At 41.7% G+C, this 72,089-nt stretch overlaps 1 protein-coding gene across 1 annotated transcript; it reads right to left on the bottom strand.

Annotated features, from left to right (window-relative positions):
- Nucleotides 1–17,074: 17,074 nt before the first annotated feature.
- On the bottom strand, nt 17,075–44,067 carry RAD21 (RAD21 cohesin complex component). Its single transcript, XM_030482778.1, has 14 exons — nt 43,903–44,067; nt 36,710–36,883; nt 34,749–34,878; nt 32,461–32,560; nt 31,408–31,514; nt 30,273–30,476; nt 29,574–29,699; nt 27,545–27,667; nt 26,077–26,300; nt 25,583–25,745; nt 25,060–25,211; nt 23,380–23,529; nt 21,411–21,494; nt 17,075–18,903 (listed from the first exon to the last, which is right to left on the bottom strand). The coding sequence occupies exons 2-14, from the start codon at nt 36,851–36,853 to the stop codon at nt 18,712–18,714; spliced, it is 1,899 nt and encodes a 632-aa protein (XP_030338638.1). The 5' UTR covers nt 36,854–36,883; nt 43,903–44,067; the 3' UTR covers nt 17,075–18,711.
- Nucleotides 44,068–72,089: the final 28,022 nt, after the last annotated feature.

Here is a 72,089-nt window from a genome sequence, read left to right as displayed (position 1 = left end):
TTACCAGGAATGGTTTTATGATCAGTATCTCCTTGTAGAATCACATGAGAGTTTCCCAGTTTCCCCTGGGAGATGTTATCCAATGGTGTACAATAGAGTACTTAGGCACATTAAATGACTTTGTAAAACTCAATCTTGGTTCATTCTTCTACCGGATAATGGCAGGGAGAGTGGTTCTGAAACCTGGGAACACTGGCTCAGCCTCTTGATTGTGCAGAACAGTGCTTGTGGCTGCTGTGCCCTTTCCTTCAGTTACTAATGAATTAATCCTTGTTAAAACATTTTCAAATAAGAAATCTCAGTAGGTTACAAGAATAATAATACAATTCTTTGGAAAGGGAAAATATTTTTGGTGGGATAGTGGATATCTCTACAGGCTTTTACTGTGGAACAGCCAGTGTTATTTCTGTGCCTGAAGATTAATTTCTGTGCCATTATCAAATGTAACCCTTGAGGAATTATTTGCATTTGTATCTCATATCGAAGTAATATTTATATAATCAAGCAATCTGGAACAGATAAGCCCCTTCTTGGGAAACCTCTGCTGCTCGACAATATTTGACTTTGCATCAGACAGGTTATGGCCCACTGGGAACTAAGGAGCTCACTAAAATACCATTTGTAATGCAATGTGACAAATCCCGGAGCCAGGGCGATAATCTCTGCAAACTCTGTGCAAACAGTCCCTCTGTCTCAGCAGAAGTGATTAATGGGCTCTGCAGAATCAGCATACGGCCCTCGGTATTAATTACTTCAGAGGGCTGCTAAATGGAAAGCCCAAAGCTTGCAAAGGCTCTGGGGAAAAGCTGAGGGATTTGCAGAGCGAGGCTGGATGCGGGGCCCTGCACCATGGCTGTGAGGTGGAAGGGGTGGGAGGCAGCCTGAGCTCCCTCGGGAGCAGTGTGGGGTCCCCAAGGCACAGTTCTACAGGGAGCCTTAGCTTTGCCTGTGCTCAACACAGTGAGCTTGTCCAGGGAGGGCACACGGGCACTGAGCTGCTTCTGGCCGCAGCTCGGATCCTTCAGGCACTTCTTGTCCCCACATCAGAACTGGGGTGCTGGTAGATGAGAAGACCTCCTCTGAAGCTGGCTTCAAAGTGGCGATGGGGAGAGCAGTCAGGTGGGGACCAGGCGCTGGCGGGGATGGGGTCATTCAGAAGGGACCATGGTTTGCAATGCTTTGCCGTAACTGAAGTGATTTAAAATGCACAGGCCCTTCGTAAATTATTGCAGCTTTACTGCAGCGAGTGAAACCGTGCCAATTTATCTCCAGGGAAGATCTAAGCCTAAATGTTTTACAGAGAAAGAAAGAAGATGAGAAGTGTGCATTTATCTTTCCAGTACATTCTCTGGGCCTCATCCAAGGGGAAAACTTCTACGTCTTGTCTCAGGACCTTTAAATCCCAGCTGTGGGACTCTGGTTAGAGACCCTCATGGAAAAGTCTTAATGAATTTACCATGGATATTTTCTAAATCATTAAAAATATGTCAAATCCAGTAAAGCACGATAGCCTGCCTGTATGTTTTCCACTTGCCCCATAGAAGTCTATGGCAGGGATATCGTTGCCGACCCAGCCCTCTAGTCACTTGGTGATGGAACAACCCAACTGCTCTGCCAGATGTGGTGTATTTGTGCCCAATAGGCCAAACTCCCAGTCGTTACACCATAAAAGTGATTTCATCTGGAAGAAATCATTTGGGTATTCCAACTGTTCGGTGCGGTCCAGTGACCACACAGGACTTTGCTGTGGTCAGGCAGGAATTATATTGACTACTGAGGGTACTAGATCAGGCGTGGAGCCACCCTGACTAAGATTGACCCTCTCTCTTGTGTAATAGCGTGTGCCTGTGATGATGGACATCAGCAAAGGAGGGGCACAGTTCTCTACGCTGTGTTATACACAAGGAAACAGAGGCAGAAGTAACTTTTCCAGGCAAGGGGTAAAAAATACAGCATTTTGGCTTCCTTGTCTCGTGCTTATCCTAACGTCCTAATGAATCCTTAGATAGTGTATTCATCTGAACTGTGAGCAGTTCTTAACTGAAGCAATGCACCAAAATGGATAAACATAAGAAAAGATACCTACTAGGGCACTGCACAGTAGGGTGCTCAGTACCAGAGAGGTGGTTTTAAGCATAGGGAAATGAATAAGACAATTTTTGACTTGCCCCCACTCATTAGGCATTACACCTGATTTCTAAAGGCACTGATCTGAGTGGGAGTTACAAACTCAAAAGCTTACAGATCAGTTGTAAAGACAGTACTAAACCCCCTATAAATTGTCTGTCAGGATCTTCAAGCATCCTTAAAAATGTGGCTCTCAAAACTTCGCCAGTGAAGCCTGAACTAAATCTCCACAGGTAAAAGCTCCCTTGCAGTCCTCTGTCCTGACAAGAAGGTGCACAAAATGTTCAGAAAATAGTTTTAGATTATGTTACCCTGAAATCACCTGGATAGAAGCAGGGCAGCAGGAGAGTCACAGGCACAGCAAGGAGGCCGAGGTCTCTCTTCGGAGAAGTAAGACAGCTTGAATTTTAAAGGGACTTTAAATAAAACAAGCAATAAAATAAAATCATTATTCCAAACTGCTCTGAAGTCTTGCCCCTGACTTGGCTGATCAGTGGGCAGGGAGGGCAGTGCATGTAGGGGCACTTAGTCCAGAAGGTCTGGAGGGAGGATGCACTGTGTCACCCACACGAGGGGCTTTCTGTGTGCCATGAACAATTTGATGGACATTTCATACTGGAATAACAAACTCAAAATCGTGGCTATATACAAAATAAAAGTGTCTTTAATCTCAGGTAACTTTTCCACTTCCAAAGTCACTCAGTGACTGAGTGACTGAGTGACTGAGTATGTTTACTTCAGGGTATGTTTACTTCTGTGCTGGAATAGCCTCTCCTGAAGGCAGACAGGTCAGAAGAGCTGTGCCCGGCAGTTTGCTGATGGGAACAAGTGCTTGGGGAGGGGAAAGAGCAGTTGGTCTGGGGCATCTCATAGAAGGGGTCTTTATTCTTCTCTGTGAAGTTTCTAGCTTTTTGTGGTATTCAGAGAGAACAGTTAGCCCAAAACCGCTGGCAGCAGCTGAGCACAAAGAGCTGTGTTAAAGAGGAGTTGAGAACCCTCTAAATTGCATTTCCTCAAAATGAAACAGGGTGGGATTGCAACATCTCCTTGGCATGGGCCTAGAAGCAAAATGATTTTTCACTGGATAAGTAGTTTCATGCGCTGGTTAGACTACGGTCTGCAGCCTGAAAGGAAAGGAAGCTGGCTTTTCCTTCAATTCTGCCCCTTGCTCTCATGAGAGCTTGAAACAGGACTAACTCAAAGTAATTCCTTCCATTGCCAGCCTCAGACTCCAGTTTGATTACTCGCTGCATTAATTCAGTGATTTCATGATTTGAGCCCATTGGTTTATTGATTTAGTCTTAATAGGAACCCTGATGCAATCGCTGGATTGTTCCATTTTTAATTAACGTAGCAAATCTGTAAAGATTAACTGTTGCTGCCCTAAGAGTAAACTCCCTTGCTTATTCTTTTCAGTAAATCCCATTTGAACTAAATCCTCCACACCAGTTTATTCTATCAGACTTCTCTGTGGGTCAGAAGCCCAAGTGCACATGTAATTTAGAATAAGATATTTCCAGGCCACTTGATTCTTCCTTCAGATTAGTATGAATCCCGCATGTAATACATGGAGAGTGAGAGCAGCACAGAAGGGAGCATGGAAAACAAAACTGCACAGGAGAAAAAGACCTGCTTTCTCGTACTGCTTATTTTTCCAGAAACATGCTATTGAATCATGTAATTATTTCTAACCTAACTACTGACAGGTAGAAAAGGTTCAGAAATATGATCTAGGCATGACAAAATAACTGTTCTTTCTGGTAGATGGATTTCCCAATGTCAGACTATTCAGTAGGGTGGCTTTAAATAATGGTCATAGTTCATATTTGTATGGTACCCTACGGCCCCCTCTGCCTTCCTGTCATGTTTGTTAAGGAAATAGCCCACTTGCTGTCCTGAAATTTCAACTGCAAGCTTCTGTACGGAGCAATCATATATTTTCAGGGTATTTTCCATCCTGGCTATCTGGTGCTATTACTGAACTTTTCAACTCATGGCCCATGCTTTTTGCAGCATTATCATACCTCTCATTTCTTTCTCGGCACTCCTTCTGTTAGCTATTGTTCACAGAAATCTCCAATACTAGTGCCCATGTACAAAGTAAGGCTGCACAGACCAGGCCTGTGCGCCTCATATCTTAAAAAGGGAGCTCCTATGCTGACTGTGTGCATCCTTTGGTACCTTTGGAAAGATGCTGGTTTTCTCATTCAGTTTCCCTGGCCCTACACGTATCATATTTACATCTGGTACTAGTGTTTATCTGAACTAGAGCCAAAACAACTCACCATAGGCTGAAAACATGCATTTGTAGATGAAAAGCTCTATGAGTTGGTTGTCAGATTTGATTTTCTGATCAAATTATGCATAGAAAGAAGAGGGATAACGGGTTTATTGCTTGCCTAGAAAAAATAGGGTTTCTATAAATGAAAAGATGGGTAAGAAACAAACAGAAATTACCACAATGATGATGCAGCTCGGTTTCAGTCTCTAAAACTACAAGCAAGAAAATGAACTGCATCTCAATGACTTGTAAAGGAAACTGGGGCATTGAAGGAGCTTGAAGCTGCTCTAATAAAATCATTCCATCAGATGTGCGCAAACAGCTGGAAGAGGAAAGCAGCTGGTGTAAAGACCCTGGGGTAAATTGCTCACCAAAGGAACAGGAACTGCAGAAATATGTCAGATTCGTTCAAGTCTCAAGGAGAAAAGACAGCTCTGACCACACTGGTGCAAAGGAAATGGTGGCTGCCAAAAAAACCCCAAAGGTTATGGGGCATGAAGTGTCCACAGCGTCAACAAAACAGATCCTCTTCTCAGCAGATCTCACCAGGACTTCTGCCTCCTCTGGGAGCTCACATGATAGAGGGAAACCAGTGTCTGGAGGTTTCACCAAGCTGGTCCTGCACATTCGCACAGAGGGGAGCCTCCAGCGACCAGACTGCTCCAAGCAAGACCCTGCTGGTCCTGCTGCTGTGGCTGGGGTGTGCTGGGACCTGCCCTGGGACTCTGCTGGGATAGTGGATAGTGCGGTCGGGATGTGGCTTTGACCAGGTCGTGCCAGGAGCCAGCCCCAAGGCTTTTATTGTCCCGTATGTGATGTGTGATTATAATGCAGTCAATATTTGAGCTTATTTTTGATGCAGAATGAGTCAGTTGTTCCCTGCTAATGGAAATGTCTCATTTATTGCCACGCATTTTCCAGTTTCCAGACATAAGCTGCTGACAGAGCTCAAAGGTAATCCCGTGCATCTTGTGAGTGGGATAGAGCAAACGGAAAGGCCCCAGCACTGCTAGCTCACCCTCTCATCCCTTCACAAATCCATGCTTTCCTGATAAAGTGCTTTACAAACTAACAGTATACACCAAAAAGATTAAGCTTTTGAAATGAAGGAAGTAGTTGGGTCACAGCTTGATGTGCAATGGGTGAAGAGTAGCTGGAAAAAAGCCTGTTTAATATCAAATACAATGGGAACTTTACAGCATCCTGTAGAAGACGCTTGGTTGTATTAAATTCTTGTACAATGAACCACTGTCACCCTAGTCACACATACAAGTAAATTAGATGAATCCTAATTTTCTGTATCTCCCACAGAAGAGTTAGAGGCTGGGTCAACTCAAGACAGAAGCAGCGTGATTCCCAAGAGTCCCATTTGAACAGCTTCAGTTCATAGCTCGGATCAATAAGCTATTCCTGTGCCTCAGAATAAAGACTTGTAAATAGGTACTTGCCACCTGATTTTCTTTGTAATATAACAGGGGGTTATGTCTCAACAAGTGATAGCTGGAAAACAACCACATGTGAGAAATCACCGTCCTTCACAAAAGAGACAGCCAAGAATAGAACTGAGCAGATCACAGCCCAGGGCACTTCAGGATCCTTCCACGTGAATGAGAGCGAGTGGAAATGAAATGGCAACATCAGAGCTGATGACAGCCTGCCTGCCTGCTAGATGTGACCTGAAAATGGGTTTTAAAACATTTACAACTACTGTCACAATTCAGGCTGCGTATCCCTGTTACCTGCACCCAGAGGGACATCTCAGAGGGAAATGGGTGGCTCTTTTTCTGGCTGTACCTCTTAGTAGGTATGAGATACCTCCAAACTCCTTGGCTTGGTCTGTGGTATCTGCTGTGCATCTTTCTGTGTCAAGCACTCCTATTTCAGGTTCAGCCAATCATTTTAGGAGTGATGAAACTGCCATTTGCATTAGATGTGAATGCTGTGTCAGCCCTGGCTTGGTGCTAAGATGCAGGTTCCATTGCACAGGTTGGAGCTTGGCAGGAGGATGTGGGCAGGCTGGGGTTCAGGAAAGCAGTGAGGTTTTAAGAGCAGGGTCTATTCAGTCTTGTACCCTGCTTTCCAAAGCAGCCAGGGCTCGGTGTCTGCAAGTTTGGGTAGAACAAGGTATCCCAAATATCTGTGAGTCTTCTACCAGGAATGTCTCGGGTCACCAGACTGACCACTGCACAGGTCAGGTGTCTGTACATCAGGGTAGCTTATTTCAGCACCAGGAGCATTTTTGGTTTGCTTCTGGCAAAGTCGAAAGAGAATGAGGTACACTGAGAGGGCATCAGAGACCCTTTACGTTACTGTCATGGTGAACCTTGCCTAATTCCTTTTGGCCAGCGAGTGACTTGTGCCTGAGATGGGCAATTTACCCATATCTCTTTTAACCCCTGAAAGACACCCTTGCTTCCATTTATCTTGTTCAACCTGCAGAAAATTAAGGGGTGATTTTCCTTCTCTGGGCTAAGGTTTAAATTGCACCAGTCATGTGTAGTGTTTGGTAGGTTTATATTTCAGAGGAAGGAGATGATACTTTTTGTGTCCTGTCTCCAGCAGTGGTCATGGTGTGGGTGGTGGGTCAGACGAGGAGGTTCCTGCATGGACCCCTTCTCCTCTGCCAACCAAAGCAAAAGGGCAGCACGTAAGTTCACTGACCAAATTGGCCAATGGCCTCATAATGACGATGTTTAAACGCTATTTGTGTTCCTTCAGCATAGAGGATAAGAAGAGAGTGAAGGAGTGGCCAACACCAGCCGAGCACAGTGCTCTCGGGTGACCACAGTGCTTGGTTGCAGAGGGTCACATCTTCCCATAAGATGGTGAATATCATGTCCCCACAGCACCATTTGTGTGTGTTACAGCGCTGGTGGTGACAAGAGTGAGCAGTGACACATTAGTGACACAGAGCCAGCTCCCATGGGATGTGATCGATGGTGTTTCTGGCCAAGACCGCAGAGTGTCCCCACAGACAGCTCCACGGTCCCGAACTCCAGGACCAAATCTCCAACTTCACTAAAATCCATGGGGAATTTCCACTTCCACTGCTTCCTGTGACGAGATTGCACACTTCCCCAGAGTGATTTGCCTTTTGTCCATGTAGCAAAGTTTCCACTAGTATTGAATAGACTTTCACCTGCCTTTGGCCTAGAGCAGGTGAGATCTCCAAGCTTGGATGAAGAGAAAGAAACATTTGTCCTGTAGTTCGAATTTAATAAAGGAAAAGAAAAACGGAAAGAAAAAGAAATAGAGGAAGACAGAGGCCCAGCTGAGGAAGCTGGGACACCTGGAATGAGACAATACTGAGGAGATGGACTATTAGGAAGACAGTGGGTCAAAGCTGCACAGGGCATTTATTGCCAGGCTCTGTTGTTTTTTGTATAGTTGTGTCCTCCATCACAGGGATGTTTACTCTAAATGAATGAAGTTACAGTTATGTGCACATGCAGGAGTAAAATACCTTGTCCTAATTTTTGCCAGAAATTTCCAAGTATGCTAAGAACACAAGGAGACCTTTTTTGTGATTCCACTTGCTGCAAGAACATTCTTTTTCCCCTGTTTGACAATAGCCCTGCTCTGAAGGTGGGACATCAGTTGGATTCATTGTACGTCATTTATCAAGTTAGCAAAGCTACGCAGAAGACATCTCTTCAGGGATGGGAAGTTTTGATGCTCAGAGGAATAAAATTTAACATCTACTTTGCTGGTGTAATGGAAAAATTTATTGCTTTCAAAAATATATTTCAAATTGGGAGACAAAAGTTTTAGGCATCCCAGAGCAGCATCCAGGACAGCCATCACCCCTTGTCCTGTCACTATATGCCTTGTAAAAAGTCCCTCTCCAAATTTCTTGTAGGTCACCTTTACATATTGGAAGGATGCTTTAAGGTCTCCATGTTCCCAGTGCTCGCCAATATGAACTGCTCTGCACCATTCCCCCAGCCCCAGCGTATGTCAACGCCACTGTCCTTGTCTCCATCCTTCAGGTCAGTCAACATCTTCCCATACTTCACACATGGACAGTGTATGTATGGCTCCCTGCCCAGAAGTTTCCTGACACGGTTGTATTGGAGTGAGTTCCCCTCCTTCCTGATGCTATTTGGACCAAAAGCACCAGGTTCTTCCATACATCCCTATGTTCTAGGTGATAGTGTTTTGTACCAGGGAACAGGCCATGCATGGGCCTGGATTAGCAAATAACACTCATGTACACTTTCAATCACAATCTGAAAAATGGGACTGTCATTTGAACGCTGCTTCCATTGCATCTGCAAGAGAAAACTAGAAACAAAGTGGTTCATATGGGAGAAATGCAGGAGGGAGCTCTTTTATGCTTTTGTGATGCTTCACTAAGCTAAGTGTGGCTGTTGATAGCAGATCTGTGTCAGAAGTGCCCTGGGATGGGAATTTATGGAAGTGGAGAGAGAGCAATTGCCAGAAAGGGTGGGAATAAGCATCCTCCAAAGACTGTCTTGTAAAGAACATTTCTTGCTGGGCTGTTTCCTGTCTGCGTAATTTAAAATGAGATTTTATATTCTCTCTCTGGGATATTTAGCTCTTACGAGTTGTTTTTATCAGTTGAGTAGTTTGGGTGATTCCCTTTGCTATCTGTGATTACTTCCAGGGCAGTTGGCTTGGCCTTTCCTTGGAGGTTTGTGCTCCAGTGCTGATCTTATTCCTTGGGCCTCCTAAAGCCTTCTGAAACCTCCCCACGCTCAGGAGCAGTCCTTCCCTATCCTGCCTTGCTGTAAACACCACTGGGGGAGGCACAGCTCCTGCAATAGGAAACTAGTGTCTGTTGCCCAGAGTTGCCACCACTTTATGAGGATGTGGATGGCCTTGGCCTCTGGGATCTCCTGAGGGCTCCAAAAAAAGCCAGTTAACCTAAAGCCAAATCAAGAAGGAACTGGACCGTTACGTTCAAAGTTTTGCTGCACATCTACATTACATGGGAGCATTGTTAAGATGTGGTCTGATTCTAACTAGCCAGGTGAAGGGATCCAAGAGGCCTCTTCTGCCTAGAAGACCTCTCAGATCTGAGGACAGAAGAGGAAGGGAATAGAAAGAGTCTCAAAATCTGTTTTCTATACAGCTAAACTCCATGGCAAAGAAAGCATATGGTATGAATGCAGAAACTCATTAGTGCAGACCTTTGGGAGACACCACGATTAAGTAAAACAGAGCCAGATGAACATTTGAGAGAAACAACAAATTGCCAACACTTGAGAGAAATAACTGAGAGCCAAGTGACTACAGTGCAGCCTCATGAAAGGAATGTTCAGGAATGTGATTTCTGGGAAAGGCTTTTTCCGGGAAAGGTTTCTGGCTCTGGGAGACCGATACAGGCATGGAGGGAGGAGGTTAGCCCAGTCCTTGGTGGTGGTGCAAATATTTAGGTTGGTAGCAGGGAGCTGATGACATTTTTCTGTGGAGTGTTTCCACCTCATAGTATTTTAAACATTTCAAGAATTTAAGGTCATTCCCTGGGCTGTTTCGGTTCTTGGTCCTTCTTTTTACAGTGAGGTCCTCTAAAATTAAAATACCAGCAACAGAAATGACATGAAGACAAGTTTTCTTCTCCTTCCAGAAGGAAATAGGGAATCACAATGGAAGATAAATGCATGTGACCTCACACACTCTTCAGTCAGCAGGAAATTAACTCCTTTAAATCTTCTTTTCTTGGCCTTTTGCCCACTGTTACACGGCTTTCATCAAGATCTCATACCTACCAGGCTTCATGGTGCTTCTAAACCCTAAGCCTGGATAAAAGGATCTAATTTAGCTGATTAGAGGAAAAAAATATAGAGAAAGTACAGTTTGTAAAGGATTAATTTAAATACTAGCTACTTTACTACATTTAAGTGGGATCTAGAAGCTGGTTGTAGGAGGATGTGTCTTAAACACGTGCAGACTATGTATTATGGTGATAATTTGTCAAATCAAGAGCCAATTAGTTCTGCAGTCAAACTTCATAAATGTAACGCCTCATTGCTATCTGTACCCTTTGGTTAAACTGGATTTCTCTATCCTGTATTCAGAACAGAATTACTTTGGACAGCATTAATTAGACACTGAAGTGTTCAAATAACACACACGGTACTTGCAGCAGGCTAGTCCAAAGACCTTAAAATTATTTCTTGCTTTAAATATCAGTCCCAACCTTACTGGAACATTTTAATTTACCTCTTTGGGTTTAAAACCTGATGCTAACTTGGTACCTCTCCACTGGAGTAGGTGGAAAAGAGTCTTTATAAACGCCTGTGCAACATTCAGGTGAAAGTGGCTTGATTCCTGCTTAGAAGTTGCATTGTTTTCACATTCCTGCTGTAAAGCATACAGACATCTTTTCTGTCCATGGGCCTTGTCCTAGTACTCTAGTCTAAGTCTTACCCAAGTGATGAAGACCCAATGGTGCATCAGTGACTTGGGTGCAAGAGCTCTGTCTCAACTGTGAGGCTCCTGGCGGGAGATGCTGCCTCTACCCCACTCTGCCACTGGCAGGTCGTGCTGTGACAGGGAACAGAGTGCTGCCTTGCCTCTGCAACTATAATGTGTGATGAGATGTAGGAGTGTGATGTCAGGGCACACACCTCAATCAGCTTCATGGGGTTCTCTCACAGGCTTCACCCTGGTTAGCCACGATTAAGCTTTCTAGTAGGACAGGCTGGGAAGTTCCTCTGCCAGAGGGGAAGGAGAGTGGGCACTTTGTAGTCCAGGTGACTTGTCAAGTGCTGTTCACGGAGGAGTGTTTACACACGTGTACTTGTATGGTGCATCCCTGAGGAAAACATCAGCTCCTATGGAGCAGGCAAACCCTGAGCCCAAGGCTGTCAGGGAACTCCTGGCAGCTCACAGTTGCAGACTTGAGGTGCTGCATAAGAGCGACCAGTTTCCCTTTGGGCAGGAAAACAGGCCAAGGTTTCTACCTGTGTACTCAGAAGTTATGTGTAAGCTGGTTGCTACACTACAGGAATCCACCAGCTGTGGTACCCTTCTCGATAGCACTGTCTCCCTTAACCAGACACAAACACTGATATCGTGTGCCCATTTTCTTCACAGCTGACAAGTTATAAATCACATATACTGCATTGCCCTGTATCCAGGCATTTCACAACCCAGCTCCTCTTGTTGTAAGGAAAAAGGTGTTAGGTTCAAAACATTGCTGTTGTTCAGTTGTTAGCTAAAATCACACACATTCATACCAAAATAGAAGTGCCACACTTTGGAGGTAGAAGCATGTAGCCACCAGAATCTAAAGAGTAAGAATAGTCTTGGTTTTCCCTCCAGTATGTTAACCATCTTTGGTTGTGTTTTAACACTGATGATGCCTTATTTGCATATGAGGTAAACGTGTGCTTTGCTTTACAATACAGAATGAGCACATGTAGCCTTGGCTGCAGAAATGTGGTTCTTTGACAGAAAATGCCTTGGTACTAAAATTAAGCAGAAAACTCTCTGTTAAAGCTGAAAAACTGGGCCTCTGGGACCATGGAAACGGAGAGGGGTTTTGAAGAAAGACCTCGGAGACAGCGTGTTCGTGTCCATACCTGTGGATCTCTTGAGCAGGCGGGTAACTGTCATATCCTTGTCCCAGCAGCTGAGCTGCAGGCCCTGGCTCTCATCCTGCTGAACCCATCCAGAGCTCACACATCCACCTTGTTTGCAAGTGAAAACCCACAGTTCGTTCATCTTCAGTCCACCCTTAAGGCTTCAGAGTATTATGGCTCCGGTACATGTTACCCCAGCACATCTCGCTGGATTTGGTACCCGCTGTACTTCCCTCAGGGCATGAGTGGTCTGCACATCACACTGAGCCAGAAGGGCCTTTTCCTAGCAGAAACAGTATCACTGAGTCACAAGAGCAAAGTCTGCCATAAATACAAAATAACATTAGGTAAAATTGTATGTGTCTAGCTAGACCTAACGTTCCTTCCTGAGGAATGCTCAGCCTCCTCCTCTCCTGGGCTCTGTGTGCTGGGAGCTCTGCATCTGCCCAAGGGAGCAGCTCTTAGCAATGAGGACACAGAGTACAGAGCTGCTTCAAAAACTTGCTCCACAGTGTGTGTGCCAGAGACTGAGCTGCTTGCTCAGCTGTGCTGCATCAGAAGCAGCACGTTGGTAATTGGCAAAACCTGCGGAACATCTGCAATGCTCTGATGGTCACATCACCCCTGCCAAGGGAACAGCACGAGTGATGGAATGACGGTGGCTTTGCTGCCGACGTGAAGGGTGGTTTAAGCACTCCTGAAATGTTCTTCTCACATGCGGTGGGTCTGCTTCTCTTGGGCTTGGTTCTAAACCTTTCCCATGTGAGGCCTACCTGCTCAGCTCCAAAGCTTCCCTGTAATTCCACTGGCTCGGTGGTGAAGGCGACAGAGATCCCAGCCTCAATTCACACCACTGAGAGCAGCCTGCCACAATTAACAAACTGGAACTGCTTCTGACGGATGTGAAGATGAAACTTAGCACTGTCTTCCACACTTATTCCAGCCTTGAGAAACGATCAAGGAAAAGCTGCAGCTCGTGTTGCTAAGTAGCTGCCACCATAACAAACCTTTTCATGCCTTTTCTGGCTCGTTGCTGCCTCCCTCAGCATCATCAAGACCCGATTCAAGTTTGTATGCATGTAATTACAAAATGCAAAATGGAACATGTAGTTTGCTTACAGGGTCGCTCATCAGTTATTCGTCTAATCAGAGAAACATTCCCGAGTTAAGCATCAAATTTGGCTTTTTAATCCAAATGCTAAGCTGCTTCTCCTATTTTTTCTCACAACACTGAGTGTGGGTTTTTATTCCTTAAACATCAGCATTTCTTTTGTTTTGGAGATTAGTCCCGTAGTCAAGGAACATGAGAAGCAGCTTAATTTGTACAAAACCAAATGTAGCTGAGCTTTTCTGCAGAACTGCTCAGCGGTGGAACCATTTCTGATATTCCGATCCTCCGTGTCAGAGCTGCAATCCACTGCGATGTGTGGTACAGGCTGCCTGTGAAGCGCACGTTGCCTCTAATTCTGGCTTCCTTTCAAGTAAGGCGAGGACTGGATATATTAGCTTTCACAAAATGAACAGAAAGCTAGTGCAGACACATCCTCTGGCAGAGGCTGGACTTGGGCTCTGTCACAGAAATACCCTATTTGAGGGAGAACATTCAACTTCTGCTTTGGAAAAGCAGACTATTAACACTGCTGCACAAGTTGACGATGAACAAGCCAATCCACCGGGCGTAGCCAGCGCTGGGACTCCTGAATTCAAACAGCATTATTGTGAATCACTTTCTTAGACTGATTTAACACACATGCAAAGTTGGCAGAGCCACCCGACAAAGCAATCCTCACCCCTCCCCTCCCCACTTCTCCTGCCTGGTGCTTCTTGTGCTCTGCTGGCACACGTTTCTGTGTGGCTGCCGAGTGCGCGGGGTGCAGGAATTGATCCAGCTGGAGGAAAGAACCGTGTTTCCTTTGGTGGGTTTTACCCTGAATCAGTTCCCACCATCCCCAAACCTAGGTATCTAAATGGTACAAGTAATTGCCAGTCCTACCTGGGCACTGCAAGGCAGGGAAGGGGAAAGTATTCCAAGAAAGTAGCAGAACAGTTTAATCTGGAGAGGAGTCCTTGCACGGGGAACGCTACTGGCTCTAAACCACCATCTGCTCTAGAAGGATGCTGAGTGTCATCAGCAAATCTGTGTTTCTCATCACATGTTCTCTTGATCAATGTCAAACATTTATAAACATCCATGATTAAAGGCCAACCGCACAGTCCTCAATTATTTAGTGTTAGTTTCAGGCTATGTTATTATGTTTAATGCTTCTATTGAAAACAAAAGTTGGGCAAACAAGAAAAGCAGAGGGGCTGGGGAGGGGAGAGCATGTAGAGACCTGGCTCATGACAGCCAGACTACTTCTTGTATCCTTCCTGGCTGCTGGGGAATAGCTGGGGCCAAGTGAAATTGGAGGGTGTGTTCTCCCAGAGAGTTTCTGGCACTTTCTTCTACTTATAACACAACATTAACATTAGTGTTTGGCTAATACGAATGTTTTCTCCTAGCTGAGTTTTCAGGTTCTGCATGAAAATGTTTTGAACTGAAACAAATGCTAAACCAATGTTATTCTCACAGCTCCTGTGAGAACGACGAGGGAAAACCTTCCCCTTCCCTACCTCCGGTTCTTGTCTCTCTGGTGGCTTTATCACATATTCAGAGGTTAGCAAGAAATGCAGAGAATTGTCCTGTCTGCCTTGTGTGTTGGGACAGTCTATTCCCTGGTCCTTCAGCTTTGCTCTGCATTCATCTCTCAGAAGTTCACAATATAGAGCCCAGCCACCTCATGGATATGACACAAGAGGAATCTGTGAAAAAACACAAGCAGGAACACGATGACCACTTGAGGAAATATGTTCCACGAGCAGTGCCCACTTGACAGCTTTGTAAACAGAAAAACTGACCAGACCCTCACTCCCCCTCCAAGTAATGTTACATACCACCGCACAGACATACTTGTGCAGTGGGGTGACAGCAGGGAGTAGAGAAGAACTCTTTGAAGTTAGACTTCCTCTATTCGCAGGTGTAGGAGCACCTTTGCTAGGAAGACCAAAGCAGAAAAGGCAATCTAGCGTCTACAAAAGATGGACATAGCTCAACATCTGTAACACCATGTCCCTGACCCTCCAATGAAGTCCCTGAAGTGAAGCTGCCCATGAAGCTGCCAGTTGGGTTGCTAACCAAGTTGGTTTAAAATCCTGAATTGTGAGTTCCAGTGGTACCTTCAGCCAATGCTGTTAGAACCCTGTACACTGTCTTCTGAATGCCAGAGTCCTCTACTCCTACCCTTCCCAGAAGTAGAGCTATTTAACCTCCAGCTGTAGATAGCATTACCTGCCTGACTTCCTCCCTTCCACCCTGGAACAAGAACAGCGCTCTCTCCAGGGAGAGCCGGAGCAGGATGTCTTCAAGGTGATCAGACACGCAGGGCAGCAACTCATTCAACAACTGAATCTCCTCGCAGGAATATTTCCATTAACTGTTTTCCTTTTCACCCACCAGAAAGGAGGGAACTGGAATGAGGGCATGCCTCATAGTCACTGATGGAAGGACTCAAGCTCTGCAGACAGAACAAACCTGCTGGCAGTGGAGATGATGGAGCACCAAGGGGTCTTCACAGCAGTTTCTTTCCCTCGCTAGTGCAGCATGATGCTACAGCCAAACATGCTGGAGACATTCCAGCCTGGATGGTAAAGAAGCAAGGAAGAAATAAATACATTTTATGGTAATGGTATCGACTGGATGTAAATCCCTTACAGGAAGATTGGTTTCTGAAAGTAGATGGCATTACTCTCTGCATTGCTAAGAAAATGGCTTCTTATCTAGTGAAGACTAAATGAATGCTTATGGTTAATTCCTTTAAAACCCTTTAGACATTTATCTGAAGAGGAACTGTAATAAGATGCAGATGCTGTGCTTTAAGTACTCTAGCAGTCATAGGGAAAACAGAGTAAATGCTGTGCAACAGGTAGCCTTTCTGCATCTCATCATCTGTCTGCACAGTAACAGAGCAGGGAAATATGCTTCCTGTAGGTAGAGGAGAAATACAGAGAAAATAGCCTTTGTCCCTCACCATTCCTTAGACCTTATTCAGCAGCTGATCAGTGTATTAGAAGCCTGCTTTCCAAGAAATGTATGTCTGTCAGTACTACTTAGAGGCCATGTTCAAACCTAGTAGCAAACCTTGCACCTTATGAAGCAGAGCTTGCACTCATTGCCTCAGATTATATTTAGTGCCATCAGGCATGTACACCTCTGCAAAATCCACTTGCCATGAAAGCTGATCACAGCAGTGTAACAAAGAGCAAAACCCATCATAAAAGTGTACTACGTTATTGATGCAAGGCAGAAAAGCTTAATTCTCATCCTAGTTACCCGTTTCTGTATTTCTCTCCCTTAGAACCTTAACCAAAGGAATGAGGAATCAAGTCTTTATTTTCCAGTGCAGGCAAGCTGCATGTATACACTGAAGCTAGCCTGTGCCCTGCAAGACGTAGAGCACAAACAAAATCAGCCCAACTGCTGCCACAAGTGGCACAAAAGCAGTCCAAGGGCCTGTGTGTGGAGCCTGGATTATCAGCTTACTGGATCCAGGCTGGTTCCCCAGCTGCCAGAGGCAGCCCATGTCCAACAGAACCCACTGTCCAGGCTCCAAGCTCTGCAGGTAACCTGAATGAGACTCCATGGGAGATGCACTGCTTCTGCAGACCTGGATCCAAGTGTCTGGATGATCCAGGAGCACAAAGCTTCAGCAGCACTGATAGACCCACATGCAGCAGCAATTCCAGCAGCAAGGGAACAGCCGAGCTACAACAACTCGAGCTGCTTACATTCTGACATTCAGAAGGGACTGGCATGGAGATGAATCACATTCTATACACAGTCCCCCCTAATTTTCCACACAGACATTCCCAGCACAGAACACTTGAACAAAACCTCAGTATGGCCAGTAAAACAACTCTTCCTTCCTAATGGCAAGAAATCTATTTACATATTCAAGCTCTAAATCTCTCAGAAGAGCTAAAATCATTACACTTCCAGTCCCAAAACAAGCAACTGAAATGCCAGGTCCCTACGGCATAAGCAAAAGGTGTTCAAACAAGATATAAGCTGTTAGGCATTAGCTCTGTAACACAACTTTTATTAGAAAAGTTATACATAACAGCATCAACTATTTTCAAGAATATTAACCTTGAAAAGCAACAAAACCAGACTAAAAATGTGTAACAAGAAACTAATGACCTTTTCTATAATTAAACATTCAAGTTATCTACAATGTCTCTTTTTACAAAGGGGAAAATGGTTTTACAGGCACATCATGTTGAAAATAAAGCTGCAGTAACTTTATACAATTAACTTTTTCAAGGATTATTAAAACATGGTCATCATGTAGTCTCAGCTTTTTTTTTTTTAAACATTCACATAATTGTACAGTTGAGTATACACTGAATTTTCAGAGTCCCAAGATTATTTCACAAAAGTGCCAACATTAAAACCAGAACCTTCAGTGTGAATAATTTTGCCCTAAAAAAAGTTAAGACAGGTTTCCATAATCAACATATTCACAGCATTTCTGGTGCTACCTGGTCTAGCAGTAAAGCTTCATTCTCTGCAAGTAAAATCAAGCGGGACTTCTTTTGCCAAACTGATAAAATGTTTTTGAACACAGGAGTGTGCATTATTGGAAGAATTGATACTAAAACCATAAATATATCCGAACAGCCATTAATACCCTACATAATTAAGTGGAACTGTGCCTGTTTGTACTGTATATTCAAGTTTGTTGCCCTTTCAGTACAGGTGGCATCTGAATTTAGCCTCTTTACAAAGGCAAACTGTTCAACTTCTCTTAATCATGTCTTCATATGCCTGCTTAATAAAAATCAGATAATTTACAATCTAGAAGTCTGTTTTAAAAAGTCTGGAGTTTATATACAGCTCTAACAAACCTAAAGCATTTTGAGATCTTCAAGGTTTAAATGAAATGACTATAGAGATTTCACTTGATGCTTATTAACAGTAATCAGCCATTATCAGTAGTGGACCATCGTGAGGTGACAAGTGAAAAGGAATGTTTCGTCTAAAACGCTTACCACGTGCTCTGTCCTTCTGTGTATGCAACAGTGTCACGTAGAGGAAGTGCTTTCCACAGACACCCGTTTCCCTTTAGCATCAAGGGCTACAAAAACCTGACTGCAAAAATGCAGTGAGAACACAAGCTGACAGATCAGGCACTACCTTTCATATTGGCAGCTTCGAGAGACTCACGGTATGCACAAAGATCTAGAGAAGGGGGGGAAAAACCCACTACTATGAGAAGCAGACCGAACATTTTAGACAAGTTTGGCAAAGTTTTTAATCAGACAAGAGGTTGGCCATTCTGGCTTACTTTTATAGGTTAAAAATATCACTATTGAATCAGCTAGTCAAATTATGGTAAGACATTTTCATTGATACTCAACATTACATGCACCAATATTGCACACATCTGCTCTGAGCTGTTAAACAATCTTCATCTGGGTCCTTGAGCTGTCTGGTTTCTGCAGTTGGAACTCAAGCCACCCACCCCAGCAGTTTCACTAAAAATTTAAGTGGTAGATTTAAAATACAAAAAAACCAAAATAACCCAAAAAGAAAACCAAGGACTTTATACAGACAATAAAATCTAAACTTTCTGCAATGGTCTTGTGGGCCCTACAGATGGGGCAATACACGTATGCACTAGTGAAAGGAACACTAGCTCTGCTGTATCTAACCATTCAAATGATATGAAATCTGGGACCAGGTGTTGCAATGATGTCGCTGTAAGGCTCCTCCTGTGTCAGCTCGATAGCTTGCTGCTTTTTGAGTACCAGGAAACTGTAGAATTTGGCAGCTGCTTGTTTTCTATTTGTGTTTCTGCACAGCTCGAGCAAACTGATGGATTCCGCTCCAGTCTTCGCAAGAGCTCTCTGAAAAACACAAACATTGATAGCACAAATTAAATAAAGGACTACATGTAAACCAGGATGTCTGTTGGCAAGATTCCAGTTGTTGTCACCCCCAGGACTCTGCGAAGGACGTGATATTGGATGGGGACATCACAACATGTACATGGAAACTTCCAGATGGATCTTATCTAAATGAAATCAAGGCGGCTTCACAGGGATATGCCAATAAAAATGAGTCTTGAACTTATTCTGGAAAACCTGCAGTATGGCACCAGCTTTTCTTTCCGCACCAAGAGCTAAGCCAGTCCTTTCTGCCTACAGGACAAATATTTTTGAAGAGGAAAAAAATAAAATAACACATCCTGTTTTATTTCTCAAATAAAAAACCTCCAAAAAATAATAATGACCCGTCGTTTAAAACAAAATTTCCAGAGCTCAGGCTCTTTAAAATGCCTCATTTTCCCAAGGTGAAAGCCTGTTTAGAGCTCTCCTGTTTGTCTGAAGCTGAAGTACCCGAAGTCACTTACACTTTTTTCAAAGTCTTGGCCAGCATATTAAAATATTCAGGAAAATACATCTGTTTGCTGGCTAGAACAACAACTGACGTCTTCAATTTAAAACAGAACCGTCTGCTCTGGAATATCTACTAGATGAAAAGATATTAGGCTGGCCAAACCAAATGACTTTATATTAAACAGATTTTAACTTCAAATCTCATTACGGACTTAATGTTTCAGCCATCCAGTGCGATGCTCTTTTGGGCACATCGAAGAAAGGATTGAAAGAAGAAACGAAAAAAAGCTACACATGGTCCAAAGAGAATTCTAAAGCTCTTTTCAGAAATTGTGATGAAACATTCAGAGAGGAAAACATTACACAACATTACCAACTGAACATCTGCACACTTGAAAAAGTGCTTTTAGGCAACAGTTGTACTGGTTTGGGCTGAGACAGAGTTAATTTTCCTCACAGCAGCTCATGGTGCCCCCAGCTGACCAAAGGGATATTCCATACCACATGAAGTCATGCTCTGCAGTAACAGCCGGGGGAAAAGAAGAGGGATGTGTGCGTGCATTTGGAGTTACAGCATTTGTCTTCCCAAGTAACCATTACGTGCAGTGAAGCCCTACTTTCCGGGAAATGGCTAGATGTCTGCCTGCTGTTGGGAAGCAGTGAATGAATTCCTTGTTTTGCTTTGCTTACACATGCAGCTTTTGCTTTACCTATTAAACCACCTTTATCTCAACCCCTATTTTCTTGCCCCTGGGATTCTCTCCCTAATCCCCCAAGGGAGGAGTGAGCGAATGGCTGTGTGGGGCTGAGCCCATTACTAGGGTTAAGCCACAACCACAGTTGAAAACAATCTTGCTAGCAGAATTCTTGCAGGTGTGAAAAGAACTTAAATCACGTTAGTTTACAACGTAAAGACACTTAAAATTAGTTTTGCTTAGGTGTCATAAGGGCTATTTAGGAGTTTGAAATCAAAGTGTTACTGTTTTGTGAAGTAAGGAATAATTCTTACAATATAACTCTAGTAACATTTTCCAGAACTGTAAAGCTTCTGCTTCATTATATTAAGCAGGTATTTTGAGAAACTTGATAGAATACAAAATACTACTTAATCTCAGCTTACTTGAAAACTCAGCAGCATCCCTGTCCCCAGTTCACTATACTGGAAGTTCAGAGACACAGTAATGACAATGAGCTCTTATCAGCAGATTAGAGCCTATCAATGTCACAAAAAAGCAAGGATGACTTTGGAAAACAAAACCAGCTTTGAGATAGGACTGAAACACTTCAGTGACAGTGGAATCTCAGGAGTTGCCAAAATGTCTAAGTGAACAAAAGGGTAGGAACCACAAACTAGACTGAAAGGCAAAGGTAGTCCAAGAATATATGAAGTACACACACAGAGACCTAAATGCAGATGGACAGCAGTCTGCACTTAAGTGTATACATGGGGCGTTCAGTCATCAGAAAAAAGCAAGTAAGAATCCATCCTACAAAGATTATCTGTCTGTGCAGACCAAAGCCACATGCTGAAAAGCAATGCTGCACCTCAGCCAAGGTCAGACTCCCACAGCTGTTAGAAATTCAGCTTATCACAGCATGGAAGTTTTCAAACTAGCCCAGCTGAGACTAAACATTCTGTAAAAGGGTTTTATCCCTAGACCTCGCTGGGGGGTTTGCTGAGGGTCACACAGTACTAAGTCAGAGGTGCTAAGGCTTCATTAAAAACACAATCAAACCTAATTATTTTAAAATCTGAATTTCTGTCTTCTTGCACACCAAGTGTGGACATAAAGGTTGAAAAACACTTAAGCAAAAAATTGAACTTCAAATGTTCTTTGGAAAAGAATGACAATTGTATTACAATTTAATCAATTACAAGCATTATTCCCCCCCTCTAAAACAGAACTGGTATTTTAAGTCTGTAACATCTACTGCAAAGAAAGCTGTTTCTTAACCTTTCAGCTCCAGTCAGAAGCATCAAAGGCTGCCTTAAGAAAGCAAATGATCATGCGTACCTGAAGTCCATGAAGCATTTGTTGAGTCCTCTTGTTCCACCTCCTTTCTTCCTGATCCTGATCACCCCCTGTGCCATCTTCCTCCTGCAAGTAGCCAAAATTCATGCATTAAAAACCAATAATCTTTCATCCACTGAGTTATGAAATGAAAGAGGTATTTCTAGATATCACTGCAGCTTTTTCCCTTCATCAAGCCACGTTTAGACAACTTGAGCCGCACGATACATCCAGGAGAGGCAGGAAGTGGGACGGAGGAAGACACAGATCTAAGCTGATGTACCATAGCAAGGTTGCTTACTGTGACGATTATACCTCAAAATGTTATGCTGAGAATTCGTAAAAGACAGAAGTTCAGTCATGACAGCTGAATGAGAAGAGACCCTTCCTTGTAATCTAGGATTGCTAGCAGTGAACACAGTATCAACGGTGCTTTTATTTTGCAAACATTAATAAACACAGATATGTTCCCATTTCACTGTGGAACCAGAACTACTGAAAAGGAAAACAGGTTATTGCTAAAAGCTGCAAAGACCAGTAGCTGTAATGACTCAGCTCCCCATGTCCTATGAAACACTCACCTACACAGAACAGTACTTGTTTATGGAAGATATATATTTTAAAAGCAACATCCTGAAGCAGTCAGGCAGTTAGACTAGATGATCGTTGTAGATCCCTTCCAACTGAAAATACTCTAACAGCTTTTTACACTGTTAGGAAAATCATCTTGACTGAAGTAATCCACATTTCTTTGTACATGTGACTTCTTACAGAGGGTAACTTCACATGTCCAGATACATTCCTCCTCCAACAATAAAACAGTTCAACAAACTATTTTAATATTATGTATTTTGGATGTAAAATAAAAGCAATCAATGAAGTTTGGTTTGATATCCACAGAATTGAAACTTAACATGAGCCGGCAGTGTGCACTCGCAGCCCAGAAAGCCAACTGTATCCTGGGCTGCATCAAAAGAAGCGTGACCAGCAGGTCGAAGGAGGTGATCCTGCCCCTCTACTCTGCTCTTGTGAGACCTCACTTGGAGTACTGTGTACAGTTTTGGTGTCCTCAACATTAAAAGGACATGAAGCTGTTGGAGCAAGTCCAGAGGAGGCCACAAGGATTATCAGCGGCCTGGAGCACCTCCCGTATGAAGACAGGCTGAGAGAGTTGGGGCTGTTCAGCCTGGAGAAGAGAAGCTGCGTGGAGACCTCATAGCAGCCTTCCAGTACCTGAAGGGGGCCTATAAGGATGCTGGGGAGGGACTCTTCCTTAGAGACTGTAGTAGTAGGACAAGGGGTAACGGGTTCAAACTTAAACAGGGGAAGCTTAGATTAGATATAAGGAAGAAGTTCTTTACTGTGAGGGTGCTGAGGCACTGGAATGGGTTGCCCAAGGAAGTTGTGAATGCTCCATCCCTGGCGGTGTTCAAGGCCAGGTTGGACAGAGTTTTGGGTGACACAGTTTAGTGCGAGGTGTCCCTGCCCATGGCAGGGGGGTTGGAACTAGATGATCTTAAGGTCCTTTCCAACCCAAACCATTCTATGATTCTAAGAATATTAAATATTGTCACTAAGAAACAACTTCAGTTATCACATTTTAGAACATCAATAGATTTCTTACAAAAATCTACATTTATGAAGTGGCATCAATTATCTAAAATGGAACCAGAAAATAAAGGTCAAAACTTCTTGTATAAAGCATCATAAAATATACGGTGGTTTAATCTAACCATGTGTGAGGAGAACCCTCTAATTCAAAGCAGAATGTATATACAGTTTGTAAAACAGAATAATATACATAATACAAAATGGTCATAGAATAATTATTAAATCCACATTTATAACCTTTGGAAATGTAGATTTAGTTTCCCAAGTAAGGACTAAAGATTTATTTCTTCTGCCAGTTAGTGACTCCAAAGTCAAACAGTGCTGAGGAACACACAAACCCTTTCTAGATAAGATTTCTTACCTCCTCTTCTTCCTCCTCCTCTTTCTCCTTTTCCTTCTCCTTCTCTTTTTCTGGCAGAAGTTCTAGCTCTGGTATTAGCTGGCAGATGTTTTGGGGCTCCTCTGGAGGCATTTCCACAGGTGGCATTTCCAGCTGTTGTGATGGTGGATGCTTTAAGAGTAACATAATACAGTTAAACCAGTAGCATCATTTTATCAGTGCTTTTACAATAGAATGCTGACACTATAAACCAGTTCCACAAAATCCAAGTCTCTAAATCTGAGCCATTTGTCTGTATTTTTCAGTTTTGAAACACGAAAAGCAATTTGTTGTGATTTGTTTTGCTGTCCATACACGTATTTTTAATCTTTTACATTCTATTCAAACCAGAAGTTATGATACCACTGTAAGGAAAAAGGCTTTCCAATAAACTTCACTTAGTCCACCACCCAAACTACTGATCTCATCTCTTGGATCAGCTCATGCAACTTTAAAATCCCCCGTAACCAGATGCAGTGCTACACGAACACATTTTAACTCACTGGAACAAGACATCTTCAAAATATCAAAATTATGTTCTTTGCAAGACAAGCATGAAGGAATTAAGATGTAGGTACTTCAAAAAGTTTCCAAAAATGTATGAGTGACTTTGGTGCTCGGGTTTCATTCCTCAGAAGATATTTATATCAAGAAAATCCAGAAAAGCAGTTTAAAAGGATTTAGGTATTCAGTTTTAATAAAATCAAAGTATTCTCCCCCTCAATCTATATACATAGTTAGGTGTTTGCCAGTAAAGTTACCATGACACCTGGAAGCTGTTTTACACTGCTTCTATCCTAAAATACCTCAAAGTAACTTCTTAGAGTCATAGAACAGATACTGCTACAGGTATGTTGCTAGGGGCCTGATCTGGTTGGCATGATCAAAGAATTCCCAACACACACCAATGGCACTGACTTCACCATAAAGTACGGTCAATGCCAATTTCACCCAATGACATGACCAAGAGGAGCTGCAGCTGCCACCCTTTTTAGTAAGATAATGTAACATCCAACAGTCTCATTCTACAGCAAATGACCTGTTAGCCAAGAAACTTGTGAAAAGTGGGGTTAAAAAATACTCACATGAGAAAGACAGCATAAACCAGGACTGTTCTCACCAGGTAAGCATTCAGAAAAGGAATACACCTTTCATGTTGCCCATTTCCTCCCACCTTCACAAATATGGTTACCTTTCACACTGCATCATAGCTTTTATGGAAGAGGAAGATACGAGCTAGTTTCCAAGTCTACTCATAACTCAACTAGGAAATCTTTCCTAAAAATCAAAGTTCTTCTTTGACTCTTAATTGTAGAACATCAGGACCATCCTTAAAGGGAAGTTGTACAGCTAACACAATCCTTTCTTCATCAGTGAAAGCTGCTCATACACACTTGCCAAGCAGAACTTGACAGCTTTGTAAGCAGTACGCTATTCTCCTTAAAGGCTTTTTTCTGGAGGAGACAGTGCCGTTTCTTTATCCTACCTGCATTTTAAATGCTTCAGTAAGATTTGCACTTAAGAAAACCACCACAAAGACTACCCCGGGCCATGGATTCTGACAGTACTCCAGCATACTCACACCACCACAGAAAACTAGTGCCTCAAATCTGTGCCACTTTTCATCCTTATATTAAAAATAAAATCAAAAATCTTACTCACAGGTAACACTGGCTCTGGTTCTACTTGCTGCAGTTTGCGTTTAACACCTGTCTGAGGTGGTGGGGGTGGCATAACAGAGTCATCCAGGTTGGTTCTGCTGCCTTCCATCATTGATTCTTGTAAACGACTTGGTTCTTCCAGAATAGGTTCATCTATATTCCAGAACAAACCCAGTTTTAGATACTTTGGTACAGCTTCAAATTACATTGCTAAGTCCAGCCTGCTATTAATTTAGAATGGAGCACTCTTTAACAGCCTGCACAGCTTTGGCACCAGCTTGAATAGAACTGGTACAGATGTGCATACAACCCAATCCAACACCCATTTAATACACTGGATCAAACTGTAATTGTCTTCTACTTCTAGGAAAAAAAAGCTATTTTAAGTCACAGGCTGTGTATCGAGCTAAACAACCATTACAAAGCTCTTTGCTTCATTCATAATCTTTGGTGACTTAATATAAAGCACAAAAGAGAAAAACGAGCTCTGATGGAAAGCAGAGCATCTTTGACAAGACACAAACCAATGACATCTCGTTGCTGCTGTTGCTGTTGTTGCTGTTCCTCTCTGGGAACCTCTGGGTTTTCAAAGTCTTTAAGGAACTCATCAAGGTTGTCAGCTTCTCCACCTTTCCTCCTCTTTCTTAGGTCTTCTGGTACCAGGGGTGTAAGACAACGAGTAAAGAGCTACAGGGGAAAGGTGATGTTAATCACTGCTGTAGTTATCAGTGTCCTTCATTTCATTCCATTTCAGATCAAGTGATTATGGACCATTTTCCTCCTCATTCTTCATGCTCCTTTCCAACAGTAGTAACATTTAACAGAAAAGGTCATTTATTTCTGTAACTGATAACTATTTAAAGTGCTGGTGTTATCTTAGTTGTTTTAATGAATTGAATTTTTTTAATTATAAATGCTGCCATCACTTATATCACTATTCATATGCTGATGTTTACCAGATATGAGGCACAATCCTGAATATAGTCCATTTAGAAACAAACCTGCACAAAGCCATTACCTTCAGTAGCCTGTTATTCCACAAAGGCTGCGCAGGCAGAGAGAAAAGCTTTTCAACTCCACCAGTTTCTTTCCACATCATCAGCTTCTTAGTAGGAGGTGCCAAGTCCAACGTAGTAACAATGTCAGAGTAGTCACTTAACTGGGCTCGAATAGTCTTGCTATCCAGTTCTTTCACACTGTCCACAATCAGCTTTCTCTTCCTCTTTGCTTTGGTTTCCTTGACTGTTGAGATTTTTAGCAAGTAATGAAGGTCAGCTCAAACAGACACCACGCTGTGCAATAATCCTGCAGGTTCTCTATAGGTGTTATCTGCCCAGGTATAAGAATGGGCAGATAACAAGAATCTAAGGCAATGTTAGCTTTGGGAGGAGAAATGAAAAGCTACAAGAACTATTAAGGGTCAAACACTATGAATGCTGTACCAGGACCTACAAATTCTTCCATGTGTACTTGTAGTTCTTCTAAATCTACCTAAGCCTCAATGTCCTCAGCTACACATGCCTCCCTCCCTCCCTCATGGCTTGCCTGTCAGGCTGGTGTCCTTCAGGAGCAAACCCTTGAGATGTAAGGCCCCTGTGACCAAAGAGTCAAAATGCCAACAAATTTGAACCCTAAGCCCTATCTGAGCTTTGGTAGAGTTAATGTGGGTGGTTATCTTACCTGTACCTCTCATCCTGCTCTAGAATGACTTCACTGTAAATTGCCTACAGCCTGGCACTCTGCAGCAGACTCTGAAGCTCTGGCAAACGCTGTCTTTGCTGGTCCCAGCTGATCAGCTAGGACCTGTTACTAGCTTGCCACCAGAGGGCAGCGCTAGGGCTTTTAATTGGCCAAGCACTAAATCAGGGCCTGGAGTTCAGTCTGAAAACACAGGACAAACTACATTTTTCCCAAATCTTTTTTTTTTTATTTTTAATAAAGCAGGGTTCTGTTTCTAGTGGGCCAAATACAGTACCAGTTAAAATAAGAGTGTCTCGCATTAGAGAAAAAGACAAGGCATATCGCTATTTAGTAGAACATGAAATACAGATGCATCTCCTGAAATCATCAATTCATTACAGCTGTCAACCACCAGAAAAGCTCTCATTCTTGGTGTAAAGAGTCACACCTGGCCACCAAACATAACTGTGCTGCACTACAGATATTGCATTAAAGACATTTTAAGTTCTATTCCAATGGACTGTATTTTAAGCAGCATGTTTATGAAAAGCTACGGTATCATACTGCTGCATGTACTGAATGCAGAAACTACAAACTAGCATCAGCTAAGACCATCAGTGTAAGATATCTACCTGGAAAGTGCTGGAAGGCTACTGTTAGAATAAAAGAAATACAGCACTTGGTCTCTGGCTTCTCTTTCAACTGAGAACTAGAGTCAGCAGCAGTGCTAGACATTCATTTCCACTCCACTGAACTAAGGTGGTCTCTGATGACCCAAGTAAAACACCCACAAATCGCTTACTCACCAGTTATGTCAATAGGCTCCAGAGCAAAAGCTTCCTCTTCATTGGGGACAAGCGTTGTCTGATCAGTCATAGTTGGTAATGGTTCAACTGGATCTACTGAGTCTGGGCTGTCTGGTCCACCCACTGCCAATTAGAACAAGTATCTTGCACTATGTCAGAACATTAAGAAATTGTGCTACCCTTCCCATGCCCTCCTCCACACCTTAAAGTGGTTTACCACATTTCATACTTTTGAGCTCAACATGCTTTTAAGGAATAACTATTTGTCCTTTTAAGGAATAGTTGGTAACGGTTCAACTGGATCTACTGAGTCTGGGCTGTCTGGTCCATCCACTGCCAATTAGAACAAGCATCTTGCACTATGTCAAAACATTAAGAAACTGTGCTACCGTACCCATGGCTGTGAGAGACTGATCTGATTGGTATGAGAAGCTGAGATGGAATTCCACCAGTCCATTGTCTCAGAGATGGGTGGGAGGAGTTAAGACTCCAATGTCCACTGCCTGGTGTGAGGAGCTGAAATGGGACTCCGCTCATCCATTGCCTGAGGGATGAGTGGGAAAGAGCTGAGATAAGACTATTCAGTCCATTATCTCGAGGACTGGTGTGAGGAATTGCTGCCCATTATCCTAAGAATTGCTGCAGACACATATAGTTGAAGAGCTGGCTGCAAGACCAGGGAAAATGGACCACCAGGAACGTGTAATACTGTCCTGGGTTCAGCTGCAGCAGTCATTTTTCTCCTTCTTAGTAGCTGGTGCAGTGCTGTGGTTTTGACTTTAGCCTAAGAACAGTGCTGATAACACCCTGATGTTTTTAGTTGTTGCTAAGTAATGTTTACTCCGACCAAGGACTTTTCAGTCTCATGCTCTGCCAGTGAGGAGGGGCACAAGGAGCCAGGAGGAAGCAGAGACAGGACACCTGACCCAAACTGGCCAAAGGGGTATTCCATACCACAGCACGTCATGCCCAGTATAGAAACTGGGGGGAGTTACCCAAAAGGCCCAGATCGCTGCTGGGGTCGGGCTGGGTATCGGTTGGTGGGTGGTGAGCAATTGTATCCTCTGCCCTTGTTATTTCCCTTATCATTATTATTATTGGTGGTAGCAGTGGTGGTTTTGTATTATACCTTAGTTACTGGCCTGTTCTTATCTCAACCCGTGGGAGCTACATTCTTTTGATTCTTTTCCCCATCCCTCTGAGAGCAGGGGGAGGAAGAAGGGGGGGAGTGAGCAAGCAGCTGCATGGTTCTGAGTTACCAGCTGGGCTTAAACCATGACAAATACGTAACATGAAGAACAGAGGTATTCCCCACAACTCATTATAAAAGGGTGAAAATAAGCACGAAAAAAGCCTTTGCCATGAGGATGACTTCAGGACACCTCCATGAGGACACTCTCCACGAATGACTACTACGGACCCTGAGGGACACGGTCCACGAGACATCGCCATGAGGGCAACTCCATCAGGACACCTCCAAGGGTGCCTTCAAGGGGACAACTCCAGGATACCTCCACAAGGACACCCACCTCTGACAGCTACTACGGACTCTTGGGGGACACTCTGCTCTGATACCGACTACAAACCCTGAAGAACTCCCACCACTGACAACAATGAATCCCTGGGACACCACTGTATCCAGATCCATGGTGGTGACTTTCTCTCTCTGCACCCCGAACTCTTGCTTCATTTTCTACCTTTTTTCTGATCTGTCCTATTGCTATTCCCTTTATTACAATAATTTCCCTTTTTTATAATAATTGTCTTTTTGTAATAAACCAACTGATCAATTACAGTACTCACCTTGTTTGCGTCTTAATTTCACCGTTGGGATCACGAATGAAACAGGGTCTGATACTGGGGTTTTCTCCAATCGGACCCTGACGATGCCCTCCTCCACACCCACTTTTCATACTTTTGAGCTCAACATGCTTTTAAGGAATAACTACTCTATGATTCTATGACTTAGAATCCCAATTAAATTTGTTGAGAACAAGTAATTCTAGATCTAGTCCTCGATCATACTCACTTGATACATTATCATCATCATCCATATCATCATGAGGAGGTTGCTCTGGCATCATCACTCCACTTTCTGAGAGTGCAGGTGGGTCATCAAAAATACCACCATCATTATTACTGAGAAGTTTATCATCTGAAAACCATATGAAACAATCAGTTTTGCATCCACAAATTCATGAAACAAGTACAGACAAATTCATGACAACACAGATAAAGATAGTGCAAAGGTTAAAGAAACCTGTACTTTCAAAGCTCACACAAAAGCTATTAGTTCTTTTTCAAGGCACATTTCAGCTCAAATTTTGAGGTTACAGATAGCCTTTATCACAATACACATGCCACATATTTGCATCTTACTAGTTTCTTAGTACTTCACAAAGAAGCACTTGATACAATTCTCAACATCTTAATTAAATCCTTGGAAGGAGTCAAAGAACAAGAAGAGCATAATCTTTCTCCAAAGAACGTTACAGAATGGTAAAAACTCAGGATGATTTAATTTTACTTCATTTGAAATATGCCAACACTTAACATGCTACACATCATCTGTACCACTGTAGCACTCACAAACCAGAATCCCACTGCTGAAGACACAACTCAGAGAGGGATCTTGGCAACAAAGGAAACACCACCTCCCCTGCTTCCCCCAAGAACTAGTAATTAAGGCAGAAGGTAGGACAGAGCAAACCAAATTTCTCAAACATACCCAATATTCCACCATCGTTTCCTTCTCCAAAATTATCATCTTTGTATTGATCTTCATATTCCAGGTGATTAGATTTCTCATTGAGGTGACTGGTGCTCTGTTCAGGTTCCAGTAGGAGGTTGGAAGCACTGGTGCTCACTAGCATGTCATCCTCAAATGCACTACCTTCTCTCATCATCTCACGATCATCCATCCCAAAGTCACCTGCAAGGATACGATTTCACTGCTATGAACACTGAAGAACCAAGATGCAAGAGACCCAGCTGATCAAAGGCCCATATGTAAGACCATTTCAAGTCATCTTAATTGCGGTTAATGACAAGATATAAGGAATTATGCCCAACAACACCACAGTGAAAATACTGTTCAAACAATTATAAAAATAATCATCTCCTCTTCAAAGAATTTTATTATACTTATGTGAATTGATTTCAGCAAGATCCTACTAAAATTTAGCTGCACTGAAACCAAAGAATTCCAAGGAATTAAAAAAAGTTGTACCTTATGCCTCGAGTTTGGGCTTCATGTATAGAGAGCAAGGCAATGCCAAGTTAACACCACCATCAATACCTAGATTATACTTTCAAAGAGATTACTAAATTATGGATTACATTTGTGTATGCTGTAAGCTAGATATTCAAGTGCAACTGTCTTCAGGCTCTGATTCAGATGTTAGGATGCTGTCCTTCAAAAGATACTGAAAGAAGTAAACTAGTGGCCACTGACTGCTTCAGCTTTAGAAATCTCTTAACAGTTTCTGACTGGAAACATGCCTACGATTAAAACAACAGCTGACTTCATATTCACAGCACATTCTGAAAATTGTAATTGACATAGCACTTCACTAATCAACCTGACTGAATACTCTTTATTATATTTGGACTTGATGATCTTATAGGTCTTTTCCAACCTAGTTGAATCTATGATTCTTCAGCTTTACATAAGCAGCTAAAAGCTTGCTGAAATCAAGAGGAAAAACTGATATGAACAAACTAAAAATTATATATATAGAAACACAGCATTTTGGATCTGTTTTGGTTTGTACTTCATGGGAATTCCATAGTGACTGCAAAACCATAACTTTACAGTTACCAAAACCGGCTTAGTAACACATAGTCATACATGAGATTTTTACCAAAGTCATTATCCTGGAGGATACTGATGTTGCCCACTTCTTCTCTCATTGTAATTTCTTCCACTCTACTCTGGTTCAAACTGAACTGCTGGGCCACATCAATGTCACTTAAACAAACAAAGGCAATTATTAAAAACAAAGAACAGATAAAGCCTGCTTAGAGAAATGTGAAATGAGCTCCTAAGTAGTACACTACACACTTCAATCAATTACTGAAAAAGCTGATAGTGGGTACAGAATAGAAAACGCTACTTAAACCAGTCAGACCATTCACAGTTAAAACTATCATCCAAATTGCATCAGCTTCTGGGAAGTATATCAGGAGCCTCTCTTACTCCTTGCTATGTCAGGGTCACTAATTTTAAAGGCCCAAATAATAAGCAAGAAAAGATACCCACCCCTCAAACTTCAAAAGCTATTAATATATTAGTTTATCATAAATCTATCTAGCAGCAGTGCCAAGTTAACACTCTGTGGTGTGTTAAGGTCCACTCCTTAGAAGACCATGGAATTTTTATGCAGTTTCAAATTAATTTGAAACATAAACCAGATAGAACACTGAGTAAAGCAAACTGTATCCCAGAAATTCCATTATGAATAATCCAAAAGGGTAACAAACAATTCAAGTTGTACACTTGTTACTACGTTCACAAGTCACCAATCAATATTAAAAAGTTTTAAAAGTGCCACTACAGGTCAACAAAGACACTTCCATAAAACTAATCTTGTCTAACCTGAGAACATGTGATGCCTTGCACAGAGAAAAAAGGAAATGATAATACATATCTGAGTTTCTTAAAAGCTTCTGTAATGACAGCTTTAGCTTCAGTTAAAATTACATGCTACTATGAACCTCTAATCAACACAAAGATGATGCTGTACTTCCTTGGTGTATCAAGGATACAAGTTACCTACAGACTGTTTTTTTTTTTTAACTTGGCAAGACTTTTGCTGTTTAAAACCAGGTTCTCCTTAACTAAAACCAAACATCATTTGCATGGCAATAAAACCAAATCAAACCACAAAACAAACAAAAAACCAACCCAAGCTTACTCTAGATCAGGAAGTGGTTGGTCAAAATCGTGAAATTCCTCAGGTAAGGTAATAGCATTGTAAGCAGCCTCTCTGTTTTCCTCAGGCAAATCGACAACCCCTGCAGAGAAGAACATTCAGACATGAGTTCCCATTCCTTACAAGGACAGCATTTTCCCCTCTGCCTTCAGCACTGTTCTCTCTGCATGAGCTTCTTGTCTTTAAATTGATGGACTGAACTGATGCTAGACACCTACTAAGAAACGTTAGATAATGTCAGAATTTAGATTCAATCTAAATTCAAAACATAAACCCTCAAGCCCTTGTACTATTTTGTATGACCCTGGAAGCCTCAAATCACTTGATAATGTTTGTGTAGCACAATGCAAAGCTGTGCAGCTAACAGAGGCACTGCACGTCATCAAAACACTATGCAGGTAACCTGCTACATAATCAGTTCATCATGATGCTCCAGATGAGCTAGTTAGTTCCATTGGTTTGGGTAAAGCAGTGACAACACAGGAGCCTGGTTTGGGTAAAGCAGTGGCAACACTGCTACTTGTGATTCAGCCAGTTCAATGAGCTCTGAAAGCCCCAGCACAGCGCTGACAGTACTTGGGCTGGCTTCTGCATTTAGAAGAGCTGGATTACCTAAACCACACACGTACCTTTTCTTACCCTCCCAAGATGCTTAATCTGCTATTCAGTGGTCATTCTGAGAGCATGACTATCACAATAGGCATCACACAAAAACAGTGCCAGTAGTTGGAGCCTCTCTTTTATTCAAAGGCTTAGAGGTCAGGACACTTGAAAGTGCATGGGGAAATGAAGGTTCAATTTCTTCTGCAACCTAAAGAGCATTTGAGTTCTACGTTCTGCCTTCTGACCCATACAACAAAGGCAATTCTGAGATACAGATACTTCAGAAACACTCTGCCCATCGTGTTCCCCTCTGCAATGGACAATCAAAGAACCACAGTCCAGAGGGACCAGGAACAAGCATGAGTCTGTAGTTTACTCATCTTGGTACTTGGCTAGGAATGAAGAAACCCTAGTCCATCCTTTCAGGGCTATCCAATATTTTTAGCTGTTAGCTGCTTAAAATAAAACATGTACATCATTCTCAGAGCAGACAGAGTCAAGACAATGTCTAAACCACAAAGTTGATAAACTGGGAACAAAGACAAGTGCCTCAACTTGTTTCAGGTCAGCATGCCACTTTCTGTAAGCCTTGTTTTAAGGCGCTTCACCTTCTACATGTGCTCTGCTGGGAGTGGAAAAACTGGGAAAACAAACTGCTTTGTGAAATCAGACAAATTTATGATATGATCACCTGGGGAAGTTAAATGCAACAGCAAACAAAAAATTTGCAACAGTCAACAAATTGCTACTGAAAGCTACATAAAGTTCAATGCCTCAATCAGAACATGGAGATGGGGAAACAAAGATAAAAGCATTATATACACCTTCGCTTTCCTCACATTTACCATTGCACTGGCTTTCAAAAAAAAAAAAAAAAAAAAGTCTTCCTTTAATGCTTTTAAAGAAAAATTCAGCTTTTAAATCACTCACAAACTTAAAAAGGTAGAATGTGATTCAGCAGCTGTGAGTATCCAGCAGCGCCACTGCCACAGCTGGAAAAAAGCTTCCCAGGCCAAAATGAAAGAAAACTATCAACTGTGTGTAAGCCAAGTAATGAATTGCTGGATGGAAAGTCATTTCAGGTATTAATATGGCTCCACATCTTCATGGAAAAAATCTTAAGCGTAAGCAACAATACAGGGGGGAAGTTGTGTGTTGCACATACAAAAGGGAAAATACCTTCATTGCACACATTACAGTTCACATTATTTCCAGAAATTAAAATGTGAAGGTGGTAAATAAAAAAACCATGACACAAAACCAGCTTACTTCTACATTTCTTTTGTAACTCATGGCAAGGCACTCTTTACCCTTGATGGAAACAAGCTCCTGTCTGTGCTTCTATTCAGTGCACGGAACTGGCCTTTTACAGACTTGTGACAGGAGGTAAAAACCATGCAGCCTATTTCCATTTATACACCAACAACAGCCAAAATCATAACTGAGATTTTAGTGAATCAGCACTAAAGTTTTCTTTCAGAACACAAAAGATGTTTTTCGGCATACAACTCAGTCACGCAGCAGACTGAAATTGCGCTAAAGAACTTCTGTAATCCTGCAGAACTGTATGCAATTCTTCTACAGAGACAGGAAGATAGAATCGTATACCTTAATACATATCTTTATATAACAATGTTACTTTTCAGAGAGTGCTTAAAGACAGATACCTGGACGAAAAGCCATCTTAATCTTAATGAAAGCCTCATTACAGTCTGCAAGAAGATATTTTGCTTTCCTGTGGTAGATTCTAACAACGCCTAGTAAGAGATGTCCTGAGGTTCGAAGTGCCATCTTCACCTAAAAACATATTGCACAATCAGTGAATTAGATGTGGCCTCACTTTTTTTTCCCCATAATGAAATTTCAGTTGGCTTTGCATGAGCAACATCAAATATCCAAACCAAGTATAAAAATCAGCAGAAGACTGAAGAACAAATGAACACAAAGCTTACAGTTCGAGATGATACTCTACACATTATTTACTGATATTTGCCAGGTCATCCATGAATTAATAGCATCTCACTCCAGGAATTCCCAAACACTGCTCTGTCCAGTAAAAAAAAAAAAAAAAGTGACAAAGCAAACCCTATTTTATAACATCTTTTTCTGACACCTTCGTTATTTTCATTGGGGGGGGGGGGGAATGGTCATAAATTACAATTTAAGTAAAATTTGGTTAAAAACTGTCACCTGTTACCTTTCCATCTTCTGTCCTGCAGTTAAGAAGAAAATCAGAGAAAAACAGTGGAAGATGTGGGGCGTCCATAAACAAGCACCGCCACATTAAAACAAGTTATTTCTTTCCTCCTTAAACTCACTGCTTTATCATGAAATCAAGTATCTGCTGTGGGAACAGAAAACTGACTAAAAAGATTCCAGGGGAAGACTCTTCTTAAGTACTTTAGTGTGAAGGAGCATGAGACTTGTGATGAAGGATACATGGAATAATTGCCTCCTAGAAAGATTAAGCCATACAAGGCATAGGAAGTTTAACGTCAAACTAAAAATTCAAAATCTGTGTTGCATACAGTGTCTTTCTAACATTCCAGCTGATGCAAGTGTTCCACAAAGTTAAACAGATGAAAGAGTGCGAGTGCCTATTTTCCTTTTTCTGCAAGAATGCTGCAGCTCACTAGTGATGCCATGAATGTTATTATAATCTTTCTAAATCCCTCGAGTTGACACTGAAGCAAATCACTGCTCTAGAACAGTATCTCTGTGATTGTACTATATATTTTTTGCTTTTACTTCGTAGTTCTTCCAAAATCCAGAGCAGCATTATAGAAACATTTTACATTTGTACCAAAAGAAAAGATAAAAATAAGTTTTGTTTTTCAAATAGTTGCTGTTCCTTTAAGACATTCAGGCATCTGTTAAGTGACAAAAGTCACAACCATCAGTCCAGTAGCTCTTCAATGGAAAACTTCACGAAGAGTAGAAAGAAAAAATAAAAAGAAACCCCCAAGTTTCTCAAAATTTCCTCTGGTTAAACAACAGCCATCCAGAAGACTTATGTTCTTTCAGCTTTGTTGCTCTCTATTCACTTCCCAGAAAACCAGAGAAAAAGCTTCAAAAGCTTTTACACTACAGTGTAGTATTTTTATTGTATGTAAAACCACCCTCATGTAACCAGTAACATTACAAGCTACTATGATACTTCAGATCTTTTTGCTGTAGCTAAGTAGAAACATGCTTTGAACTTAGGTAATGAGCATAAACAACAGTTACCTTAAAATATTACTTCTACAGCTCCCAGTACCAAAAGCACTGAAAGAGTCTCATCAAAAGGCCTTTAAAAGTTACTTGTCAGAAAGCCTGGGCTTTCCTCTCTTCCAAACATTTGCTTCTAAACAACACATGGTACATCAAGATACAAGTCTTCTATTATACAAAGCAAAACATTTTGTAACTAAATTACATGATACTTTAGCATTAGAAAATTGACAAGAAAATACTCTTAAGAATTGGAGAGTCAATGGAGTATTTCACAGCTGAACAGACCTTTCCACCCTTCACAATAACAACATGACAAATTTTATTTGTATCAGTGATTCAAATAGTAACTACCACCTGTACACAGAGTTTCTTTTTACTACAAGATAACATTACACCAGTGTAAAACAGGTACCTTGGGTGAAATGATACTCTCCACGCTGCTTTCCAGGTTACATTCAAAAACGTGGGCTTTGGTCAGCTTCTTATCCCAGTGGGCCGCCAGCCAGATTTTGGCTAGCGGCCCACGCTTGCTCAGGACAAAATGGGCATAGAACATGGTCCCAGATGTCTAAAACAAAGTGCAAACCTGTAAAGAGAAAGGCAATTTTATTTTTTTCTTTTTTGTAGAAAATCTGTGAGAGTAACATCCCTGTAAATACCTCCCTTCTCCTCAGCAGGCAAAGCACATGTTTACTTTTCAATCCTTACGGTCAGACTATTTGTTCAAACTATTAAAAAAGCCAAAAGTTACAAGTGGTGGCCATGTAATAGCATATATATTTATTGCAGAGGAAATACAAAGCACGAAGAACAGCAACCACTGGCTATTTACATAATTTTAAAATGTTTACCATCCCACAAGGGAAAAAAAACCCAAACTTGAATATATTAAATTTTATGGTAATGACACCAAACTCGTGCAACACAAACGTGTCTGATTTCAGCCCACAGCAGTTTCCTACTTTCCACTCTCATTCCTGTTTCATTCATACTGTTAATTCAGTAGCTACTAATACACTACACCAGTATATATTCTACATTGTTTCAGTAAAACGTTCAGCTTTATAAAATACAGAGTCCTAAACTTCTTGGACTTCACTGTGTTTTCTTACGGAAAGTACAATCATATCTTCATTTCTGAGCAGACTCCCTCCATTTCATAATCCTTTTAATAACACTTCATATTTTTATTCAAGTGTTGATAAAAACATTAAGAAAATTGAGTGCATTATCCCAAGCTTCCTGAAGATTTCGTTTTCCTCTTTCTCCTTCACTAGAAGGACAGACTTCCTTTTACCTATTTATGTAGTAACCACTTTCTCACAGCTAGTAAGATGCCAACATATCAAACCACGAGGAAGCAGAACAGCATGATGTCTTCTGATCTAAAGATGCCAATTTCATGCATGAGGTAAGCATATAATTCAGTTCAACTACAAGTTGAGAAAACAGAAAGTTTGCTTTAAAGAGGTGGAAGATTCTCCACAAACAGCTTTTTCTCCAGCGATATCCATAACCAGGGAAAAGAAATGAAAAGAACAGGAGATGAAACTATTGTATTTCGTCTCCTCCATGCCTAAAGAAAAACTGCCAGAGGAAGCACAGCAACATAACAGTAAAAGCAGGGCAGTTTAATTTGGGCAGAACCAGTGCAAGCAGCACCAGTTTCCAGCCATTAAAACAAAACCCAGTGTTTCCCAAATGCATGCCAACACAACTATATCAGGAACACACGGAAACACAAAGCATTGGTAAACATGACAGCCAGAGAGAGATTCTCCAGAAGCCAATTCCTAAACCATACCAATTTAGTTACAGGTAGAAGAAACATGTTTCAAAGCAGGTAGAGTAGAGCTGTTGTTATTTATATGGTACACTTCCAAAAAGAGGAGCAGCACAATTGTGACTGCTAGAAAATAAGCACAGCGGCAAGAGAAGCACTGGCATTACTGGTTCAGTGGAAGAAAAGCCAACCTTGAGGTATCTGGATAACAGAGATGTACATGTCTGAAAGTAAAGGACAATTACACTTTTGGGGAGGGGAGGGGACTGGGGGTGGCGGTAGTGGTTTTTGTTTTGTTTTGACAAGTGGGATTTGAAGGAATATAAAGCATAGGGAAAATTATAGTAGTACCATACTCCATACTTGTACCCATTCATAGGTATTCTTCAACATGCAAGATGATGAAAGCTGTGAACTTCAGCTGCGTTAAACAGAACAGTTTTCAGACAGCAGAACTGATTATGAAGCTTATCTCTCTTAATGACAGACTGGCCACTAATTCTGTTCACAAACAACAATGTACGCAGTAGAGAGGATTTAAAGGAAATAAAGGCCATGTTCAGCTTCAGCTTGAGTTAACTCAGGAGATAGAAAGGATTTTAACTATTCTTAGGGGTGAAGTTGATAGCTTTGAGTCACAACAAAGCTGCAGATTAACAAAAAGTTAACAGGCCATTTTTATTTGTTGGGACCGTGTGGAGGCCAAGGATAGCACTGCACAGAGATGGCCATGAGAAAGCTTTTCTAGGAAGCACAACAAAACAATTTGGAAAGCTCCTTAGTCAAGAGAAGTTATCTAAAGGAAGGTATTGTGCTTTTCCCCACACCGTGTTTTTTGAAAGACACCACGCTGTCTCAAAGGCCACCAGACAACCCAATCCCTTATGTATTTTCAAAGGTCTCAGTATATTTGCATATGCAGAGACACAACTTTGCAGCATAGCATTCTGATATCTCGACTTGCTACCACAACCATGCAGTGCCCTGGTAACAGCAGGCCTGTAAATTACCCATGAATACAAGGAACAGGGAAAAATACAAACACAGTTAACAAAAACACTTGTGTTACTCCACTAAAAACAACAGCTGCAGAAGAACATGTTTTGATTCATGGAGTTTGGGGCAATTATTGAGCAATGTTTTACAACCATTAAAATATGTAGCATGGATTCACAGAACTTCAAACATACAGTTAACTGTAACCCTGAGAATATACTGAAGATTTCCTGTTCAACGTGAAACATACTGTTTGGACAACTCAGTCAGAAACAACTTATCACTTTAAATTCCACACAGCAAGCGTAATGCAAGCATAAGACAACCATCTAAAAGGAGGCAAGGTTCCAAAAAAACGAGGTGTTGGGATCACACCAGGGCTAATGATTTCACAACCTTTTTTTTTTTTTTAACAGACACATTGTTAACCTCTGTCTTACAAACAACTGACAATCCAAGTCAAAGTACTCCCCGTAAGGGGGCTTACCATGCATGAATGGGTTTCACAACATATGCTTCCTTAGCAAATAAATCAAAGACTAGAGGCTGACAACCATGGTACTAAGGGAAGGCACAGGAACAGTAAGGGGTCACCTGTGGTGTTTCCCAGGTTTGACTACCACTCAGCACAAGAGCTATGGATCAAACCTAAGAGTTGCTTGTAAGATTAATGAGAAAATAATACTACATGTGCAGGCTGCCTGAAATTTTGCAGGGAGTAAGAACCAAAAATAACTAGATTCTGACAGAGGTCGTCTGTTTCTCTTCATACATTACTGAAGCCTCACCAAGCAAAACACATGAAGAGAAACAGCGACAATCAGACTACAGATAGTTTAAAGTGTGTTTTATACTGAACTGTTATCAACAAATCCAACCCATATTCCATGAAGCACTAATTTCCTGTCACAATATGAGCCTCTGCCACTTCCAAATTCCAGCAGATGCTCTGCTCTGTATGATAATACCTGGGTACCAGCAATGGTACAAAGCCCACCTTCATGCTTCTGAGCCGCTGTCGTTTAGAGGATCAAGCAATGGCCCCAGCGCCTGCTCTCACTATCCCCCGATTTCTTTCTTTCTTTTCAGATAATCCTTTTCTTTATTTCAGGCTTCTTGTCTGATCTTTAATTCATAGGGCAGTATGCTGATGTGGTGGCATAAAAGAGAAGAGATAGATTTTCTGGCATAATTTGAGGCTAGGAAGAATGTTAAAGGAACTAAGAGTTTTTTGGAGTGGCAGAGTGCTCATACAGACATGTAAAACATATGTCGCTGGCTGCAAGAGCAACTCATGAGAATCCTCAGAAGAAAAAGCGTAGCTGATGGCTCCTGAAAAGCTTGTAAGGTAAAATATAACTGTTACTTTTTGAAATTGACTGGATATGAACCAGGACCTTAAAGCTTGTTTTAAGAACTTCATTTTTCCGTTTTGCTTGCACTGCTCTAAAAATAGTATGTATTCACACAGAACCAGGTGGGATCAAATCCTCATCCTGCCAAATCGTGCCTTTAAAAGACTTTAACCTTGTTTTTAATTAACCTCAAATTTGCTTCCATGTGCAACAATTTCCCCCAGGTTTCTCTGCCTAAACTGGTCCTCAAAGACTGCATAATCTTATTTTCAATATTTTTTCTAAGAAGTGTAAAAAAAGGCAATAATTCTGTACAGAAAGTAACTGAACACTTAAAGCAAAACTAATACAATACAGCCAGTACACAGGGTGTGATCCAGTGTCTGCCTGTTTCATTCTCCCATCTGAGTATCTGGTAATTGATCCTCCTGAAGAAGCAACAAGAAAATTGGGTAGATGCTACCCATGAACTTCATCTTGACCATCAATTCACAAATACTAAGTCTTGAAATCCTTCTGCATCTTAGAATGGCTATTGACCTATCTGAACTCCGAAAAGCACTCTCCTCTAGCTTGAGACCCATCCTCCAAGACATTCAGAAAGCAGCTTAATGAACTAACAGTTGACAATAATATTGCAGACAACAGATACAACATTCACCATCAGTTTATTTGACTGGTTCACTCTAGCCCATCAAATCCACTTGCCTGTTACTCTGCTAGGTCAGGTTATATATACACATGACACTTTACAGGTTATGTTCAGTCTTGTTTTATTGTCACCTACTTCTGTTCCTAAGGCTACTCCAGAGCCACATTCATCCACTGATCAGCAGACAACTTCCATCCTACAGTTTAAAAATCAGCCAGTCATTTAAAGTCATTTGTTCTTCGGCCATCCTTCAGCCTCTCTTCTCTCCTGGTTCCTCCATACACGTGCATTTTCTTCCTATGCCGTCTCTGTTTCTCTTTTGCTAAGCCAAGCCAGCCTTGGGGTATGTGGGGAAGAGTGAGCTCACTGTGTGCACCTGAAGCAGCTTGAGTTGGCCATGCCAGGCTTCAGAAGCCCAGCAGGATTACCCTGACCCTGCAATTGTACTTTGAGTTCTTTAATTTTAACTCATAATCCTTCACAGTCCTTCTTACATGTCTAAAGCTTCCCTGGTGTGGGCTCTTACTAATGCTGTCTCACCAGCCGGTTCCATTTGCACACTGAGCACCTGGTGCCACTGAAAAAAAGCTAAAATTCATCACAGGACCTGTTTTCACAGACTGCCAATAACTCCTTACAGCTCAATGCCTCTTCTCAGCACTACCTTATTTCATCCCCTTCCTTCAACCACCTTCATAATTCTCTGGTGAATCCACATTTTTCTGAACCTTAATATATTTCTATGTGGCACCTGCAGCTTTCCTGAAGTTCCATGACAAGTCACCTCGATTTCTTACGTCAACAAAATCAATTATTGAAAAGATGAATTTGAACAAGTCCAACTTGACGTACCTTTGATAAACACATCCAGCATTTTCCATTTGTCTCCAGGTCCTGGTTTTTCCATCAACCTTTTTTCTGAAATCCTCTGGCTGAGGTTGCACTACCAGGCCTCCAACTGCTCAAAGCACACCACCCCTTTACAGGAACTGCATTCACTGTTCTCCAATTACAATATACTATGCATCTATACAATCAAATTGCTAGAACCAGCACCCCACTAAAGTTACTAATTCAGAAGGCAGATCACTCCGAATTGTTGCACACAGTTTGACATTACTGAACCCTATGAACACTGTTCCCCCCTCCCAACTCCATTTCACATCTAAACCCCAGCAGGCACCCTGCCCTGGCCCCTACATCCAGTATGTCCACTCATCCAGTGGAAAAGAATCTTTTCCATTTTAGGCCCTATCTCAATTATCTGTTTTGTGCAATTCCAGCTCCAAGTCAAACTAATACACTTGCAGAAACCACGTACTAACACACCCTGTAAATGTACTTAAGTTGAACATGAGAATAGAATTTATGATGTTATTCTATCCTTTCCAGTTATTCCTCTGCACTGTTCACCCAAAGAGCCCGAATGTAAAAAAAACCAACTTTCTAACACTTTGCAACAAAGAAGATAAACTCGTATATTAACTGAGGCAACTATTCTCATTTCTCTAGGAAATCCCATGATAACAGCAACCCTGATGGAGACAAAACTGATTTAACTGTGTGGTAATTTAAGTTTATTGTAGGTCTCACTAACTTTTTGATCCTCCTTTTATTGTTCCCCCCCACCTACTTCCTCTCTAGTTACAACTTTAGGTCAGCAGGCTTTGTGTTTCCAGCTTTCACAGAATGACAAATATTTACAAATGAAACTTCATGAAATAAAATGCAAGCCTGACCCTACGAATGCTTTGATGTTTTCACATGTCTGATGTTGCAAGGTTTACTGAGAAAGAGATTAATGGAAGTGTATGCTTATTGCACAAGTTCACAGTGTGGGCCTAAACGATAACATCTCCGAGTTTACAGTATTTTCTTCGTGTGTTGGAATTTAATGAAAAGCCATTTTCACTGGAACAGTGCCAGTAAGTCACAGTGACCCCAAACTTCCTTTGTTGCTGATAAAAACACGACACTTTGTTTTATATTTAACAGAAGCCTTTCATTCAGAATCAGAGCAGAATCTTAAAAACTATAGCAAGATTTATATCAGTGTCCATAGAAGCTGCTAGAGTAAGACCTTAATTTTCCAAGAGGCAGACATTTTTAAACGGGGCTTTTATTCGCAGGTCAACAGCCAGAGCGCCAGAAAACAGTTTATGCGTTACTAGTGAGGACTGCTAAAACATTCAATCGTCTGCTTTATCCGAGTGAGAAGTTAAATTGCATCAGAAACAGAGGCCGGCAGATGAAACTTCGCTCCTCTCCCCCTCCCCAGACTGCAGCAGCCCCGCTGTTACGCCATCCCTTCTGCCAACCCGCAGCCGCGGATCTGTTACATTATTCCGGCCATAGGATCCCAACTCGCTGCTCCCTCGGCTCCCCCATGAACCGGCTCTTCCCTGGAAGCGGGGAAGTCGTTCCAGGCTCTCAGACCGCCCCACCACGCCGCGCACACCCCGCTCTGCCCTGCCGGGCCGCGCACTACGCTCCCCCGCGGGGCTCTACCCGTGCCCCCGCCAGGCCGCAGACGGGGCCGCGCTACACCTGACCGCGGCGCGATCACCAGAACCACCCAGCTCCGCGGCCCCACCACCCGGGCCCTCCGGGGGAGCCCCAGCGCCGCGCACCAAGCTGCCGGGCGGGCCCGGGCCCTCCCCGCCCGCTGCCACTCACCCGCCCCCCCCAGGAGGGCTCGGCCGAAAGGGCGGCGCGGCCGCAAGGGGCCGGCAGCCGAACCGGAGTAGGCCGGCAGCGCGCAGGCGGCCAGGCCCTTTCGGACGGCGGCGGCAGCGAGCGCGGCCGGCGCCGCTCCTTACCCTGGTGCGGCGGCTGAAGCGAGGCCTGTGGCGGTGCCCGCTGCGCTGCGGCGCGCCGAGCCGAGCCGCTCAGTAAAACAAACAAGATGGCGGCCGCGGCCCTTCCTGCCGCCCAAAGCGGCCGTTCAAACCACAGGATGTTTACTGTTAAAATGCCCCCTCCTCCGCCGGCAGCCCCGCTCCGCGCATGCGCACGCCTCGGGGCAGGGGCGGGGCAGCGGCGAGGACGAGCGGCCGGATGAATGACACCAAGGCACGGATGGGGAAAGGGGGGGGAGACTGCGCCTGCGCGGCCGCGCTCCGGCGGCTTTGAGCGGAAGTGGCGGTTGGGCGGGCCCTCGCGGTTGCCATGGCGACGCGCGGCTGCTGAGGCGGGCCCGGCTCTCGAAGGCCCGGCCCGGTCGGGCCCCATCGCTCTCCGCCCCTAGCGGCGGCGGGGCGCCCCGGGCCGGGTGTTGCGGGGTGAGGGGCAGCCTGCCCACGCTGCGCCCGTGTGCCCCGTGGTGCTGCCTGGTCGCGCCCGGCCTGGGATGGCCGTTCGGTCAGAGGTGTGTAGCTGTGGGGACCGATCTGTCTGCGTGTGGTGCTGCTTGTTACCCAGCGAACAAAAAGCGCTTCCTGGCAGGTGACTGAAGTTTCAGTTGGCTTAAAACAAAAGGCTCGTATTTAAAACATCCGGTTATGCAGCCTGCTTTCTTAAGGAGGGCAACACACAAGGTCTTTCTGAGCTTTGCAGCTTACTCCTATCTGGGACACTGCAGGTGTTTCTTTGTTGCTGTGGGGGTGTTTGTTGCCTGTGTTGGGAACAGCTGCACACACCATGCATCTTCTTTGTTTGGACTGACTATTTCAGCAGGACTGAGAAAGGTTTTTGTATTTCGAATTTGCTTATCTATGTATGACAGCCACCTGTGATGGTAGCAAAACAGAGCGGGAACTGTGGCTACAACTGGGCTTAAACAGTAGGGGTCAGTGACTAGGTAAAAGGAATGGAAAGGGGAAACGAGGCAGGTAGTGTTCAAGGCCAGGCTGGACAGAGCCTTGGGAGACATGGCCTAGGGTGGGGTGTCCCTGCCCATGGCAGGAGGGTTGAAACTAGATGGTCTTGAGGTCCTTTCCAAGCCAAACCGTTCTGTGATTCTATGAATAGGATTTTTCTGGTGTTCTGTCTGAGGCATTAGGAAGTCTGAAGCTACAAGTACATAAAATAACATTCTATATCAATAACAGTCTTTAGCCCAAAGATACCCAAAACACAAAAATTTTATTAAAATTAACATCTCTAAAATAGTATTTTGTGTGTAGTGGGGCATCAGTTTACAAAAACACTGTTAGAATACCAAGAAAATGTGCCTACCAAGGGTTTAAGAAGTATTTCGGTTATTTCAAACACTGATAATACCTCTTAGGGGATGACAGCATCAACAAATAATGTGTAAAAACATACAGGTTCAGTCTCCTGATTCCTCAGATTCGATTTTGCAGATTTCGGCATCCATTTTCGTTTATAATGTCTCACTAGAACCTTTATTCAGGACAAACATTGCCTCTCCATATGCCCCACACAGAGTTCTCCTGGGTACAGTAATGTTTCAAGGGTTTTTATCTGCAAGAAAACATCTGCTGTATCACCACTATTTGTTCCCTCCTTTATCCCCATATGAAATGAATTAGTGGTCCAGGCATTGAACTAAGGAGTGTGTAGGCTATAGGCCAGTGGACCAGTGAGTAGAAATTTACAGTGGTGATACACTGGATTGCATGAAATCCACCAGAAGTCTGGACCAGCAAAGATGCATTTGCTGCTATAGGAAAATAAGCACTCACAGGGAAAACCAAAATGAAACAAACCAAACCACCACCAGCAGTAAAGTAATAAAACCATGTGAGCTCGTGTGGTGGTTTTAGCCTGGCTGGATGCCAGGTGCCCACCGCGGCTGCTCTGTCACTGCCCTCCTTTGCTGGACAGGGAGAGGAAATACCACAAAAGGCTCCTGGGTCGAGATAAGGATAGGGAGAGATCACTCGCCAATTACTGTTATGGGCAAAACAGACTTGACTTGTTTAATTCGTAACCAGTCAAATCAGAATCTTAAAACCAAATCTTAAAAACACCTTCCCCCCACCTTCCCAGGCTCAAGTTCACTTCTGATTTTCTATGCATCCTCCACCCCAGCAGTGCAGGGGGACGGGGAATGGGGGTTGTGGTCAGTTCATCACACGTTGTCTCTGCTGTTCCTTCCTCCTCAGGGGAGGACTCCTAACACTCTTCCCCTGCTCCAGTGTGGGGTCCCTCCCACAGGAGACAGTCCTCCATGAACTTTTCCTACATGAGCCCTTTCCACAGCTGCAGTTCTTCATAAACTGCTCCAGTGTGGGTCCCTTCCATGGGGTGCAGCCCTGCAGGCACAGACTGCTCCAGTGTGGGTCCCTTCCATGGGGTGCAGCCCTTCAGGAATAGGCTGCTCCAGTGTGGGTCCCCCACAGTGTCACAGCTCCTGCCAGCAAACCTCTCCAGCGCAGGCTCCTCTCTCCACAGGCCGCAGGTCCTGCCAAGAGCCTGCTCCAGCATGGGCTGCCCATGGGGTCACAGCCTCCTTTGGGCATCTCCCTGCTCCAGTGTGGGGTCTTCCCCAGGCTGCAGGTGGGTATCTGCTCTCCATGGACCTCCATGGGCTGTAGGGGCACAGCCTGCCTCACCATGGGCTGCACCACGGGCTGCAGGGGAGTCTCTGCTCCAGTGCCTGGAGCACCTCCTGCCCTCCTTCTGCACTGACCTGGTGTCTGCAGGGCTGTTTCACGTATGCTCACTCCTCTCTGTGGGGCAGCAATTGGTTTTGCACAGTTTTTTCTCAGCCTTCTTAACCATGTTATCCCAGAGGTGCTACCATCATTGCTGATTGGCTCAGCCTTGGTCAGCAGCAGGTCCCTCTTGGGGCCAATTGGCATTGGCTCTCTGGACACAGGGGGGGCTTCTGACATCTTACAGAAGCCACCCCTGTAGCCCCCCCTGCTACCAAAGCCTTGCCATGCAAACCCCAGAGTAGGAAAAACTCTTCATATCCCAACCCACTTTATTACTGAGAAGTCTACAGCATAGCCTTGCTTTGGCTCTTGCCCTGCTGAGTACTTATCTCAATTGCATTAATTTTAATAAGAAATCCTTTCTCTATCTCAGCAGACACTGAGTATTAGTGGCTTCTGTCCAAAATTGCTTTTCTAGCTCGCATTGGCCAGCGTGTGCTGGTTGCCTGTCTAGAAGCCCTGCATCAGATTGCCTTTGACTGATGGCAGAAATTAACAGTGGGAGAGAATTATGATTTTTTTAATTTTTTTTTTCAAATTGCACTGCCATTTCCTTAATAATTGCCTATTTTTTTAATAAAATAAAAAATGGGTCCCAGATTCTTTGGGTTTTTTTAATGCTCTAGACTGTTCGAGTTGGCAGTTCTGTCTCTGAAAGACAACCTTTTTGAAACGTAACCTAAGATGCTTAAAGGTAAATTTTTGGTAACACCTCCCATCTAATAAAAGCATAAAGCTAGTACACAGGTCCAGTCCCTTCCAGCCCCTTCCAGACTCATCATAGTCAGATTCTGCAATTCTTCCAAAGTTTACTTTCCAGCCTTTCCATACTTAGTTATTACAGGGCTTTGAAAGTACATACTTCAAAGAGGCAAGTATATGCAAATCCCAGGGAGTTTATCATCTAAATTTGGCTCAATTTAAATCTAAAGGATTTGAATTGTTATCACATCTGTTTCTCATGGCAATCTGTGACTACTGTGAAGAGTCTGTAAGCTTGTCCTCTAATTTATTCTTGAATCTATTCTAAAAGGATGCCAGTCTAATTTCATATGGCATATTTTTCCCAAGGTCTTTTAGTTTGATACTTTTGTGCTTCATCTAACCAGAATGCTTCATCCTGTCAAAATTAAAACCAAGGCAGTTCGTTTGCATGGTCCAAGATGAAGGTTAATTGACCAATATAAGAATGTTTCATTTTTACCGTGGAGATGAATGCATTTCATTGTTTAATGTTAATGTTTAACTTCAGCATTATTTTCAGATATTCTGTTAAAATTAGAACAATTATAGTACAGTAAGCAAGGAACACCAAAATGCAGTGTATTGGAACTCATGTTCATTGAGTTTCATCCACTGACCTATCAGTTTTAAAGAACATAAATGAGCTATCTTCCTTATTAATCATATATTAAACTTTTGCATGATTCCTTCAAATGTTTATGACTGAGTCAAATATTTTTCAACAGTAGCCTTTTGCACTTTGGTTCTCATGAAAATATTCTCCATTACTAAAGTTTGCTTAGTTTTTCACTCCGATTGGAAAGTGCCATGAGCATCCTGGCTTGAGACAGACAGTGAAGCTCATCTTCCTGCCCCATTTTTTTTCTGCAAGAAAAGAAGGATACTGTTTGATTTGTATGCGGCACTTGGTACTTTGCTGAATTTCTCCTCTGGCTCTGCTCAGACACATGCATTCCAGATGGTCCTTAAAAAAGCAAGTTTGTGAATGTTATGTACACTTTTGCTAGCATATAGCAGATCACATTATGCAGTGACATTTAGAAAGAAATTGAGGCAAAGAGCCTATTTTAATTTGTGGCTTTGGTCAAATGTATCTATCAGGCATCACAACCATGATTTTCGAGTGCAGAACAACTTAGTTCATATATAAATAACTTTTGCTTAGTAGAAGGGACAACATGTTGTAATTCTTTTTGAGTAACTGAAGTAATTTTTCCCTGATAAACATTTTCCCTTGAAATTTGAGAACCAGATGCTCTCTTAAGTCACACACCCATCTTCCAGTTCCTTCTAGTTTAAGCTATTTTGCCTAATCACTTCAAAGTACTAGCAACATAGTTGCCAGATAAGTTGCTTTTTGAAGCCAAGAAGGAAGAAATTCAGGACAGTCACAGTCGTGCTTCTGTAACGTGAAGCAGAATGAAAAATACCATCATTTGTAATTTGATTAGAACCTGTGTACTCTGAAAACTTCAGCATTTCAAGGCAGATAATCCAAAGTTTGTCTAATATGTTGGACCTTCTCTGAGGAACAATTCCAGCCTCCCTTTACAGCAAGTCAGCTCTGCTGCAGCTGTATAGAAGAACAGAAGCTGCTAGAAAGGGAGCTCCTGCAAGTGCACATGGACAGAAGTTTTTAACTGAAAGCCACGACTGCCTTTAGGTGATCCATAGCTGTAATGGTTTCTGAAACTGGCATTCACCTGCCACCACAGAATCAGCGTTCTCCCTTCTGAATATTACAAGACAAATGTTTGCACTCTAGTGGGTGTAGACTTGTAGGCACTTTATAGACTTCCTATTTTCAAGTAAGGGCCACCTGGCATAGATCCCACATGAAGTACATGAAAGATGCAAGAAAACAAAACCATTGCATTCTTGTCACTTCGGCTTTTTGTTCACAATACACCCTTTTGCCAGTAGCTCCAGGCAGAAAGGCTTTATATTTGCTGGGAATTCTTTACATGGTGAGTCAGTGATGTTTCCTACCACTTTGTTTCATTTGAGGAATACAAAAAAGGTATAACTGAGGCAAAAAAGTGTTTGGATTTCTGAAACTGTAATGGAAATTCTGCTCTTGACATTTGCTAATACTGTATGGGTGGAATGTTGTTAGGATCTGACACAGCAAATCATGCACCATGTAATCAGTACAAATCAACTTGTTAGCATTGGGGTTTGCAAGGTCTATGTAATTTTGTTTCTTAGAATGAAAAGGATTTTTTCCCAGCTCAGCAGAAATGTTGTAGGAATTTCAAATGAGCTGTAGACTCAGCATTCTTGTACTGGCCTTTTGACTCAACTACACATCAGCCCACTTCTGCTGAACAATTTTTAGAAGATTTAAGTTGTTGTTACTCAAGAAGAAAACTTTGAAAGCATCCTCCCTTTCTCTTCCTAACACGTTTTGTTTCCAGTAAACTGAAATATGCGTTTAGCCATTTGTAATAATAATTTTCTGGAAAGGCTTTGGTTTTGTTTTGGTTTTGTTTGTTTGGGGTTTGTTTTGTTTTGGGTTTTTTAGTTTTCTTGGGTTTTGTTTTTTTTGCGGGGGTTGGGGGTTTTTTTATGGTTGGTTGGTTGGTTGGTTTGGTTTTTTTAATTGCAGCTTATCAGATGAAGTTTTTCTCGTGCGCTGAAGCTTAACAGGTTTCACATTTAACCAATAAATACCAGTAATGCTTTTTTGGGCCTGAAGGCTCAGTTGCAAGTTTTCTTCTCTCCTGTCTTCTGTTACACTCTTCCCACATATTTCTGCCTTTCTCCTCCCCACCTGCTATCTGCAATTTGTGATCATTTTTAACTTCTAAAGTTGATTGAAGGCTGAAACTGATGAGGAAACTGGCTGGTAGTAGGTGATCCAGGGAAAAGACCACAGGGACAGCTCTTCAGGGAAGGAAGAGGCCAAAGGCAAGCATCAGAAATATGAATGAAACGTTGATTTTTAAGTGAATTTTCAGTCAGTTCCACCAACTTTATACATACCTGCTCTATGGCATTTTAATTGAGAACAGTCTTAGGTTATTGTAAACTTTGTAGAAATAAAGTATACATCAGATCTCTATCTACATAGTGATATTCACGTAATACTTGCCTTGGAAATAGTTCAATACTGAAATGCTGTTAGGAGAATTTTATCTTTTTCATGAACCAGAAAGGTGTGTAATGCCGATGTATATGGAAATTATCTGTTATTGATAATGTCTGAAAGCATTCACAAAATACAATGCGCGAGGAGCTTCACCATTTCCTACCCATTATAACCCATCATACGTTTCTCTAAGTAGAGAACACTTTAGAAAGAGGATATAATTAAAATCATTGGGAATCATGAAACCTTCTTTAACTGTGGCTCTGAGGCTAGTACATCCCTGGAAGATAAAATGCAAATTAACTAGATTTTGGCACACTGGAGTAATTAGATGTATTGGAAAATTGTAGAGTTCATAATGAGAGTGTTAAGTATATATTGTTGCTCCAGTTTTGTTAGGCAATTAGATTTTACCCTCCTCCCTTTTATCTGACTTCTCAGGCTCCTGTGGTGTCAATTAATATCATCATTATTTTTCATGTGTTGACATAAAAGGTGTATTTACATCAAGACTATCGTTTTGCTTATCCACTCTGCTTATAGCATACTTGCATTGCGTTGGTAGGTATAAGTCTTTTGGGGTAAAATTGTCACAGAAGACAAATCTGATTCTTTGGCAAGTCTATACTTGTAGACTTTCCAAATTATGGTTTCCACCAATTCCACCTTTTGCTCAATTGATGGACATAGTGCAGGTAATAACCATAAAGTGAGCTTTCTGTTGATGTACAGCAATACACAGCACAACTGTTGTCTCCTGGTAAGCCCTAAAACATGTGGATATCTACTGAATAATGGCACCTGTCTTCATCACAAGATTTCATGCTGTCTGTACCTCATAATTTGCCAGGAGCAGTGCAGAGTGCTGAGCTTTCAGAGGAAAATAACCACACATTTCAGCAGAGACAAAGAAGCTCTTATACCACTGGGCTTCTGAGGAAGACTCTGCACAGATGACGGGGGTGCCCATATTTCTTTTGGTAACACTACAGCTACAGGGCTAACTGTACTGAACCGTGCCTATCGGTGTTTTTCACAAGTCTGGAAAGAGTTTTGCACAGAATGCAGCTACTCCAACAGCCATTCCCACTGGTGTTGTCCGTCTCTGACAGTACAGTGGCAATAGGTAGCTGCCAATTTGAAAACTGCTGTCACTGGCTGTGTCTGGCGCCAAGGGTACTGTGATCCAGTGGTGACATACAGAAGATAGAAGGTACAAGTCATACCTTGCTCCCAAACGCTGCTGGTGCAGCACAGAAGACTCTTTTTGAAAGAGTATAGAAAATTATATCAGAATTATACTTTGATACAATTTTAAATGATGTCTGGAAACAAATCCTGACACTTCAAAAATTCGATTCCATACTCAATTGCATTGACTTCCAACCTAACTGGCTTCTGGTAAGTGTCCTTCAAGCCCGCATAGAATCCATCCCCCAAAGCATGGTGTTCAAAAGGCAAGTGAAGAGAACGGCATATCTCTTCCCCAAGTTGAGCATGTCATTCAAAATAAATTCCATTCTCTTCATAGAAACAATGCATCATGGTAAAGTAAAAGTCAGCTCATTGAGCATGAATGAAGCATCCCCATTAGTGTGACATGACTGTAAAGAATATTCTTATTGCGAGGTAACCTCGTAGGCAAGGCTGAAGTCTTGGGGAAAAATTGTGGAATAGAGATTCTGAGTCAAACTATGTTCTGAGTAACATTAACGGATGTTGAGCAAGGTTGCTCAGTGGCAGAAATCAGCCAGCCATTAAATCAAGTACTGGAAGTTGGTAGAAATACAGTATTTCATATCATGTAAGTATCTGGTCTTAAAAACTTTTAGGAATAAAAAGGCAATTTTCCCACTAAATGACTTTTTTCTTCAGCTATGCACTTTTCTTTTGTGAGTTTGTACACTTCACCATTTCTGTTTGCAGTTACTTTACACTTCAGCGTGTTCGTGTAAATATTTTTTTCAGTATAAATGGTCTGGGACTGTCTGCTGAAATTTTCTCCTGGATATTGTACTGTTACACATAGGTATGGCGTTGATCAAGTAGAACAAATAATTAAACCAAGTGGTTTACATGATTTATAGAGAATTATGATAGAAGTTAGAGCAACGCAGTGGATCAAAATAGCTATTAAAGAAGGAAGCCAAGTGCATTTCAGCCATACAAAGTCATATATATTATATATAAAATATCATAGCTGTACTATTCAATTTCTAGTACTATTAAACATGTCAGCATAATTTCTTTGTCTTTATAATCAAGAATGATTTTTACAGCACACTGTAATTTCATTCTGTTAGTAATAAAGTTCTGGTTTATATAATATAACCTCCAGAAACAATAAATTTCTCTTGGTGAATGAATCATACTTTATATGAAGGGTACACTTATAAATACTTCATGTGTAATTAATAGATGATCAATAAATGTCGTAAGTTACAGCTACATATAGAATAAACTGAAGGTGTCTGGAAGCATGTAAGTGGAAGATGTTAGAGACTGTCATATACCAAGGTCATAAGCAAAGCTGTAGACATACTGGGTGTTACGGCAGCCTTGAAAAGTGACCAAGATGTAGTTTGATGTACATTTGTAGACTGATGAACCACAAGAGACTCCTCTGGTTGTCACTTTTCTGTGGACAAATGACATGGCTTGGAACAGATCAGGGATAATTATGGCAAGCTAGGGAGAAATGCTCAGGAAATGGAGCATCTCTTTCCATTTGCCCTCTACTCATTTATCCTTCCGTTCACCTGTTCACCTTTATTTACCCTCTGCTTAACACCAGTGAGGTCACATTTCAGACACTTTATGCTGGCTGGATGGGCCCTGCCCCATACAAGTGAGTTGTCAGCAGATTGCAGAAGACAACTAAACCATTTGGTGAAGGAGTTAAGAGTATATGGTGTAAGAGGAGAGGCAAAGCAAAGTAGACTTCAATCTGCAGAAGAGAAGGCTCTGGTGGGCAGGCTCCAAGAGCAGTTTTCCACTATTTAAAGGGAGCTTTAGAAAAGACTGGGCAGGCATAGTGAAGGAACAAGAAGCGGCAGTTGCAGGCTTCAATGATTTAAACACAAGAAAAGCTTTACCTTGATCATGATTTAATCATGATCATGATTTACCTCTGGAATGGGTTGCCCAAGGGTCTATGAATCTTTGACTTTGGAGGATTGTTAAAAATTGACTGGATGAATAGGAAATAATGTTGCAACGTTGTTAACAAATCACATAGTGAAAGATATCAGGGTGATATCTGAGTGGCCATTAAGCCTTAATCATCCTGGTGAGCCTTACTTGGGAGCCCACCCTCTTGCCAGGGGCCCTGAAGTCCCATTTCTGCTCAGTCCTGCCTGAGCTATGCTGTGGGTAAGTCTTTGCCCAGCTCTGTCCCTTGCTGATTTGCTGATAGGATTTCCTGGGCTGTCTTGGACCTGACCCATCACTTGGAGTTCACCTGATGGTCACTGGGCTGTCACCAGCCCCTGTTCCTGTGGACTCAGCCCTGCTCACCTTGCTCCGGGGTGGTGGGAGGGTGCCTGTTTGGTGAGGGCACTGCCTCTGCCTATGTGTGGTCACCCTCAGCTCCTGGCTCATCTCCCCTCATGAAGCAACCATGCTCTTGCTGCCCCCCGAGAATGGGACTGGAAGGTGATTTACTCTAAAACAATACTGATTCACCCAATCCTGTGTCACACTCCCACAGACAAGTACCGGGACATGTATACCCAGGTAGTGTGTGCAGCATGCAGGCATCAGGATGCTTGAATACAGGTGTTCTGTCCCCAGGTCCTGTTAAAGGACAAGGACACTGGCTACTGAGACCTCGTCTTGTCTCCCAGTCTCTTCTTAGGTTGGGAATTATGTGCTGATTTTTGCCTGTGCCTTTTTTTCCCCTTAGGGCATCTCAGTGATGAGTTTTTCCATCCTATCTCACCTCCATGAGTTGTTGGCATTTATTCAACTGTTCTTTGTCTCTGATCAGGGTGTCCTGCGAGGCTGCTATGTATGTGCTAGGATCATGATGAACTGCTAATCTCTATATGCCTTCAATAGGTCATTCCTATCATGCTTCTCCTGCCTTTGATTCTTCCAGTTGCTGCTGCTTCCACACCATATGATCTATCCCTGAAGCCAGCCCTGCCTTGGGCAGCAAGGTTGGACTTGATCTGCAGGGGCTTCTGCAGCTTACCTTTCTTATAATTCTCTGACATAGTCATAAAAATATAATGCAGCCATGGATTGTGTCTGTGAAAAAAAGATTTTAGGATATCCATCTCCTAGAAAACATTTATGATAACAGTACAGAGCACCAGGGATATTGACCCTTTGGGAGTGTTATGTGAGTGAAGAAGTGAGATGAATTATGAGGACTGAAAAAGACATCTGGTTTTAGCACAAAGAAAACAGAACTTGATTAAAAAGGACACAAACACAAAAAAAGAAGAAGTTAAAGAGTAGGAAAACATTACTAGCTAGAAGAAAGTATTTGAGTTAATAAAAGAAGAGAAATAAAAAGGACTGTGTCTCATCTGTCTGAAAAATTGGATATAAACGGTAGAAAGCAACTGAAGTATCTATACAGTAATTATAAGGGGTTTACACAAAATAAAGGAAAAAAATTAGAACAAGCAACACAGAATATGAAACTAGATGTTATACAAACAACAGGGACACAGTGAATAGCAATCATCTTTGTAAAGCATAAAATGTTCTGAAATAAGTAACTAGAAATCACATCTTCAGAAAAAATGTTAAAGGCAGTTTGAAGTGGAACAGATTGCTAAATGCTAGAGCCTACAAAAGGGATACAAAGAGAAAAATAAGTTTACCATCCCATTTGATGATTGATTGTTAAAAAAGAAAGAAAGTTTCCTGAAGTGAGGGAATTAAGTTTGCCAGAGTTCTTCCCTCAGGTTTCAATTTAAACATAGATGCAATGCACTTAAGTGTTAGGCTGTCATTCTGGTATAGATTGGAGAACAAATGGTAAAATTTAGATATTTCTGAGCCTGGTTTCTGGCAAGAACACACACCAAACAACCACAGAACCGATCAGAAATGGTACTATATTAGACTTGCTTTGTGATGTGGTGTTATTGAAAAGGTGGTAATTGAAAAATACTTTAAAATGAGTGATCAGAAATTAGTTCACCTGTAATTAAATGGCAGTGTAAACAAAAGCAGCTTTTAAGAGCCGCACTGCAAAAGGTCGATTGATGTGATGTCATCTGTGTAATGTGTACATGAATAACAGAAAATGCAATCAACTGTATCAAAGTATCTCTAGTGGAGATACTGACAGAATGTAAATGAAGTCTCATTAACGTCTAAAATTGTGGGGCTATATCTACATTAGTAAATAAATGGCTCATAAGCTTAAATTGCATTCCGCCTTCCCAACTGCCACGGCTAAAACAGAAGTCCAGGATTCATCTCAAAGCATCTCCTGGGAATGGCCATGACTTGCTCTGTCCTCCAAACTGTGCGTTGTCCATGCTGGATGGCATGGGCTAAACCTGTAGCAGGGAACAGGCTAGGGTTTTGATAGTATGGATGATCCTGTACTTGTGCCCTCATGGCCTGGTACTATGTTTTGGGGTTTTTTTATTTGTATAAATATCACCTTTACAGTTTTCCATTCCTAGAAACACAAGCTTGACTTGCAGTACTGGGAGGTGGGGGTACTGAGAGAATTGGGAGAACAGGGAACCTGTTTCTGTCAAGAGAATAAAAGGGACTGGTGTATTTAAGTTAAAACAAAAGCAGAGAGGGATACAACAGGGTGAGGCTTTTTGGCAAGAGAGGTAAATGCCACAGAAGGTGAAGATTCAGTTCAGCCAACTGGCAGTGATGGCTCAAGGACAAACATATATAGTCTTTTCACAGGAAAACTGAGGCTATAAGTTAAAATTTCCAAACATCAGAAAGCTATGACTCTAGGATAAGAACTCCCTAACTGTTTCTTGGTTAGTTTGTGAAGGGGGTAATATAACATGACTGGCAGATTGTTTCCTATTCAACATTCCTAAGACCTGTGATTTTATTTCTTAAATCTTGACACCTAATCTCTATTCAAGAAAAGCATTTCTTTTTCAAATACAGGTAGCTGAAATGTGTTTAAGCTATTTCATTATCTTTACAGTACAAAAGAAACGTTAGTAATGTCTTCTGAGTTGTAACCTTTTTAAAATCATATACTGTGGTGGGGATGAGTATATTTGTTCCTAAATTGCACTTTGATGGGCCTACTTCTGAATCACTTTCTCAGTCACAGCTCCCTGTAAGCAGTGAGAATCTAGTCAGCAAAAGAGCAAAGCAATCAAACTGAGATCAAAAGACAGAAGGAGCTGGGTCTGAGTTGCAGTTAGGCAAGGCATACAGTAAGACAAGTGATAAAAGAGGAAAATACACACCATTAGCCTACTGGAGACCCAGGGTGCCAGGAAACAATAAGGTTTTTAATGCCTCCAGCCACTATCCAGAAAGATCAATGGAAAAAAGTCTTATTTACATCTTTGGGATCTCAAGTTTCCAGTGGAGTTTATCTTGCTTAAGTTGTCCTAGTCTAAGTTAGTAGGCTAGGCCTTCTAGCCTTAAAGAAGGTCAATAAATGGGCAAGATTGAGAAGGAGATGAGAACATAGCCTGTCCTTATTTTGATACAGGCTGCAAAATTTAGGCATTACCAGAAGTTTACAGTCGAACTTCCAGTGCAATTAGAAGACAATATGGCAGTATTTATAAAATTAATAAAAGAAAACATGAAGCATCTAATGCAAGACTGACCCATGGCACTTATGGTCAGACTCAGGCTAAAGGCTAAGTAAGGTATGTAAAAAACTTGGTATTTATGTAGATAATATCCCCACATTTGGACAGAATTTTCTCCAGTAATATAAAGCCTGTGTGACATTGCGTAAAGCCACTACTGTGTATTGAAAACAAGGGAACATTTTCTCCTGTATGCAGGTTGTGTCCAAATTGTCTGCCTCATTATTCTTCACTACAGGGCTTCCAGCATTTTCTGTTAATGTCTATTACTGGTCAGTGTTTTATTCTGTGATACAATGATAACACATTTTAATATAGACTACACATTGTCTAATAGAAACAGCATTAACATGAAGGCAGTAGGAAAATTAAGATATAGTGCACAATAATAAAGGATGCAGTAAAATAAATTGGCATGGCCAAACTGGTCTTTGTAGGTCTGCAAACTCATCTGTTGCACTGCGGAACATTTTTCAAGCTTGTCTTCTGTTAAGGTGGTGCAAAAGATAAAGGAATTCTTGACTCAGGTGATACTGTAGGTATTTTCGAGTCAGTTTTAATTTGCTGGAAGAGCTTTCATGCTCATGATAATAGTTATATCCAAAAAAAGCTGCAAGTAGTAATTTCAAATTTAAATAATGCAAGCCCAAATTTCATCTTACAGTTAAGGAAGAAGAAGAGAATTTTCATGTTTTACTGTTGTTCTTCCCTTTACCTAATGTGCCTTTCTTGTTGCCATCAGAAATACCTGTGTCCCTGATGTGCAGATAAAGCAGGTTTAATAAGATCTAAATGCATACAGATACATACATATATATGCATATACATATCACATATATATAATTTTTTCTGATATTTTTGTACAAGCTGAGTTCAGTGGAAACACTTACGTATGATACGAGGGTGATTATGTTTAATAAGCAGGAAGCTACATGAGCCGCAGAACTATTTAAATCTCATTTCCTATCAATTTGTGTCCCTCACCTGGGAGAGCACTAGCCTCCCTCACAGCCTCTAGCACTTTGTCTTTTCTTAAAATATTCCCCCCTCATTTCCCTTAAGCCTTTTTTTCCCCCATTTTGTCCTCGGTTTCCTCCCATGGACAAGGCAAGAGGATGCATGTAGTGTGGTGGACCCTGGGCTGCCAGGGTGCTGATTCCCTGGATGTACCATTGCTGAGGGGCTGCCTGGCAGGCCAGACACTACAGGTAGCTTGAGCTCACTTATCTTCTCCACTGGGGATGCAATATTTAATTCTTCCTTCTTTTTTTATTCACTTATTTTCTGAAAGCTTTTAGGAACTTCAGACTGCAGAGACTTCAGTCCCCTTGTCATTTTTTGTTTATTTTTTTATTTTAAACTGGCCATCTGGTTCGAAAATTATTAGGGAAGGATTGACAGAGACCATAATTGAATAAGCCTCATTTCCTCTCAAATTCAGGCAAACAGCTTGCTCTGCTATAGGCAGCATTTCACAGAGAAGACAAACACAGATCAGTAGAACCCTGTTTGTATTATGCCAGGCTCCAAATTCTTGCTTCAAGCCATAGGAAGACTAAAACTGCTAAACCCATCTAAATTGTTTAATGTGGAATAAATAACTATTTTTCCTATCTTGTGGCTCCCTCTGTTCCAAGAAGGAGATGAATTGTCTTTAGTTGAAAGTTGGAAATAATACTAGTATATAACAACATACCTCCTTACCTACCTTTGTTCTGGTTTTACTCTAAGAAATCCTGCTTGTCTCTAACTCCAATATATAGCAATCTCAACACCAAGAGCTGTTTTTTCAGCTATATCTATTAGTGTGAACACTTAACAGGCTAACTGGGGCACAAGAATCCCAGATCTTTTCTTGCCTTTATCTGTGTAGTGTTTTGAGGATGAAAGCTGTATATGTATACACACCCCCTCACAGCCTATTCTGAGGTCTTTATGTATCCTCAGAATAAGGTTTTGTGCAAATCTTATACAATCTTTCAGCACAGCAGAGAAGTTCACCTAGTCAGCACATCATCTTTTATAAAAATGAAGTTTTTCTTGTAGGAACAAACCAGTACTATTTGCCTGCAGTGTGATAATATTCCTTTCGGGGTAAAATTGATGTCACTGAAACCCGGCTGAGTTCTGATTCAAAATCTAAATATTCCCAGAGATGTCATAACTAATGTGCATAAATCCCGTAGCTCTGCACTTTCCAGTAAAGTTCCTGTATACAATATCCTCAACTCCCAGCAGTTAAACACCACATGCTGTTATAAATTTGGTTTTAATGTTCCTTCAGAGTAAGGTAAGCTTACCTCCATATTGTTATCTTAGCACGGAAGAAAATCAGATTGTAGGAAAGCACTTGACAATCACTGCTGATGGGAAAATGTCCACAGTGACCCAGGGAGAACCCCAAAGTCAATTTATATGAAATGTGAACACTGTAAGAATATTATTTAGAAGCATAGAAATCTCTGCTCCATGTGTAGGGAGAAAATTAGCTTTTAGTCTAATTCATTTGTATGAATTACACTACTTCATAATTTCTCTTTATATGTTATTTGTTTATGTTTTCCTCAGTTGTCAATAGAATCCTATTTTTACCTTAGTGATGAAAGAGGATGGATGAACAAAGGGTGCCTTGCAGAGAGCACTTCCTGCATGGCTATATGGACAGTTTGGTGAGGAGATATAGTCAAAGAAGAAGGAGAAAGAAGGAGAAGGAGGATGGGGGGGTATCTGATTTTATCTAATGAGGTTTGTAGAGATAAGCTAAAGAATTGGACTATCAGGCCTTGGGTCTTTGTATGGTAGAGTCCAGGCTAGTTTAGCAGCAGTGTTGACTTTACTGTGCCATGATCCAACAGGACTGAGATACAGCAGTTAAACTAGCAATAGCAGAAATAACCAAGGAGCTTCACTTCAGGGTAGGACATGGACTAGTGGAGATTGGTGAAAGAAAGGTATTTCTGCATTCAGCTGAGTCTGCTTACCCCTGAGAGTGGTGTTACAGGTGAGCAGAGTTTGTGAGGTGGACAAGAATGCTAACCCATGAGAGCTTGCAGTTATGGTGTTAGCCAGACTCCTGCTGTGCTAGTTTGGACACTTTGTTTGGATCCTTTGTTTTGATCCTTGTTGTGCTTTCCAGGGTAAGCTTGGGCCAGAAACACTTCAGCAGGTTTTGACTGACACATGATCTCTGCATATCTCCATGTACCACACTACTGCAAGCAGAAATACTGGGGGATATGGTGCACAAACATCTGAATGGCAAAAAAACAAAGCTAAAATGACTCTACACTGAAATTAATAAACTTAGCAGGAGACCACTTGGCTCCAATACTTCATGCTGGCTGATGTTTTTAAGTGCCACTTAAAAATAAGCAGAAGTATAGTCATTAGGACAAATTTTCTCCTTGGGCATACACAGATGACTTAGCAGAATCTGTGCTAACAGCTGAAATCCTATTGTACTACAATTTTAAAACAGTTAATCACATCCATAAAGTCAACATCTGGTATGCTCTGCTATAAAAAAGCACTCTAAGAGCTACTATTTCAGACAACTATGGATTTGCCTTATTTTTGGGTATTGTTTAACTTACAGCAAAGTATGACGTTTTAGTGGGGTTTAAGTTGGGATTTGTCCCACATAGTATTAACTGCTTGTCCAGCTTGGCTGAAGTGGAAAAGGCTCGTGCTTGGGTTCTGCTGTAGTCTCTCAGTAGATCTTGGGTGACTTGAATAGACTTTGAGAGCTCCTTTCTCGTGTTCTTCTGTGCAGCCCTGTGGTATGGCTCACCCTCAGGATGTGCCTGTCATTCTCCAGTCTCTATAGGAGGTCCCTCAGGCAAATGACTCCTCCCATAGGTACTTTGGAAGTGTACCTAAAGAAAGGTGGAGTGAATCTGAGCCATACAGCAGCCTCAGTGCAACAGTACATTTGTGGTGAGCTTTATTTCATTGATCTTCAGCCACATAAAGGCTGAGATTTTCTAAGCTACCTGTTTTCACATTTAGTGGGCTGATAGAGGTACATCCAGAAGGCAGTTCTTATTGGTGCCAAACACGCATCTCGAGATGGTGTATCTTTGCCTGGAGAGGATACTTGTCTCCCTCCACTGGGTGTAGAGTTTCTCTGGACAGTTGGTTTGAACTAGATGGCCAACTTCTAGATAAAAAATGTGAAGAGAAATGCACCATGGATGACCACATAAAGGTCCCTTTAGAATGTATAGGGAGTCATTACCGCTGATAGCACTGGGTGCAGACTTACATTTTAGGAAGACCTGCATGACAGGCAGTCAAAAATGTTGTAGCTGAGGAAGACAGTCCAGTGTAGAAAGGGACTTTTCTTATAGCAGCTTTGTTTTCTTCAGCTAGATCTTGATTTGAACATCTATCAGAAAAGACATGCAAGTACAGAAGAGAACTTCCATATCCTGGGTCCTCTAACATTTTGTAAATATACCTTTATGAAAAAGTATATCTCCACAGTCTGTTTCTTGTGGTAGTTTTTGTATCTTAAGGGTTTTTTTTTTTTTCCTTCTCCTTAGAACAGCGTAACACACCTTTTAAGAACATCATTGAACATAAACTAACATCTGACTCCAGCTCAGATGATTCCTAAAACTGTATTATATTAGTATGTCACATCATAGAAGAATTGCCTCCAACATGATATTATATTGCTAAGATAGCTTTTCACATACAGCAGAAACAGAGCACTGAGCAGACCCGAGACAGAAGGAATTTAATGGAAGACAATACAGCAGCGTCCTTTTACAGAAAATTGCAGGTTTTTAAAGGTGAGTGACAGAGAATTTTTTAAATGCTGTTTGTAACCTGTTTGTGTTTCCTTACAATGTGCAAAGAAACTTTGAAACGTGCTATTTTTCTCAAAGCCAGAAACAATTTCAAAAAGGAGGTGTCTTCAAAGAGTATATTTCATGCCTGCTATAGAAAATGTAACAGCTGTGAGAAATGCAGCTCCAAAACCCACTTCATGCCAGCACTTTGTACTTCCAGCTCACTCATCAGTTTAACACAACCATTCAAGTATCAGTGTATTGTTCAGAGGGAGAGAGAGGCCCTTATAACTGTGTGTGCTGTTATTTTGCAGCATGAATAAGAATGAAGAAAAATAATGTCTTTGCTAAGCATCTACCTGTTTTTTCATAGAACTTGGATTTGGGAAATGAGTTCATACTTAAGGCTGTACTTGCATATCCTTTTAGAAACCAGGAGAAAATGGCGAAGTTTGGGGCTGGTGGGAAGCATGAAGGCAGTTTTAAAGGCCTGTTTCGGGCTAAGAGAAGTGGTGATGGGAGAGAAGAGGTCAGAGCAACATTTAGTACCCTTCTGAGCCATGCTGTTGCACATGTGCAGTGCTCACATCAACCTGTTCACTGGTCATGCTTCCTGGGAATCATGGACCACTCCTGTAGGCTTCTTGACAGGACCTTTGCTAGTGATTGAATTCAAGTCCTGTCAGAAAAGTTCAATGCATTTTCTTCATAAGTGCTGATCCCAGTCATGAATCAAATCCCCTTAAGAATTACCTCCAAATTAACCTCTCCATCACCTCCTATTTCTTTTGAAAGTCTTCACTGAGGAGGCTTTTCTTCACACATCTAAAACATTGGAGATTTATTATTATTGTTTGGAGTTTATTTTATTGTGAGATTACTGTAATCTTCTGATCCAAGAAGCAACAAATATCTCAAAAGTTGAAAACACATGGTCTTTTCTGCTCTCTAGGGCACCTATCCAAACCGATTTTGCTTCTGGAGAGAAGAAAGACAAGAAATAGGTAACAGATACACTGCTTTATATTCTTTTGTACTAAAGCTAAGGTCTGGCAGTTCAAACACAGAGGTTGGAGGCTTTGTTCTCTGTTATATCAGTTTTACACTGGCATAAATCTGATACAGTGGAGTAAAGAAGCAGGTCCAGTATACATTACATATACCAGACACGTGCCAGGGGTCTTGAGAATGTTTTAGCTTTTACTGATGAAAGAAGTTCTAGGGAATCCCTGTAGGTTTGAAGTAAAATGCCAACTATTTAATATCGAAGATTATGATAATGTTAGAGATTAATGTCAGAGCTTATGCTTTAAATCCTTGCATAGTGGGACAAGGTTGTTTTTAAAGCTTCATTGGTCAGTGGGGGGCTGTACAGCATCACAGTGAGATTGTCTTCATCCACACAGTATCTTCACATCCCGACTCACCCTGCTGCTGAAAGCTCAGCAAATCTCACGTATCTCTTGTCATAATGTCTTGTGTATGCACCCATGGTGTGCACATGGCACTCTTCTGGCTCTACCCTGTCTGTTCTTCAGAATAAATGACCTTGGTGCCAGGTCTGTGATGCCAATACTCAAATGCCATTCTCTGTGATAACCCTCAGCTTCATGAACTCCTGGATCCCAGGCTTAGCTAGTGCACAGTGTTTCTGCATATGGTACCCTGTACCAGCTAGGGATGGGGACTTGAAAAAAGCCAAACCACTAGCCATCCGGGTCCACTGAGCTGTCACAACTCTGAAGGAGAGTTTTGTGTAAAGCCATTTGAACTATCCTTGCAGAAACAGTTTGTCTGGCATTTGCTGTCCTCCCGCTAGAGGCCTCTGTTAGCATTAACAAAACTGACACAAGTGTTCAAGTGTTTCAGTTGTGATGGGCAACAAAACAATGTACAGTGGATGAGTGATTCTGAACTTACCCACTAAGCAACAGCATCAGGATCATTAGATGCCGGTACCTGTACAGTATCCTTTTGCCCAGCTCTGCACTGTGCTGCCTAGTCTTTTCTCCTGTCCTCCAGGCCTGCAGGGATATTCCAGTGTCTGCCTGTCTGTCTGTCTGTGGCTCTCAGGCTACCCTCTCCTCCTCCTTAGTGAGTCTCTGGGGAGAATTGCACTGGGGTAATGTCTCCAGCACTCAGAAGAGTGAAATCTTATGATGATTCATAAAATAAATGCAATGAAAGATTCAAAATTGCAAGTTACCATAAACCATCAGTACTGGTGCCCTCCTAACATTTTAAGTAAGAAAATGTTTCAGCCTTGTAGCCTTGTGGTCCTCAGCTCCGGAAGAGCCACTATCACACACTACTGACTACATGGTCAACGGTTTGTGCTGGCTTTTCCATGCAAGAATAATCTCAAAAGGACTTACTATTGGACCACAGCTGATTTTCTAAAAAATAATCAACCATTATTAAGGAATTCCAGTCATTAAAATCCAGCATGGATTTGTCCTGGATTTCTGGTGCCCAGGATGTTTTTCAGCTGAGATGACTGGTTTCTGAATCATGGGAAAAGCTACAGGGTTTTGATTTGTTGTATGCAATGCATCTTGTTCTCTCTACATTTCTGATGCATCGAAGGATGTCACGTCTTTTCATCAGTCATATATACTTTTGGTTTTCAAGCATTTTGTGCCAAATCTCATCTGCCAGATTTTATTATCCTCTTATACTTCCTTTAACTTTCCTCAGTGAACATTTCAAGAGCAAGTTAGAAGTTCTGTCAACATCTACATGAGAGACAAGAGTAGGGAAATTATATCCATCTGTATTTTCTCCCTAGGATAGATTAGTGTCCCATTTTCTGGGGAGAGATTCTGGGTCTCTTCCTGACTAGAAGTTTTACCAAAGTTCTTGCCTCTTATTACATGTAAGTGGAACCGAGTCGTAAGAAATTCACACGCTATTAATCATCAGATGTATCAATGTATAGATTTGCATAGATTTTCTGAACCTTTGTCAATCCAGCTTCCCAAAGAAGGCAGGCAGTTTCTGTACTTAAACCTTAAAGAATAATTAATCTTTGGAAAAAAGAAAAACCCACAAAAAACCCCCACCACCTGAAAGCATCCTCCCACCATGCTGTTTTAAAATAGAAAGCTGTGTTGCTGATTTTGTGTTGCAAAAAATTTCATTTTCAAAGCAGATAAAATTCAGTCTTGTGGTTTGAGTGATTTGAAGGGAGATCACTTTTAAAAAATATATTGCTTGTTTAACATCTTTACGAAGATGAGCCTGCAAGAGGTCCCGTAGAAGAGAGACATTATTGCCCTACTACATCAACTTAAGTCTTTTAAGGCATAAAATGGTAGGTGGCCTTTTTTAAAACCTATTTTTTTCTCATATCATTTATTATTTGGTACTTTTCTACACAAGCAAGAGAGAACAACATATTTAGAAAGCTCTTTTTACAATTTCTTGTAAAGTTAGGTGGGATCTGCAAGGACATATTTCTTGTTGGTTATAGGAAGAGTGCCCTAGCGTTTTTAATGTTGGATATGTAAATTCACTTTTATATATCAGATTAAGACATGGCAACTTTAGTCAATGGTTTATCATAGGTCAGCAACTTATTCTATACTCAAGTAATGCAATGCTATTAGCACTGCTAATGCTCCACCATTTATGATGAGGATGTGACAAATAGCAGCTGCATACTGTGCTGGCCCTGAAGTGATGGATGTTTTAATGTCTGATGCAAGCTTACTGAATTTTGGAAGGGGACTGTAGCCTTCACGGCAGTATGGGTACAGCACCCAAGTACCAGTACAACACACTATATCATTGTTACGCTTTGCCTTGGAACCAGGGCATAAATAGGGGTCCCCACAGAGTTTAATTCTGTAATTCACAGGGCATGTAAAACTTTTAATCAACCTTAATGATTCTGCAAAATATTTTCATCTCAACACTAATGGCTAGATTGCCCCTTAACTGAGACAGATTTCATGATATTTTGTCTAGTTCTATTGTACTTTTAGTGGTTGGAAAGTTTCCATACAAGTTAATCTCTTGTCTCTCCTTCAGGAACCAAGGTCAGCTATAGCATCAGCTTAATATATGGCACTACATCTATAAGACTTCTGTATGCAGTTTCAGAGTGTGCAATCCTTTGTTAAATAGCAAAATCCCTTTAAAGACAATTAAAACTACTTTGATTTTTCTATCTTATCTATTTGGCTCTCAATTAAATCCAATCTCTTCTTGCTTTCTGTGCCTTGGAAGGCAAGATTTCTTTGGTGTTACCTCTCTATTCCCTGTTTGACTCAGTCTTACTGCCCCTTGTTCTTTTACTCCTCAGCTCTTTCTCTGTTGCCGTGACTCCTCCATTCTCTGTCTCATTTAGCCAGCCTGGAAACACGGTTGCACTTCCACCCTTAGCTTTTCCCATACCCAATTAGACTTCCAAACATTCATTCCTGGCTAGTATTCCTCAGAATGTCTTTATTATCTAGATTTAGATAATAAAGTATCCACTGTAGTATCCTTCACTGATGTTCTTTCCTAGCCAAACCAGAGAGTTTCTTTCAATTCAGACTCCCCTTACTGCAGTCCTCAGGACCACTGTCACGTCTCCACATCTTCTTCCTTTCCACCTTATCCTTTGGTGAGCGTCTGCTCTGCTTTCTACTTTTACCTCAAAGACTGTTCTCTTCAGCACCTCCTCTGGTAGATCCTCCCACTCCCTCTCCACTATCTGTTGGCACCCTTCAAATTTTCACTCTCAGTCCTCCTCCTTTTATCTTTATAGTCTCTATTTGGACTAACTCATCCTCCCCAACAGTTTCTGTTACTTACAACTCTTTTTTTTGTTCTGATGTGCATTTCTGCCTCTGACATACCTTCTTTGGTGTTACCTTGCCCATGTCGAACTCTCTTCAGACGAGACATTGTAGCTGTCCCAAGGATGTTCTTTTTTCCCCCTTTTTTGTTTGTTCAGAATTTTACTGTCCTCTTTGTCTTGATTTCTCATTCTCCCTTTGTCTCTTCATCTACACACTTAGTAAATCAAATAATTTTAGTCCAAGCAAGCCTATCCATGACAACTTATCTTCATTGCTAAAATACTTGTCCATTTCTGCCATTTCGAAGCATTTTTTGCTGTTATCTAAAACAAATTTGCTAAACTCATCTTGACCTTTTCTGTTATAACCATGCCTTCTGCTAGTCTGAATCATTTCACCTGCTTCATGAGTCTTAATCTGTAATGCCTTGGGTAATCTGTCCCTCCAAGAACCTACTTTTTTGACTCCTAGGGTCATCATTTCATTGCCTTTTCTTTCCAGGTTCCTTACCATTTGGGGAGGAGTAAATATCCCTGTTCCTTCATCCTATCTATCTCTGACATTAGCAGGCAGATTAATGCAATTATTGCTGTCCTGATGCTCACACCTAACACCAGCACATACCTGAGGGATCACAGATACATGCAACTGGGGTGAGGCTTCTGAACTGAACTTATTAAGTTCCTTTGATTTAACATTGATTTATTGACATTGCTTTCCAAAAATCTCCTGTCAGTGCTAGTGGTCTGCAAAAGTATCCTTTTGTCTCAGCCAGGGCGATAAGGAACAAAAAGGTAATAGGGAGACAGGTTTTTTGTGTTCCCTATATGAATTGTTTTGGATGAAGGAATAGTCTCATTCCCTCATGAGACAAAGTAAGCACACTGCTGCAGAAGCCAGCTGGGAACATTAAAATAGTGCAACCGGAACATGTAGCCAGCATTTTAGCCCTGAAATAAACAGTGTAACAAGTAATGTCTTTGTCTTTTTATGTACTGTTTTATAGGATTGTCCTTTGTTCTGTCTTACAGCAATAATGTTCATGGCATTCCAGCAAAAATGCCTTTTGCAGTTATTAAAATGCCGAGGTGTTTACTCTCAAATTCTATGTTGCAGCATTTTTTTTTCTCTTGAGCACCAATCTTTAAAGGGACATGTCAACAAGGTTCAGTGGTACTGCCTTGATTCTGTCTCTCATTCTAATGGCTCAAAGTGGGTAATATCCTCTACAGACAAAGCCTCAACTGCATGTTTAAAGACTGTATGAACTGGTAGGTATCACCGTGGAAGCCTCAGAGAATGAAGTTCAGATAATCACCATGGAATATACACAGTGCAGATTTTCTGACATTGTCTTACCTCACACTGACCTACAAATGCTCCCACCAGAGGCTAATGCAGTAGTTAGTGGATTTGCTACTGAGTTTGCCAACTAGGCTGTCACCTGTATAGCACAACTTTATATCATAAAACTGTGATTACTTTTGTGATATACACTTGTGATATACAGTTTTGTGGTGTAGACACCAGTATGTTTTAAACTAGAGAGCACTAAAACCATTGGACCCACTTCTTGTAGGACATCAAGTAAGCATAAGATGATAATTTCCATTAACAATTACTCTGTTGTGGAATTTAATTGAGGTACTTCAGTGGAAGAACACTGTTATGTGGCATCTCTGGTTGTATGATCTCTCCATCCTCAATGGCATTAATTTTGTTGTACCTTTAGATGTTTCCAAGATCATAGTTGATTTGCTTATGAGACTGTGTTAAGTTGACGTAGCATAAGTGGATTATTCATACATTTTCATAACTTGTAACTAAACAACTATATAAAATGACAGTGAAATAAAAGAAGAGCTCGATAAGGTAATATTAGCAACACGCCTGCCACCTACCAGCCTGTGATAATTGAAATCCTTTTTTCTCACCTTTGGAGAGAGAAGGACCTTCTGTTTTGTGGGATCTACGTTGAAAATTCAAATGGTTGTTTCCTGCTATGTGACTGTAAAATGCTTAATGCAACCCAGCAGGATTACAGTCCAGCAAAAACCATACAGTGAGAATAACCAGCGGTTCAGATTTACTGGAGGACGGACAATGGAAATTGTTAACATTCAAGTGTGAAAACTTCACCCAATTTTTAAATTTATCATATGCACAAATATTAATCACGTTTTTAAATGCCTGAAGTCTGCAAATTTTAAGAACACAAAAGAAACTATAGTAACCTGTTAGACACTTGTCCTTTTCTTAGACTTTTCTTTGGCAGCCTCGGTAAGTGACTGCTGACAGGAAGGCTGACAATACAAGTGCATTTCTGATGCAAAACACCGAGGACGGGATGAACGGTCAAACCTTTTAGAAAAGAATGGGGCCTTTTTGTTGTGGAAATGAAGCTGCGATAATGTTCCCAGACTATAAACTGCCAGTCTGGGATGGCAAAAGCCATAGGAGCTTTTTAAAATTCTTTATCAATGTCAGCAGATTTTTTTTCTTCTTCCTGTTGGGGTTTTAGCTAAGAAAAATGTGAAAATTTATGTGAACAGTTTGTTACTCTATATAGCTCTTAGCAACAGGGCTGGAGAACATAAAGGCAAACTTTTTATTGTCCATTCAGGAACTGATTAATACCGCTAATGGGAGAAAAATTTTGTGGACTGAGGTGTTCTGTTTCCAGAAATTAAACTGCATTCAAAAATGAGTTAGTCTCTGTAGAAAGTCATCAGTGGACAGAAATACTTAGTAATCTTTACATGACTACCCACTTATATCTCCTTTACTCGCCGAATGAAAGAGGCAGAACAGCCTGTAGCACCGTCCGTCTAAGGATCTTGGTCAAATAATGACACCATTATTGTTAATGTATGTATTATACTTCTATCAGTACCTGGATGTCATGAGTGACCTTAGTGAGTCCAGGATACCTGGGGTATGTTGCTGGCCTCTCCTTCTCTGCCTCTTTAAAAACCTTCCTGTCTCCTGCCTCTGCATCATCCCTTCCTCCCCGTGCCCTGTGAGGACAGTATGGCATCTTCTTTACATTGCCTCCTTGTCTCCAGCTATAGAGGAGAAGAAGGTAATTTTTCCATATAGGGGAACCACTCATGGGGAGATACAGACTACCACCAATATTTATTGAAACACATTTTATGAATTAAGCTATTATGAACAATAGAATCAAGCTGTTAGTATTAATAGCAGGTAACTTGGTACCATCTATTCAATTATCCCCCTCAATCCTTCATTTTACCCATGTCCAGTAGCAGTGAGGAGGCCAATCTTGGGTGTTCACTGAGAAGCAGGAGGCCGTACCGATGCACCAGTGGTTTTTAGGAAGGTGTTCAGAAGTCCTTTCCTTTCCTAAGTGTATATAACCCCTGTAGCCTGTGGTCTGTGTTCGCATGTAGCAACTGCCACCTCTTTGGCTGTGGTCTGTTATAAAACCTGGTGTTGATGCTGTTGCGTGGTGATAGCCATGGACACATTGTGAAGGCTCTTGCTGTTCTGGATTTATCAGCTACCTCAGATTCAACAGGACCACAAATCTCCAGAACGTACCAGCTTCTGGGAGACATTCACTTCTTCTCTTGCTGTTTTCTGTTTCCGTTGCACACAGGTATGTATCTACCAAGCCTATTCACACAAATTCACCAAGAAGAGGGAATTCTGACAAGGATCAATAAAGAGTAAGCAGCCTTTCCTCTGTCCCCTGCAGCATGAGGTAGATGCTCTGTTCGTACCATCCCTGTAGAAAATTCCTATATAGGGAAAAGTCTATGCTGTATACTGCATCACGGCTTGGAGTTAGCTCAAGCACCAAAAGCGTGACTTTGGCTGTATGAATGTCCTCTTTAATGAGATATATAATTTAAAGCCAGCACAGATGTCTGTCCTGCACTGCTGCTGTCACTGTGCACATACAGCCAGATACAGCATTTGCCCTGAAGACCATGGAATTATAGCTAGTACATAGTAAAGACAAATAGCAAAATGAATATAGAGAAGGGCCAAAATACACTGAATGCCTCCTAACCCAGCGTGCAACATGACCCTACAGATTATACTGCAATGAATCAAACCTCCCCATTTTCTTAACATTCTGATTATTGCCTTTTTTTCCCCTTAAAAAATTAAAACAGACCCACCAGATATAATCAAGTCAATGACAGATCCAGGCAAAAAGCCCAGAAATGCCTCGTGCCCAGTTGCCTGCCCCATGCATTAAAAATTCTGTATTATTTTTCATTTCTTTTTGCCAAAAAAATACTCTTAAATTCAGCATAACAGAAACTTCATTGCTGAAAACTTGTGACTCAGTTCAGCTGAGGCAAGGCACAGTCCCTACACAGAAGGTCTGACTTTGGTCTTTCCCCTTCCCTTTGATGATTTCTTGTCCAGAAAGGCAGCATACTTCTACCCCATGAAATAGGACACTCAAACTGCAGATTTTTCAGCACTAACTGTACAGCCAGTTTTACTGGGCCTACTGAGGCACCCCCCCATCCCTGCAGGTGTTTGAAGACAAGATCAAATCCCTTAGCAGTCAGTAGGATAGAAATGTAACTAATTTGCACTTGCCAATTAAAGGATGAACTAGCTTTTCATGCATTTTTGCACTGGAGATGGCCAAGAATTGATAAAAAATGTATTATACTAGTAACTTTACCCAAGCTTTGCAGGTATGGTATGGGAAAAGATCAAAAATACCCATAGGAGACAGAAAAGCAGCTCTCCCAAACTCTAGCAATGCACAACCACCTCTGAATCTGTTGCACAGGGACCAAAATGAACAGTATAACAAAACCCTCTGTTTTCCCATCTCTGCCTATAAATAGTCATATTTTTCACTCATATCTGTATTTGTAATATTTTTGACTTAATCATCAAGCAATACATATGCAAGGAAGATAATGCACAATTTCTGCTCACTGACCTTTCAGTCCCTTAACGTGTAAATTGTTTAAGAAAACCTGCTGAATATTTTCTTATCTCTTGTCATCAGAAATTTCATGCTTCCTGTGGGACTCGGTAGGATGTTTAAAATAGACGCTGCGTGGTGTGCTGATTGATGGGGCATACTGCAACCCCAACAGCTTTCTGTCATTTAAAATGAAACAAACCACAAAAAACCACCAACAACCACACAATGCTTCAGAAGCACGTGGGTTTGGAGCTGTGA

This window comes from Strigops habroptila, chromosome 1 (assembly GCF_004027225.2).
Source record: "Strigops habroptila isolate Jane chromosome 1, bStrHab1.2.pri, whole genome shotgun sequence".
Classification (NCBI taxonomy): domain Eukaryota; kingdom Metazoa; phylum Chordata; class Aves; order Psittaciformes; family Psittacidae; genus Strigops; species Strigops habroptila.
This window is presented reverse-complemented; position numbering and strand designations above follow the sequence as displayed.

Bases quoted from the DNA above. Each gene is read 5' to 3' on its own strand.
- RAD21 (XM_030482778.1), bottom strand. From the start codon at position 36,853: ATGTTCTATGCCCATTTTGTCCTGAGCAAGCGTGGGCCGCTAGCCAAA. The intron at 25,746-26,076 runs GTAATGGCTTTG...TTTCCCCTGTAG, and splicing joins GGAATAACAGGCTACTGAAG to CTCTTTACTCGTTGTCTTAC. The intron at 25,212-25,582 runs GTTTGTGTCTTG...TCTGGAATATAG, and splicing joins GCAGCAACGAGATGTCATTG to ATGAACCTATTCTGGAAGAA.